The 56202-nt window shown below is 38.0% G+C and overlaps 2 pseudogenes; both read left to right on the top strand.

Moving 5' to 3' along the window:
• The first annotated feature begins 10557 nt into the window (after positions 1-10557).
• LOC103735110 lies at positions 10558-10951 on the top strand (annotated as a pseudogene).
• Positions 10952-29280: 18329 nt separating this feature from the next.
• Positions 29281-48184, top strand: LOC103735111 (annotated as a pseudogene).
• The last annotated feature ends 8018 nt before the right edge of the window (positions 48185-56202 follow it).

Genomic DNA, 56202 nt, shown 5'->3' with positions numbered 1-56202 from the left:
ATTTTTAAAAAAATCAGAAAATATTTAAAAAATTCAAAACTATCATCAAACAAAATAATCAAGAATTGACTTTATTGTTAGTGAATTCTTCCAGGCTTCCCTTTATGTTTATGTATGATGTAATGGTAGACCATGACTCTCAGGCCAGAAAGCTTCCATTCAAATCTCAGTTCTACCCTTATTATTTATATAACTTTTCACATATGATCATTTCTCAGAGGATCAGTTTTCTAAGGAATGCAGTAGTCATCAGAATCATATGACTGTGTTTACCCTGATGCTTCATATGTTTTTTGGAAATAAATATACATTTTATTCTTGAAAAATTATTTCATATATTAACTTCAAAATTACTATTTAATAGACTCATCATCATAATGGCTTATATATTAGATAAATTTATATGTGAATCTTTATATAATGATATAGTGTTGGTTGTACATATCTACTTAGTAGTTTCAAATTTTCATACCTATATCATATTTCCATGGTTTCTCACTTTAATTACACAATCATATTCATCTGTATTTTATGACTAGTGTTATTTGAGTCATCTTATAAATTTACTTTTTCTTTTTTGAAGGCTTTTGTTGCATGAGAATTTCATACATGTATATAATGAAATTTGATCAAATTTAGTTGCCATTTTCTGCCTCCAGCTCCCCAAACATCTCCCTACAAAGTCTACCTCCAAACACCATGTCCTCTTCTTTTATTTTTAATAGCCCACTAAGTCCATATAGAGCTGTTCGTATGTACATGGGTGTGGGGCCATCCACTGGGCAATGTACTATTAATTTAACATATGTCTATAATAGGGGAAATTAAACCATGTATTTGAACACCGGCCTCATTCTTCATGTACTTCTCATTTATTTACTTTGATATGAGAAATAGGAAAGCCTGGCAGAATAAATCTTTTATCTATTCACATTTTCTGTGAATATATCCAATGTGTTGGTGAATCTTGACTGTCAATTTGAGTGGACTTTGCAGTCACAAAGGAGACATAATTCTGTGTGTGCCTGTGACAGTTGTTCCAAAGAGATCCAACTCTTCTGAGAAAAATCACCCTGGTCTGGGGTCCTGGGCTGAGAAAAAGGAGAAAACCAGCTGAGCACCAGTGTTTATCCCTTGGTGCTTCCAAACTATGGATGCACACCATCGTCACACTGTGACCCTTCCATACATTTTTGCTGCCATGGCCTCCATGCCTTGATGAATTTTGTCCCCTCAAAACAATAACCATTCTCCCTTGAGTTGATAATGTTCCATAATTTGTAACAACAAGAAGATTTTGACCTCATTCTCTTTTCTTGAAGTTCTAATTTCCCCTTTGTCAGCTCACCTGAAAGCAATGGATCTGAATTACTTTTACTGGGAACAGGGAGATAAGATAGACTATATCTGATCCTCCCTTCCTTGGATCTACTCAGAAACTTGAATCAATAACCAAATTATCCATTGTTTTAACCATTACAGTGAAAATCCTTGTGCTTCTCAAAAGCAAGGTTTATCTTGCTAGACATTCTCTGACTCAAGGACTCTGCTTCAACTCTGCCTTATTATCATTAATCTGTCTCACTCGATTACTCTCTTGGATTAAAGGATGCCCTTCTTTATTTATTTTTCTCTTCATTTAAAAAAGTGACCTTTTAACCATATTCCTTTGAGGTACCACTCATTACTCCAAGACTTTTCTCAAAAGTAATAAAAAAATATTATCTAAAGAATAATTTCCATGTGGTGATGTAATATTTTTAGTTCCATTATGCCTTCACCTTTCCCTGTTGTGCATTCTGTTCTGAACATTCAGCCAAAATTTCCTTCTAATCTTCTTACCCATCTATTGGGGAAATACTTGACATACCCATCATTTAGTGTCTTTGAAATAATTTTTCTTCTCTATACTTCTGTACCAGTGTGCTCCTCTCCATTGCCTTTTACCCAAAGGACAATTTTTATTCTAAGTTGTAAGCTTTTCTTTAATTTGGCTATTTTAGTGTTTGGAAAATAAGTAGAGGTTGAAAATCTTGTCCCTTTGCAAGTGGTAGTAACTCACAAATCCTTTGTACAAGTCTAACCTTTTCTGTGAGACCTAGTGTTACATACTTAATGACCTTTCAGGTACTTATTAAGGAGACAATGTATACTAAACAGATCTAATTAGTTGTTCTAACTATAACTTTCATTTTCACATTCATTAGGTCACAGCTTCTCATGTTGAAAACACATACACACACATATATACACAAATGCAGTGTTGCCCTTTAACAGTCTAATTATTTTTCAATTTTAAATTTTACTATGCATTAAATTTCCCTAAACCCCACCTTCAAATTTAAGTCCACTTCCTTAATTTCCTATGGTATTAGCTGATTATCCAATACAAAATTTTCACTATGTATACTTTTTCATCTATTATTTTAACATTATCTAGAGTTTCATATTAAATATTTTAAAGAGAGATTTTAAAGAATTTAAAAATTAACAGAATGTGCTTTAAAGTATACCAAGCAATAGTTTGAAGGAAAACATTTAATACTTTGAATCTGGGTCTTTTGTAAAAATTATATTATAAATCTAAGGCCATAATTTCTGTAATTTTTAAATACAGAAAACAGTATGCTTAAGAAAGTCAAATCAAGGATTAGGGAGATGGCTCAGTGGTTAATAATACTGGTTGCTTTTGCAAAGAACCTGGGTTCGATTCCCAGCACCCACGTGGCAACTAACAACCATCTGTAACTACAGTACTAGGGGATCCAACACCGTCTTCTGACTACCGAGGGGCATTGCATGACACTCCAAGGGGCAGGACCTGCCATGGAGCATGGACTACTGAGTGACTGCTGGGAGCCATCTTGGGATGGAAGCTGTGAGCTGAGAGTAGCCCCTGTGGTGTGGGGAACAAACAGCCAGCTGTGTAGCAGCTGAAGGACCGAATGGACTGACCCTTGTGGACCTGGGGCAAGATTGCTGGCCCCTGAAGCATGAGTGAATGCTAGCAGTCACTATGGGTGTGGCACAGTCTGATATGGTGGGATCTGAACCTCGGCGTGGGGCTAGGCACTGGATACTAATTCCTTTGTAAGTTAATAAATGCACATAAAGATATGTTATGTGGTTTTCTTGATAGCGCAGGAGACCCAGATGGATCTTGGGTGACAAAATTGGCATAGCCTGGCAGGATATGACAAAACTGAGAATGAGCTTTAGAAGACTGTTGATGGTGGCACTTATGTGGTTTTGACAATGGGTTACTACAAAGAGGCTAGCCATGCAGAAGCATGGGGCACAGCTATGTTGTAAATGTGGAGATATGTTGTGGGTATGTGAAGATTTGTTAAACGTTACTCACAGATTAAAAAATCTATTACCTGCTCTGGACCCAAACAGAGTGCCAAGAGAGAGAACACAGGCACTTTGAATCATAAAAGATATGTCCTAGGCAGGGAAAGCTGAAAAGGCTGAACTGGCAGACCCAGTTGCAGAACTGGAGAGAGAAAAAGGCAGGGATGCTTTGACTTGTGTAAGGTCCAAGGACTCAGAGGAAAAGACAGATAAGAGTAAAAAGGAAAAACAAGCTAAAACTATGCTGTAGCTAGGTAATATTCACTGCTAGAATTGTTAAAACTAGGAAAAACTTACAAGCAAGCAAGCAGAGAGGCCCTGGCCACGTGGCTTGTGAGAGTATGGGACATGGGAGAAAATGACGTCAGTCTAAGTCCTTCAGAAGCTTCACAGCTGAGTTATATAACCACCCACCTGTCCTTGCAATATAGGCTGTTCAAACTAGGCCATTGCAGCCAGGAGCAGTTCTTAATGGGGTAGCTGGTTGAAGGCATTAAAGATACATGGTTGTCATCAAGGGAGGCTAACATGATTAGCAGGGGCTGGAGGACTATAATGGAGGGGCAGGCATTACTGAGAAAACTAGGTATGAAAAAGAGCAATCTATGATGTCCAGTTCATTGGGTCAGATAAGACTGTATTTACCAGAGATATGAAAGAAAGCTTAATTCAACTGGGACCTCGAGAATTATATGGGGCTTTAAAGGTTTTACTAAGTCCTTTGATGGTGCAGGATCTTTGTAAAGTGAGAGAGGCTTTGGCAAATGTAAATGATTCTGAGCTGCATGTAAAAAGTGTCTGTAAAATAACAGAACACCCTATAAGAGATATAAAGGAGACCAGACCAAAGAAATGGGGGGGTTACTCAAAGATAAATGTTACTCAAAGACAAAAGACTTATGTCAAACCCAAATCCCTAGAGAAAAAATTTATAGAAAACCAAGTTCGGTACTAAGGCATTTCTGGAAGGTTTTAAAACCAGAAGAAGAGTTTACAAGGGACATTCGAAGGATAACAACGGTACAAGGGGTGGTTAAGAATCCCCAAGGATTAAATAAGATGCATTTCTATTCTAATAAAGGCTGTACTATGGATGGAAGCAGGTTTTCCCACAAAGTTCTCCCCCAGCTACCTGGTGTGGTCAATGGAAAGATGACAGATACGGCTACAGTCAGTTTGCAGACCCAGAGCCTGTCTGACTCAGGGAACCAACAAGTACAGTGGGGACAGGAGAAGACCCCCACCTCCTTAGACAAGTGCAGGGTCAGGCAACTGAGGCCAACACCTGTAAGTGTATCAAAAATAAAAGAATCCAAAGCGATAACTAAAAATGGTAAAGAGCTAACCAAATTAATGGCTCATACCCATGCTATGGTACCTAACAAGGATCTATGGAGAAAACGGCTAATACGAATGGACAGAACTTTTCCATGTTGTGTGAGACCTTGTCTATGATTGATTTAATATATAATGTTAATGTTCCTTTGATTGTTTTACAGATGTGAAACCCATTTGAAAGATACCTGAAGAAGCAAAGGCCAGCTCTAGCTGTAAGATTCTCGGGAGTTTTATGTAGGTTGGGTAAGATGAGGACAGAGACTCCCAAACTATACAACTCTTAATAAAATCTACAGTACCAGCAGTGGGTTTGCCCCCCATGAGCTGTCAGTCAGAGAGAGACCCTAGAAGTCCTCCAATTCACCAAGGCTATTGCCATTAATGTCAGTTGTACACTAGAAAGGTCGGTAAGGCCATGTTGCTGAAGACGCTGGGTATTGTGAGTGCAGCAAAAGAAGAAGAGATGGAACTTAAGCTAAAAAACTCTGTGGAACTGGATGGATGACATCCATATTGCCAAAAGGCTCTATGAAGATGGTTGGGGAAGAAAGGATCCCCTATAACTCTACTCAACCATTGACCCTGCGTGCTGCACACTATGGACATGTCAAGCAATACCTGCAAGTGCAATAATGGCTCGACCAACATACATACAACTGACAAATTTCTAATTGGATACGACCCACTTCTAGGGGTGGAACACACATCTGGTGCTGTAGACCAGGCTAATGCTTTGAGTTGAGAAAGGCTACAGGCTCTAGTGGAGAAGCCATCATGACTATACTGTTTAATGAATATAGTATATCTACTGGGATATCTTCTAGGCATCTGTATTTACATTCATGTTTGTTTAAATGTGTCTACTTCCCTCCATTTGTCTTTTTAGTTGAAGAAACACCACTGAGATAGATCAGTGGCTACAGCCTAAAGATGACTAATGGGGAAGCCCAAGAAGCTATTATCTCACTGTGATACAAGAGAGATTGCCCTACATCTGTCACACCCTCCAAGGTTCAGGGAGCTTAAAGAAAGATGGACAGCAAGATTGTAAGAGTGGAGGAAAAGGGTGATGTTTCTCCCAATTGGCTAGTTCCTCTAAGGGGTGGGGCTTGCTGTGGAGCATGGACTATGAGTGACTGTTGGAAGCCATCTTCGTATATAAGCCATGAGCCATGAGTAGCGCATGTGGTGTGGGGAATGCACAGCCACGCTTGCAGTAGCTGAAGGACAAAATGGACTGACTCTTGTGGACCTGGGGTGAGATCATTGGCCCCAGAGGCATGAGTGAATGCTAGCAGTGACTATGGGCATGGCGTGTTCTGATATGGCGGGCTCTGAGCCACAGCTCAGGGCTAGGCACTGGGTACTCATTCCTTTGTAAGTTAATAAATGCACAGAAAGATATGCTATATGGTTTGCTTGATAGCACAGGAGACCCAGAGGGAACTCGGGCAACAAGAGTATTCAGGTACAAATATGCTTATATTATTTGATCTTTGTCCACTAGCTTGTTAGCTATCTATCAATGTGAGGATTGCAGAAGTAAATCATTGTTAAGGGAGAAAATATTTTCTTTGACTCATGATTTATCACATTGTCCTATTGGGCTGGTTCTGTGCCAACACAGTACATTGTGGAAGAGGGGCATGCAGAAGAAACTTCCCAGATTAAGGTAAGTGAGAGACAAAAGTAGAGGTAGAAAGGAGGCAGAGAGAGGAATCCCTTTATAGGCAAACTCTGTTTACCTATCATAGTTCACTGGGTCTGGCCTCCTTAATTTCCACCTCCCACCACCAGCAACACAGTCTGGTAATTTAGCTTCTAGAGCATAGCTTTATGGGGTGGGGACTTATGAACTATTAGTCCAAAATTTGGACCACCTGCATTCTGAAAAGTACCAGTTATTTTCTTGTACTGTGTGGCTGTGCTTGTTACAACTTATCGTCTATTTTGAATAAAATGAGAATATTGTGAAAAATATAGTCAGTCAGGGAAAATATAAAGTTGATTTTACTAAATATGAAAAGTTTTACATCATTGAAAAGTCAGTCAAGCTCTCATATGTTTTGGCCATCTGCAGTCCTTCACGAACACCTGTGCATTAATAAATAAGCAATTTTTTAAAAGTTCATTTGTGTGATGTTGTGACACTACTTTCTAAGAGAGAGAGATTTTGCCATCAATCAGCATTCAGTTCAGCACTTTAAGTCTGATAGATTAACACATCCAATTTCATACCCTGATCCTGTAGAATCATCAGAGTAATGATCTTGAATTAAAATAAAATTTCAATGACAAATTGGACAATAATCAACATAGCTATGTATTTCACAAAAGAAATATATCACAGAGTATGCTATTAGAAACTCATTTTCCTTTTATTTTTTATGTTTGTTCAGCACTATCTAGAGAAACTTATTATGCCAATACAAAGGACAATGGTGAGAGATTTTGTCTGATACTAAGCTGTAATTAAAACATTAGAGTTAAAATCCAATTTTTAATATAAATGAGAATTCAATAATAAAGTCTCTCTGACAAAAGTACTTATCTTTGAAGTGCCAGGGTCTTGTGAATTAGAAATTTGAATGTGCATGTAATAAAATTATGAACTGAAAAGCCTGTGGTTGGAAAAAAAGGAGTAAGTATATAGAGTATATTCTTAAATATGTTAAATAGACTCATTCATTGATGTAAGATTGAAACTCATTTTTATTACGATATCTTGATGTATGAAGCTCCTTTTCCAACTCTATCTCTCAGCATTCCTATTTATTTTTCTGAAAGAATTATGCTTTCGAAGGGAAAGAAGAATGCACATTGTTTGAAGTGTAACTCATATGTTCAGCCTTTTCGTAAAGAGGGAATATTCACAGAAGATCATAAGCCATGGGAGGTAATTAGGTTTGGCACCAGCATAGTCATTGTTCTCACACAGAGTTGGGCAATCTGAATAGTTCCTTTTTGTTTTAAAGATTTTGCTGAGATTCTGATGCCAGATTTTCCATCCACTCTTGTGCTTGCATATATGAAGCACCAAAAATTAATTCATTATACAAATACCAAAGGACTGGCCAATAGTATTTAAATTGTTTCGAGAGTTATTTGGGTTTTATACTTTTGTAAAACTTAGAAGGGAAGCGTAATCAAACCTCAGTTAATTTCTAAAGTGTTTGAAATACAGATATATAAAATGAGCATTTGGATTAGGGCATTATATTCATGCTATATGGCTAGATGCCTTTTTTATTGATTCTTTCTATATCAGCAAATAGGAGTGTTGAGGAAATAGTCTAGTGATTCTTACAAGTGTCTAAAAAGAAATACTTAGAAAGAAATACATACTGAAGTCATGCAGGAACTAGGGAAGCAGAAAGGGACCATGGTAAGTGATGGCAAAATCTTAGGTTCTGTATGTTTCTTGCATGGTCAACTCTCCCTATCAATTTTCCTGGAAGGTGCTGTCTTACATCTTTCCCCTGACTGCCCCTCTGATGTAACTCAGTTTCAGTAACAGGTTACTCGCTGTATCACACAGTCCTGCATGACTGACCCACTTCACAATGGGGAAGCCCACCCTGTACCTGCATGAGGTGACACAACTTCAGTCCCAAACCCTTTCACCTTCCCCATAAGAAGAAATATAGAAAATGACTGAGTCTATAAAGGAGGCCACACTCTTATCTGGATCCCAGGCTGTGATCAGTTGCCTACCTCATCCTTCCATTGCCTGCCCCGGGGCCATGGGCCCTCTCAGGTTTATTCTCTAATAAATGTGCTTGCTCTGTAGAAAGTCCATGTTCCTTGTTCCTGCTTTCTGATTCCTTACACCTGGAGATGAAACCTGGAGAGAATTCTTAGCAGGGCCTGGTCCCCTCCTGATTTCTTTTTCCCTCCCCTTTCTCCCTTTATTATCCTCACATTTTGAACTTGAACATTCCCTGGAGCAGTCTTTGAATAAAAGAAAGCAGGATGCCACCTGGGGCTCCACACTGGCTGCCTATTACTGTGAGTATATAAGACACAGGGATCTTGCCCAGTCTTTCTTATTGACTAGTCCACAAAACCTATTGCCACAACTCTCACCCTGTCTCTATCTTGCACCTCTGACTTTCTGTCATCATTGCGATGCCAGTCCTTACAGCCAACACCAGCCATCCTCCTCCTACTGCAGAGAAGTGCTTCCTATCTGCCTAGGTAGCCCTAGAAAGGACAGTTCCTACATTTTGTAATTCAGCTCTTGGAGAACCCTCAGAGGCCCACTTTAGGGGACACCCCACTTTGAGGGAAGCCCCACTGGACACTGTTGGCCTCATCAGACTGGTCCTTTGTTTCTGAGCATGCTCTGATTCAAACCTCCAGCTCTATGCATTTTGCCTAGGCATTCCTACCCTACAGAATGCTCACAAATTTCCAAGATCCCTGGCAACATGATCTTAGCTTGTTTTAAACAAATTCCCAGCCTTGGAACTCCAATCCAACCTGTTTAAAAACAAAATATGATTTAAAGAAAAAAAATTATTGCCTATTGTGCTGGATAGCTTTAGTGTCAACATGATACACCTGGGTTGAGGTAGCCTCAACTGGGGAATTACCTCCATTGGACTGTCCTGTGGCCATATCTATGAAGCATCTTCTTGATTGTTGAGTGATGTGGGAAGGCTGAACCCATTGTGGGTCATGCCACATTTGGGCAGGTGGGCCTGTGTGTCATAAGAAAGCAGGCTGAGCAGGGGCCAGGGGAGCAAGCCAGTAAGCAGCATTCCTCCATGGCCTGTGCTCAAGCTCCTGCCTCCAGGTTCCTACTCTTAGTTCTTACCTTGGGCTCCCTGATGAATTGTGACTGGGGAGATGTAAGCTGAATAAACCCTTTCCTCCCCAAGTTGGTAGTTGTCAGAGTATTTTGTCACTGCAAAAGAGAAACAAACTAGGACACCTATCAACCTTCATGTGGTCACAATGAAAATTAGATTATAACAACCAGCGGCCTAAATTTATCATATTTGATCCAAATTTCATACACAGAAATGGCAGATGGTCAATTTTCTATTTCTACACTCTCATCCCTTACTTCCTTATCAGACTCCTATTAGTCAATTGGTTTTGTTGTTTGAGCTCAGTGTTAAGCTGATTCTGGAGATGGGACTGGTACTGGTCCTCCCACTTCACACTCAAGCATCTTAAAGGGTTCTCTAAAATCATCTCATAGACTGTAGTATTCTCTGATCTCTGTGACAGGGAATACAACATCAGATGAATGGTAAAATAATTTTAGCATGGGGATTTTCCACTATTCAGTCTAATCTGGATAATGAAATTAGTCAAAGTTATGTTTACATTTGAAATGGAGATTTCAGTATAAAGTAATAAAAATAATTGCTTAAATAGTACTCTTGTGCTTAAATTTTGTTTAAAAGCATGTGTAATTAACCTTTATATTGTTGTAATCATAAGGTTATTCAACATCTCAAAATCATAGCAGATTTATATGGTGAATTGTTGCAGGGGTTGTTCTGATAGCCAGTAGAGCTACAGCAGTCGCCTCTGCCATGGCTTTACATCAAAAGTTTCAAAATTAAAAGACTCCATCTTGCAGATGGAGGAACAAGTACAGGATTTTGGGTGGTCACATAGATTTCAATGTCATTTTAATGTTTCTTAATTCTTTGTTATGTGTTCTGTACAATGATTTGCACATAAGTGACAAATGGTTAAACTTACTTATTGGGCATTGATCCTTTTCATAATACTTCATTGGATACTTCAAAATTACAGAAACCTTTTCTTTTTTTCCCTGCTGCCACAGAGCTGCACGAAGGATGCTCTGGGTTAATCAAGATTCAGTTCCACCTCTAATACACAACCATGACTGAGGAATGCATTGTTGCTGGAGGTGTAATGGAGGTTAACTGTGCTTTACAAGAGCTGCTGAAGACTGCCCTCATCTACAGTGGCCTAGCACATGGAATTTGCAGAACTGCCAAAGCCTTAGACAAGTGCCAAACATCTCTGTGTGCTTGCCTCCAACTGTGATGAGCCAAAGTATGTCAAGTTGTTGGAAGCCCTTTGTGATGAACACCAAATCAACCTGATTAAGACTGATAACAAGAAGCTAGAGGAAAGGGTAGGCCTCTGCAAAACTGATAGAGAGGGGAAGCCTGGTAAAGTGGTTTACTGCAGTTGTGTAGTGGTTAAGGACTAAGACAAAGAATCTCAGGACAAGTATGTCATCTAAGAATACTTCAAGTGCAAGAAATGAACAAATACAAGAACCTTTATTAATAACATGTAAGGTCCTTGTTAACCCATGAGTTCCTTGTTATTCTCTGTAAATTCTTTGTTCTGAAACTTTCTGCCCTTGTGTTAAGCCTTGCTAATTCCTGGTTCCAGTGTTCCTCCCCAATGCAGGATAGAAGGTCTCATTAGAATTCGGGTCCCCTTGTCTGTTGCAGACATGTACTATGCTGGATCCTAATCATTAGCCAATCCACACCCCAGAATTAAATGCGAACTGCTAGCTTCTGCTATGCAAGCTCAGGTGAGCTCAAACAAATCTACATCAACAGATCCCAAACACTACCTGAGTCCTTTATGGTGCTATAAGGAAGGTCACTGTTCAAAAACAGGCCTCTCACCAAGTTTTTACACTCTTGTAGTCAATGGGGAGACTGAAAATGAGACTGCCCTCAGGGGAGATGCCCTCCTCCCTTAGTTAAGTCCTCTTCCCCCTATAAGAGTGTTTTTCTTTTTTTCTTTATACCTCCTAGAATGTGGAGGCCAAGGTCCCTCAGCCCCCCACCGAGAAGGGCCAGTCCCTGCTACCCAGGATTATCGGGACAGTGTCCAACTGTCCTGTTTATAGTTGACATTGGGGATGGACCATCTACATCTACCACCTGACATCCTAAATTAAATTTCCTGAACTGTTTTTGATGGAAACAGTCATACATAACAATTAGTAATTTAATAGGTTATTCTTAATCCTTTTAAGATTCTTAATTCAGAAAATTTCAATGAAATCATTCAATTCCATAGTGCTATCTATAATGGATAACATTGTAATTCAGAAATAGGCTCACTCTCACTAACACCCTAGCTACCCTTCTCTTTATGGCTAGACTAATAGGATCTCTTGTTTGGTCTGAGCTGGATCAGCAACCATCAACTGACTCTTTTCCATCATTAAAACCCCTTTCAGAGACCCAGGGTGAAATGCCACCTGGCCAACCACTGGAACCCTGATCTACAAGTCAGGCATACCTTACTTCCTAGTTTCATCTCCCCCAAATCCACTAGCCAAACCTCAACCTTGTGCTCTCCCATTTTATTTCACTCCCACTACTTGGCATAATAACTACCTTTGCTCTTAACAACAATTACTGTGTCTGTCTTCTCCAAATCTCCTTGTATTAGTCACTTTTCTGTTGCTGCGATAGAAACACTGACCTAAGCAATTTATAGATGGAAGAATTTATTTGAGTTTATGGTTCCAGGGCAATTACAGTCTGTCATGACAGGAAGGCATGGTGGCTGGAGGTGACTGGAGCAAGAGCAGCAGAAGCTAAGCTCTCAATTCATCATGTAGGCACAGGAAGCAAGCGAGTTATTAGAGATCTGGCAAGGCTTAAGAATTCTCTAAACCCACCACCAGTGATGTGTTTCCTCCAGGATAGCCACACTTTCTAAAACCCCCCAAAACAGTACCATCATCTGGGGACAAAATGTCCAAATACTTAGAGCCTATGGGGTTCATTTTCATTCAAGCCACCATATTCCACCCCCTGGCCCCGATAGGATCATGACCATACAAAATGCAAAATGCATTTAGTCCAACTTTAAGAGTCCCCATAGTCATTATCAATCTCACTACTGTTCCAAAGTCTACAGTCCAAAGTCTCTTCTGAGATTCAGCAAAATATCTTAACTGTAAGCACCTGTAAAATCAAAGGACAAATTACATACTTCCCAACATAGAGTGGAGCCAAATAGATGTTACCATTCCAAAAGGGAGGAATGGAGGCATAGTAAGGAAATACCAGACCAAAAACCAGCAGGACAAAAACAAAATCCAGTAGCTCCACGTCCAACTTCTGGGAATTTACTTCCCAAGGGCTAAGATGGCTCAGCATCTCTAGCTTTGCAGCGTGCAACATACATCTCTCTCTTGTACTGATACCACTCCCTGTATGCAGTTCTTCTTGGCAGATGCCTCACAGCTCTGATATCACAAACTTCTTCTTGGGGTCTCCTTTGCCAACCAGGCTTCACCTTCACAGCTTCATGCAATGGCCCATCAGGGCCTTCTATATGCAGAGATACCCCTGCTGCATGCTGCCTGGACTCAACAGTGCTCTGAAACCATTGAGGAAGAACTGATGACCCCTTCACTCTTGCATGTTTCATGCCTCTAAAGCCATCATCAGGTGAACAATAATGCCAATTTTGATTGCAAGTTTGGGATGGACTCCTGTCTGCTTTATTTTCCTTTCACAAGTTGGAGGCTTAAGAGGGTGTGGTCTTGCCCTGGAGGCACTCTCTCCATCATTTGAATTTGAATCTCTAGGCCTCTCCTTAATCACTTTAATGTCCTTAATCACTTTAATCTCCTTATCAAAGGGATCCTCTTCATCACATGCCAGGGCTCCAACATTAGTCTTCCCAGTGCTCTTTTTCAATCCATCCTGTACATTCTTTATTTCTTTCTGCCCCATTTGCTTTTGTTCTCTGTAAATCTGTATAATATTCACCATTAATTGCTATGCCACCAATTCTACATTAGGCTGTCTTGAAAATTCTTCTGCTAGAGAAATTAGTCCATGGCTTTTCAACTTAGCCTCAAGCAAGCTTTTTGGCTGTGGGTAGACTCCAGCCAGACTCTTTGCCAAAATATGCCAATCACTGCTTAAGTACTGATTTCCTCTGGAACTACATTGTTTTCAGCATTACTTTCTTCAAGACCTCTACTAGAATGACTTATTAAACTCCACTTACAGCAATCAATCACTTTTCTAGCCCAATCTTCAAAGGACTTTTACATTTCTTCAAAATGCCACATGGTCAGGTTCTATACAGCCAACAGCCCACTCTCTGGTACCAATTACTGTTTTAGTCACTTTTCTGTTGCTGTGATAGAAACACTGACCCAAGAAATTTATAGAAGGAAGAGTTTATTTGAGCTTATGATTCCAGGGGAATTGCAGTCCGTTATGGCAGGGAGGCATGGTGGCTGGAGCAGGAGCAGCAGAAGCTAAGCTCTCACATCGTCATGCAGGTGCAGGAAGCAAGAGAGTGACTGAAGATCTGACAAGGCTTAAGAACTCGCTAAGCCCACCCCCAATGATGTGCTTCCTCCAGGATAGCCCCACCTTCGAAAACCTCCCAAAACAGTGCCATCATCTGGGGACAAAATGTCCAAATACTTGGAGCCTATGGGAGACACTTTCATTCAAACCACCACACTTCTTCTCCTGAAATACCTGGCAAATGTTTGTCCTTCTGTGAACCCCATGTAACACCTCCCCCATCTGATTCCTCAGTCATCTGTCAAGCTCTAACCATGGCCATCTTACCTACTTCATTGAAGTACAAACAGGAAATCCAGCTTACTCACTGGCATAGACATTGGTGGATACCTGGAACCTGGACAGGAAATCATCTCTGCCTATGGAGATAACACTTACATATGCTTTCTAACCAATTGGATGGGCACCTACATCCTAGCCTACCTACTTTCTATTTTATCCATGCTTTCCAGGAGAGGATTACTGTTTTTTCACAACATGTCAGGTGTGGACAAAGAAGAAATTAGAAAATTTTGGGAAAAACATCCCTATTGAAAGGGAATACATCACAGAGTATTTGCTTTCACCTGTGTCCTTGCCCCATTTCTGCTCTTACTCCACTGACTGTAACTGGGTGGCCCTTTATCCTTTCCTCATGTTTTCAAGTCTATTATAGAAATTCTTGATTAATCTGGGAATAGAAAGTTTTCAAGCCCCTGCTTGGGAACACATAAAATCCATCTTCCTCCTAAGGAATATGCAAGATCCCTTTGCCCTGTCAGTCAATAGGAAGCATTTGGATATTTATATCCCTTTAAGAGTCAGGAATGATGGAATAGTCTTAGAGCCTGAATGCTTCTCATGTGGTCACTTCACCCTGGCAGCCTTTCTGGAAGGCTATGTCTTATATACCCATTGCATCCCCCATATGACTCAATCCCAAACATAGGGTACTTCTTGAACCAGAGCCCTGCATGACTGATCCTCCTCATAGTGGTGGAACCTACACTGCACCTGCCTGAGATGACACAACCAAAGCACCAAATTCCTTCCCCCTTCCCAAAGGGAGAAAAATATCAAAACTTGGAGTCTGTATGGGAGGTTACACTGTCCTCTGGATCCCAGGCTTCTAGGAGATACTCACCTCCTCCCTTCCCTGGTCATGGTGGTGTTCCCTGTCAGGTTTATTCTCTTATAAGTCTGCTTGTTCTGTAGAAGGTTGGTTTTGAAACTTCCTGCTTTGTAATTGCTTATAGTGATCTGGTAAGAAGGAGCTTGAGGGTCTTATATTATACACACACTATTAAGAGTGGAATGGGAAAAAGAGGGGGGTACTTTACCATGGGATTTTATAAAAAGGAGAGTGAGGAAGAAGAGATAAATAATACTAAAATTATCTTAAAAATTAGGAAAATATATTATTTCTTAAGCCTACTTAAAATAGACTCTCTCTCTCTCTCTCTCTCTCTCTCTCTCTATATATAAGAATATATATATATATATATATATATATATGTTTATAGATGAAGGATATCTAATAAAAATCCCAGTGACAGGTGAAGGAACTCTCCCTTAGAGTTTTTGGTTAGGATAGTCCAAGACACTCCCAAAATAATATAGGCTCTTGCCATAACCATTGGTTGCCTCACAGAACTTGAAGGTAAAACACTATTGTTGAAGACACAATATAGTTTGGACCCAGGACTTTAAGTAATTGAGCTTGAACTGAATTGGAAGCCTCCTTCTTGAAGACTAGTTTTCATAATATTGGAAGATATATTTGTAAGCTTCCAAGACAAAAAAACAATCAACAGTTCTAGCCAGCTTTAAAACTTGGAACCAGCCATAACAAAGACCAACCAGCAAAGTGTTTCTAATAGTCCAATGTTTGGCACTTTGATCTTGTGAGTAATCAACAGCTGTCTAATTGGACTTAAGACTCTCTCAATAGGTGGGAATCCATACATCATATTGTAAACCTAGTCAAATAGACATTATTGGAGAGTTTGGAGACCCTAGAAAGGAATGTACTACTGCCACTTTCCTAAACCAATGCAATTTCTTACTGTATACTAAATACATATCCTAACATTTACAGGTATGTGTAGTTCTCACTACTCATCCGGGAAACTTATGCTGCAATGGAAAGAGTATTGAAAAGTTTACAACTGGTCAAAATACTGACAATAAGCACCAGTGGGGGCCTTACCTCCAACTAATATATCTACAATGCAATCTCTACACTTAAGTCTCAGGGACCATCACAGAAGGAGGGACAGAATAAAAGAACCAGAGGAATGGGAAGCTTGCTGCTAGATAATGTGTTCTGGACATAATAGGAAAGCTGCACCTCTAAAACCTCCACTGTATGGCTGTGTAACAAATCCTGCAAAATCTGTTGACATGACAATTGGATAGGGGAAATTTCATTGATACCATTTCTAGATGAAGAGCTGTGGGAAAGCAATGGATGCTGAGGGAGGAAGACTCAGATTTCTCCAGGGACCAGATAGATCAATGATAGGTTACCTTATTCCAATTGGTTAGCCCTAGACACATGTCTACATGAGCACCAATATATGGACTCAGTAGATTAAATTTATATTTATAAACTTATTTATGTATATGTCACAATAGTCAAAGAAGAGGATGAGAAATTGAGAGTGAAAGAGGAGGCCTGGTAGGCATTCAGGGGAGATGGGAGTGGTAGGAATGATGCACATATAATATTCATGAAATTCTCAAAAGCTAAGATAAATATAGGTCAAAAAATTGCAGGTCCAAACCCTAAGTTTTCTATTTAATGATGACCATTTTGTACAACTGTTTGAGTTAGTGCAAATTAAACTAGTAGAACTGTGTTTTACATGAATTGGCTCATTAATATTCACATGAATTCTCTGGTTTAGAAAAATGAGACTGAAGAGTTTAATAATTTTTCAAAGGTTAGAAGACTAATAAGAGGCAAACAGGACATATGAACCCTAAAATTCAACTGTGAAGCTCGAATTATACACCGGAGAATCAGAGAAAATATGCTAGTGTGAGCAGTCAGATGCTTTGGTCCAGAACATCTTCACCTTGTGTTTGATTGCCATTTTTTGTGGTTGTTGTTTTGATTCTAAACAATGCTCATATAACTTTAAATGAAAATTACCTAATATGAAAGGCAAAAAGACTTCAAATAATTTGCTCACCAAATTAAGAAATTCTTTGAAATGTATTTGAAATTTAAATTTTCTATTATATCATATGAAAATACTACTTTGGTAAAAATTTAATTACCCTCGTTCAAAAACTACCAATTTTCATGAAATTATTTAGACTACTAGAAGGGGAGATAAAGAAATGCAACTCTGACTTGGTATCCTGGAGTACTGCAATTTTCAAAACTCTTCAGCATACCTAAATCCATGAATGCTCAACACCCTCCAAAGGGTGCGGTTTTCATGCACTTTGATAGCTTTTGGAATGGCTAGAATCAGTGTCAGTTCCCTCTCAAAGGCTTCTAGATGGGGGGGATTTATCCATCATTTTAGAACAATAGCTGTTTGTCTCCCTTAGCTACAGGTGGGCATTACAGTATTGTAGACCAAACTTTGCAGTCTTACATCTGAGCATCACTTTCTGCGTAGAAACAAAATCATCACTGAGAAATAATTTTCTATATAAAATTTTATATAGAGTTACACCTAAATTCTGTGTAATCCCTTGAACTCTTAAAGAAATATACTGATCACTTTAATATTTGGTTACACTTTCCCTTTGGATGTTTAAGACCATAGAGTTGGCCCAAATAAACCAATTCATTTTTACTCTTCAGGTCATTACAGGATCTTTTCCTCAGGGGTCACATGGGTTAGGGAGGAGCCCCTGGCTCCTTTCTTTTACCAGTTCCATCCCTGTGAAGATAAGTCAAAGGTCCTCCTCAACCGTGGCTAGATTCACCTGGAAGCATGCAGGAAATGTTTCCTCCATGAAAATGTTGACCCTCCTATCAAGTCCAACCTTGGCAGACAAAAGGAATGTGAAGAGGAATCCAGCAGAGAGAAGCTTTTAGAAGCTCTCTTCAATAAATTCCAGTGGACTCTGATATGAACATTTGAAATTTGCCCTGTTCTGACTTTTTTCTGGTTCCCTGTCTAGAACTTGTAATGCTAACTACTCTCACCTTTACTTCTCCTTCACATCCCCTATTCACCAATCAAGCACTTTCTTTTCTCCTACAGATAAGAGTCAAGCAATTTGGAGTATTTTAGATAAACCCACTGAAGGGGTACCCCAATTGTCTCTATGTCCCTGTTCAGCTTGGAAGAAGCTAGAGCAGTCTGCATCCCAATTCCCCATTGGCAATATGGGTAACCTCTTCAGATGATGGCGTGATAAGAAAAGGAAGTAGGAATTGCCTATAATGTTAGGGTAAAAAGACTTCAAAGAAAAGTAGCCAGTTTCTTGGCTAAAAGTCAAAATGTCCTTGGGCCTGTTAGCAACATACTCTGTCCAAAGACCAAAAATGTCAAAAGTATTTGGGAGCTCTTACCTGTCCCTAAAAGACTTTAGGGCTACCTCTTCAGAGGAGGAAAAGTTAGATTAGCAAAGAGCCCCACTTTTTAAAAAAAGGAAAAAAATAAAGGAAGGAAGGAAGAAAGAAAAGATAGAAAGAAAGATAGAAAGAAAGATAGAAAGTATAAAAAGTTGTCAGGAAAAAAGTGATGGGGAGATATGGGAGGTATTCAAGGGTAAGAAAGGGCATGGATTTGATCAAAACACCTTAAATGCATGTATGAAACTATCAATAAAGTTTTTGAAAAGTTAAAAAAAAAGAAATGGTGCCATATGTGCTTTCAAGGGATACAGATACATCCATGCATATCACAATGCCTAATGTATGTGTTATGTAAATAACTTTTATGAAGCATTGAGTTTTCATATTGCATTCTTATTGTCTTGTTTAGGGTTAGGGTTGATATATGATGTTCTTTCTCATGAATAGAACTGCCAGTGGCAGCCGGCCAAGACAGGGGGAGTGAGGATTGAAAGAAAAAACAAGAGACAGAAAAGATACTTGGGAGGGCTGTCAGTAGAGACTGCAGCCTTGGTTTATTTCAGCTCAGCCTTTTTATACAGAAGACTCAATTGTATCAACAGCTATTTTTCCCACCTGTATCTGAGGGTCAAGGAGGGTCAAATACTTCAAAGGCTTCTTTGATCTTTTTGTTTACCACTATTGCCTCCAGGTCAGGTGTTGTGAGGCTCTCCATATAAACACATTCCTCCTGATTAGGCAGATTAGGTACTGGTGTGCATAACACAAACTCAGTAAACAAGCCTGCCACAGCTCCATACAAGGACTGTGCCTGTCTTAGGTTGTCTTTTGCCAGAGCAAAGCCTTACCCATCATCGGCATGTAGCTTCCATCAGCTATGCCCTGTCTTAGGTTCACTTTCTCCCAGAAGATCTTACCCGTCTTTGACTAACGGCCTCTGTTAGGGGAGGGAGCGCAATCTCATATCATGCACAGGAGCCTTGACTTGCCACAGGATTTCATAAATACCTTTACTGCCACCAGATGAAAACAAAGACATAGGAAAAGCACGCCAAGTCCTGCTAAACCATACACAATGGAAGTGATAGAGGACCATGATGGTAAGGTGGCTCTCAACCTTTTTAGAATATCTGCTGCTGCTTACAGTGTGGAAATGCTTGTGGAGGAGAATTTTTTTCTCTACTCTATTATCTCTTGGCAATAACACTTTGACATTGGTACAGTATCCACTTTGTCCCATAAGCACACAGTCATCTACTTGTACACACCCAGACTTATCTTTAACAAAACAGATAGGCAACCCGCTTCCCAATCCAAAATAAAAATTCATCGCCTCTTGCATCATCAGGCGTTTTAAAGCAGGCTTGATCAATTAACCAAGAGTCATTCACAGTCACTACTATCTCTTTTTTTCTCCCATATCACGGGGTGCAATATTGTGGATCAGGAACATAAGTCCAGTATAACTCAGCCATGATCACTTGCGGGAACATCATCATCAGCCACGTTTGTCACCTCATCATTCTTTTCTACTTCTTTTTTCTTTGGCGCTCATCCGGCGAACCTCACCAGCCTTTCTGGCAGCCACCTGGCTCCATCAGCATCCTGTGGAAAAACACAAACATGCCCTCTTCCCCAAATCAATACAGGGTCGGGGCCATTCCATTGTCCAGTTAAAGGATCCTTCCACCTGACTTGGGCGTAGGTATCCTGTGACTGAGGGTGCCACATTCTATCTGTCGCAGAGCGGTCATTTTTACCTTGCTTGATCTTAGACAAATCCTCAGTCTGCCTACCACTAGACGGCAGTTTATACCAGGCTCTGTGGGCTGCAGCATTGATCTGCACATAAGCCGCAACTTCGTACTGCAACTGCTGAGCAGTATCCCCATATTGTCCTTCACCAGCTAACATATCAAAATTTATGGGAATATTCTGCACTGTATTGGTATTTGCTGTCACCTGGCACTATTCCTCATACTCAGATTTCCACAACAGATAATTTCCCCCTGAAAGGCAAGCACGTGCCATCTGTTTCCAATCTCCAGGAGGAAGCGCGTCCGTGGACAGGGATTCTAACAAAGCCTGGGTCAAAGGGGCAGTGGGGCTATACTGAGCACAAGCAGTCTTTAGTTCCTTAAGCTGCTTAAAAGGTACAGGTGAATGAGACTGCACCCAGTTGCCCTGCTGATCAACTTGCTCAGAAACTGGGAAGGCCTGAAATCCATGCACTGACTCTCCTCGCTCTACCGTGGCCCCAATGGCCTGTTGCAGTGGAGATTGCATGGTTCTAAGTGGGTACCAGATTCCTGCCGAAGGCTCCTGAGCCATGGCAATCATGGGAGGCGCAACAGCCTTCAGTGGCCTCGGAGGAGGAGGCTCTAATCCTACCATGATAGAGGTTGTTGGGGTGGTCCTAATTCTTTTCTCTTTGTTCCCAGTGATCAGGCAAAGCAATTAGAGGTGGACACTTCTTCTGATCATACTCAACCATCTCTTCTCCTAGGGCAGACTCATCCTCAGGGTCAAGAGATCCCTCTTCTAGCCCCAGATGTGGGTCCTCATAAAAGGGTGGCAAGGCTAATGGAGCTGGCTCTGGTGGAGTGGAATGTTTGGTTTCACTTTTATCCCAGCCGAGGCTTATCAGATTCTCTCATTAGTCTCAGCCTTTGCTCCTCGGGCCCCAAGCATATTCCTTACAAAAACTGGACGACTGTTTCCTTGCCTCATCTTCTACCAAGATAAATACTCATCGCTCCCCAATTGTACCGAGTGCACTCACTTAACTTCTCTAACAGTGTCCTTCCTTTTCCCCCTACTTTTCAGGTCCCTCTTCCAGGCACCACTTTCTGGTGCCAGCCGGCCAAGACGGACAGTACCTGAAAGGGAGAGTGAGGATTGAAAGAAAAAACAAGAGACAGAAAGGATACTTGGGAGGGCTGTCAGTAGAGACTGCAGCCCCAGTTTATTTTAGCTCTGCCTTTTTATATAGAAGACTCAATTCCTATCAACAGCTGTTTTTCCCACCTGTATCTGAGGGTCAAGGAGTGGCCAAATACTTCAAAGCCTTCTTTGATCTTTTTGTTTACCACTATTGCCTCCAGGTCAGGTGTTGTGAGGCTCTTCATATAAACACATTCCTCCTGATTAGGCAGATTAGGTAAACACATTCCTCCTGATTAGGCCGATTAGGTACTGGTGTGTGTAACAAAAACTCAGTAAACAAGCCTGCCACAGCTCAATGTACATAATAGACTAACAGCTCCCAACATAGAACCAAGGATATTTAGCCTGAAACTTAGAGTGTTCTGCACAAACCACATTTTCCAACCTCTTTCATTAGGAATAGTAGCCCAGGTAACTATGTTCTGACTATGTACTTTTTTAAATATATTTTTGCTGCAATTATCTTTGTCACAAGTATTTAGTTTTTCTTTTTTTTTTTGAGACATGGTCTCCCTGTAGATCCAGCTGACCTGGATTTGCTATGGAGACCAGGCTGGCCTGAAACTCAGAGATCTGTCTGCCTCAGCCACCTGAGTGCTGGGATTAAAGGCATGAGCCGTCAAGCCTGACTACTTTTAGCAGATCTGTTTCTAGTAGAGGATATCATGTGATTGGCAGAATGGACATGTTGTGTAGCAATTTTCTTTGAGGTTGTCTTCCATCTTGAAGGGAAACTGGGTATGACACAGGATGTGTGAGGAGAATAATTCCATCCTGCAGGCATACAAGCCCAGGAAGTAAGAACTTAATACCATCATGAAGTCCATGAAACTGACCAGATCCTCTCAGCTCCCTCCACAAGCAAAAATGGACCATAAAAAAAAAGCTGTGCCACATGGTTGAGGCAGAGACTAGACAAGCTGCACAGAATAGGCTCAGATCAGTTGAACTGTCTGGAAGAGATAGTCTCCAACCTGTCTAGATGCCTGCTAGATTTAACTACTGGGCTCCAGCTTCGATGAACTGTCTTTCTCCCATGGTCAGGTGGGCTCTAGCAGTAGAGTAGCCTTTCAACACTTCTGCTTTTGTAACTAGTCACTCAGCCATATTCTTGTAAGGAACTCCAATAAAAATTCATTACTTCACAAATTTGAACTTCAGTGATTCCCGATTTGAACTTCTCAGGAATAGTGCCATACAACATCTGCTGTCTCTATACTTGTTATCAACCTGACCTGCTTTATTTACTAGACCTAGGAGAATAAAATGTTGGAACAAATATCATCTTTCATATGGAAAATGCCTACTGTTCTCCCTTTCTCAACTGATGCAACCATGTGGGATTACAGATTTGTTATTTCTTATTTCAAATGACACTGGTTCTACACAAGGTTTTTCCTAACATTATTACAGCAAGTACTGTTGTCACATAATTCTACCCTTTGTAGTATATGTTTCCTGCTGCCCTGATTCTAAAACTGCACATATGGTATTACAATTTTAATAATTAAACTTATTTTACTTTTTCTTAACTCAGTGACAGAACCCTGTAAATAACTGTGATAATCTTCTATCGCTTCAACAGGCAGAGTATTATGATATGTCTTCAGCACTTCTATTTATGAACATCATGTGGTTGAGATGGCACCATTAGCCTCTCAGCCATAATTGTAGTAGAGAGTAATCATAGAACATAGTCTTGAACAATTTTAACTTTTTTAAACAAATCCTATTTAGGTTTGCTCTTATAATTGTCTTCTACTGGAAAATATCATTGCATATTCTTTGCAATTTATGAACTTATTTAAATACATCAGGCATTCATGGAAAATGGCTCGGTTTGAAATGCATTGTACTGGCTGGGAAACCTTGGAGTTATAACATTCAGAAGCTTGATTGCCTAGTCAGAAAAAAACAGAAATTTTAATAATTTCTTTTTCAGCTTTGTAGGTTGAATGATTATATGATAGATGTTAATATTAAGCAAGTGTTATGATAGAAGGAAAAATGACCACTGGCAACCATTACGTAAATTTCCATGTAATTAGATTCCTCCCTTTCATTTTGCAAATCGCATTAATGAAATGTGACATCATAGCTAAAAATCACTTAAACTATACTTGTTTGGAAGAAAAACCACACACTCTGAAGGTTATTCTTTGAACACCTTCAGCAGTGAAAATCTAACAAAAATCTTATAGGGACTAAACAAAAAATTAATGATATTTTAATAAACATCATCCTGTAAATAGATATTACCCTAGTTAAATTTCTGTTTCTATGGCGATAAAAAATACTGTGAGCAATATTAGCATGGGTAGGAATGGTTTATTTTAGATCACAATTCCAGGTTACTGGTCATCATAGGTAAGTCATGCCACATCTACAGCTAAAGAGAAGTTATTTGTATCATTGTATGCCTACTTGTATTTTAGCATTCTTCACTTATACAGTTCAAGGCCCAGCCTAGGGAATGGTACTCCCCACCTCGGGCAGCATCCCACATTAATTAACAATCAAGACACACCCCCACAGAGAAGCCCACATGCGAACATGATCTAGATATTTCCTGAAGTCTTTGCTCCCAGTGACTTTAGGATCATTCAAGTTCAGGATTAAAATTAACCAACATACACTGTGTATATATATAGCTATATAAGAACAGTAACTTGTATATTCTTAAAGCCCATAGATGATAATAATATTTCATTATTATTCTTTGAGTGTAGGTTCACAGACAAAAAGTTTTGTAACCGTTTAGCAGGTAAGATAAAATTTTAAAATGTTGGGTAAAAATGTCCACTACCACATTGACAAAAAGTAATTAAAACTAACATCTTCAAGATGGTTTTGCAAATAAAGACACTTGCTGCATAAACTGAAGACATGAAACTAATCCCTGGAATCTACATGGTGGAGAGGGAAAAGCAACTCCTGAAAGTTGGTTATTTTCTTCTACAAGAGTGCCATGATATTACCTGCCCCCAAATATATACATAAATGTAATAAAATTTTTTAAAGAAACTCTTGATATCCAGTTCAATATTATTGTCAAAAGGAGATGTGTACACCACAGACACTCCAAATAGATTAGGCCCTTAGAGAGTTCCTTGCTTCCCTTCCAGCAAACATTCCTTCTTGAGTGTAACCACCATTCTGAGCTCAACTTGCAGAAACTAACATATATATGCTCTTTTTGAGACAGGCTCTCCTTGTAGTTCCAGCTGGCCTGTAGCTCACTACATAGGCCAGGCTGGCCTTGAACTCACAGAGATCTGCCTGATTCTGCTTCCTGAGTGCTGGGATTAAAGGTGTGCACCATATTTTTATATGTAGCATAAATAAAATAATTCATATCCTCCTCTTTTGTGTCAGTTCATCTTTTAACATCACAATCATTGAACTCATTTATTTTGTTGCATGGAGCAGCAGGTATTTTTCTTTTATTGTTCTAATTTAGTTATGAAGAAATTCATCTGATTAATTTTTATATAATTGATAGTATTTATTTTTCTTTTAAGAAAATTGTCCAAAAAATGTACATATTTTAACATATACACACATTCATTTTCTTTATTTTTTTAAAATTTGATGTTCATGAGTGTTATGTCTGCATGAATGTAAGTGCATCCATGCTGTGCAATGCTCAAAGAGGGTATTGGATTATGTGGAACTGGACTTATGTACCTTAACCACCATGTGGATGCTTTGATTTGAATCCAGTCTTCTGCATGTATAGCCAGTGCTCTTAACCACTGAGCTATTTCTACAAGCCCAAACATTCTTTCTTAAGAATATAACAGTAATGTAATTAATGAGCTAAAAACATGCATAAATTTATTTAATAGTCCCACATAGTTCCAAAGAGATGGCTTCTATTGTAATGCCAAAATTGCATATATATTCCCTGCTGCTAAATATCTTTGCCTAAAATCATTATTTTTAGTAATTTAATTTTAGTCAACTTGTAATGTTTTTATGCTTTGGTTTTTTGAGACAGGGTCTCCCTGAAGCCCTGGCTGGCCTGGAACTCACTATGTAGACAAGGCTGGTCGGGATCTCAGAGATTTGCCTGCCTCTTTCTGCTGAGTTGCTGGTATTAAAGTAACCTACCACACCCAGCTTGATTTACTTATTCAAATAATAAATCTCTTTTCTCTATTTAGTTTATGATTTACTTTACATTTTTGTAGTAGTTAATGACACTGATATATTTCATTTATTTCAGATATTTTTGTAGGTCAATGTGTGTGGTGTTACTATGCCAGCATTATATCTAAACAGCTTGACTCAACTTCAATTATTTTTTTCAAATATTTTCATTGAGTTTTGTGCATTTCATATAATACATATTAATCAAAGTTAGACCCCCATCACCACCCTCCATTCCCCCTCACCAGATTTTATGTATTCTTTTGTACATGTTAAGTCTTATCTATATTTAGATGTTCAACAATGCAAGTTCATTCACTGGAGTATAGTGAGCCTATCTAGATTCATCTCCTTAAAGAAAATCTACTCTCCCTCACCCAGCAGTAATCAGTGGCAAATAGTTAAAAGTTGACCCAAACTTGGAGGGCATCTGTCCTCCAAATAGCTCCTGGGGCTGTGCTGCTGAACCAGCAGACCACACCCTGACTTTTATTCAAAATCTTCCTTCAACTTCATTTGGGGAACGACAAACTTTAGTACACCTTGATCTTAAAGTATATCAAGCACAGACTATAATACCCCAGACAATAAGCAATGTTCAATGCTTTGATTTGTGATCAAGCACATCCACATTCATTCACTGTCTTGGCAAATTGAAGTTCTGGTTACCATGGATCAAGGTCAGGTGCCCAGGTCACAAAAGCACAGGACTCAGTGAGTTTGTTTGCATTATAAACAGTATCTTTATGGTTGCAAGGTTAAGTAAAAGTCATTAGTTTAGATTATATCCATTTTGTAAAGGCCTTCTCTACACGTTTGTAGTGTCTATTCAAAACACAGTTGTGTTAAAATTGGTTATATTTCTTTTTCTTACTCATTTGAATTTATATTTATGATTTGGGTATAACTTCTTTGCACCTAAATCTGTATTGCCTCAGGTAACTTGGGTATTTCATCTTTTTACTGTCATCTTTTGATGAATGTGTTAATTTTTTTAAGATTTATTTTTTATTTTTATATATGTGCATATATGTATGTGTATGTGTGTGGGTTCCTGTGGAGGCCAGAATAGGCTGTTGAATTCCATGGTATTGGAGCTATAGACATTTGATACCAATTGACATTGCTATTGGAAACTAAACTCAGGTCCTCTGCAAGAGCTGCAAGCTTTCTTAACCACTGTACCATCTCTTGGCCCCCATAAGTGTTATAAACTTTAGTACATTTTAAAAAATATTCATATTCATTACTTTCATTTGTGGCTAATACTTCTTTGGATTTGCATTCTAAATTTAATGAATAAATAACAAAAAGAGTAGAAAATTAACATAATTTTTACTTTATTCTAGATCTGTGAGTGTTCATATATTTATAGAAATGTCATCGGTATATTTATAAAAATACACTTGTGGCTTCTGGCCCGCTCTCCCACCCTCAGGCCTCTCTTGGGGTGCCAAGGATCCAAGTGTAACCCAATGTGACTAGTAATAATCAGATACATAGAGATTAAAGACACATGTGCAAACATCTAAGTGTTGGTAGCATTAAAAATGTAGGAAACAGTGTGTTTTAAAATGAAATGGAGATCTTCTTTAAAGAGTAAAAACTCACTCAATTTTATGTCTTACAGGGCTTATACTGAGTTCAATATTATATAACCATATTAATTCAATGGTGAACCTAAAAATTTATAGCCACTTTTGAAAGTGATGTATCCTTGCTCTGGAAATTGTTACTGAATATGTTAAAGCTGTAATGAAATGCTCCTTCTAATCATGTGGTTATTAAATAAAAAAAGAAAATTGCAAAAAATTTAAAAAAGAAAGCAATGTAATAAAATATTTCTAAAATAAAATATTTAAAAAATGAAAAAAATACACTTGTGTATTTTTCATATATGAAATACATAAGTATATAAATACATAGATATATGTCAAACATTTAGATGAACAAACATGTAGCATATTTTAATTTGTATGTGTGGGGGGGAATGGAAAGATGACTCAGCAGTTAAGGGAGCATTGACTGCTCTTACTGAGGATCTAGGTTCGATTCCCAGCACCCATACGATGGCTAACAAACACCTGTAACTCCAGGTCTAGGAGATATGATGCCCTTTTCTGACCTCTGGGAGCATTACACAACAGGGGTGCACTTACACATATGAAGACAATATATTCATACACATAAAATAAAAAGTAAAAAGATATTTTAAATTTGTATGTATGCATGTATATGCATACATAAATCACTTTTATAGCTTGTACATATTTATAAAGAGGAAAGAAAACAGGAGTAGAACATGCTTAAGAAGAAATTTGTTCTCTTATGAAGATAAACATTCTCATTTTATCTTTGGTTAAATACTACTATGAACTTTTACATATATACATTGTTAGGTTGAGGTGAGAGTCTCTTTAGATTAAGCCTAATTTAAGACAGATGAAAATTGGTGGAATTAATTTTGGGGGGTAGCATAGAAACAGCCCTTAAAAACAGTGATTATAATTAATTGTGAAACAAAGAACACAACTAGAACTAATGGTTTAATAAGAAAAGAAAGGGGAAAGAAAATGTATTGATAAAATGTCAGTATAACTCAGCATCAAATTACAGTCCTTCCAGTGTTATGTGCCTTTTATCTTTTGTTTCCATAGAGTAAAGCAAGATTAAACCAGACAATGTCTTTAGAAGGAAACACAAGCAGCTTAATTTGAACACTTGATTTCTTGTTAATTCCATTCAGTTTCAAAATGTCCTTAAAATAAAGTGGAACATTTGAGTTAGTATATATTTTTAATACACTGTTAAAATAGCAAATTTTTGATAAAGTATGAGTTAGTTTTTTAATGTTAAAATTAATGAGATTTTGCCATTACTGCAGAGATCTGTTTATTATCTGAATATTATTTTAAGTATAGTAAATAATTGATGTTATTCCAAGAGTAAAAGCAAAAGGAAATTGGAAGTGGATTCCAAAATTACAAGGAGATAAATGTTTTTGAATTTTATAGCTGTGTGGATATGATTTCTTTTTTCTTAGACTATGAACATTTCCATACAAGTTAATTATTCAAATTAGAAGCTCTATCCGGATTCTGAAACTTTCAACAGTGCAAAGTGAAAAATCTCTATACCATTAAGCAGGCTTGACATCCTCAGCTACCAGGGAAATATAGATTAAAATTATTTTAAGTTTTCATCCCACACCATTCAGAATGGTCATCATCGGTAATCCAAATGATAACAGGTGCAGACATGAATGCGATGAAAGGGGAACTCACACATGCCTGTGTGGACAATGCTGCTTCCAGAAGACATGGATTATTGAATGAAAATCTCAGTGCCAGGCAAGGAACACCTCTGAAAGAGTTATCAGTCAGGGAAGCCCCAGAGGTCTCCAAAACAATATAAGCTATTACCATTTCTGTTGGTTACCAACCATAATTACATGGTACGAACCTATTGCTGAAGATTCCACACATGTTGGCTTCATGACATAGTCAATCACAAAATGACCAGGAAGCTTTCTTCCAGCTTCATTGCCTTTATGGTCCTTGATGGTACTCAACATGCCGCTGTCGAGAACAGACATCAATGGTCCAGTACTGGACAGAACATGCTGTAATACTGGCCTGTTAGGCAAAATATGTCTACTGATGCATGACTATTTTGGGGTCACTAACTGATTTTGGATTGGATTTGAAGCCCATTCCACAGGGGAGAATCCATGTCAGTTACTGTAGACCTATTCAAAAGCCCATGGCTGGTGAAAAAATAGACCTTAGTGTACAACCAACTATTGCTATTTTGCTAAATGACCATACTGTCAAGGCACCTTGTAAGTATTTACATTTACAGCATAGAGGTTCTTTTTTCTCAGCCTTGGTCAGGGAAGCTTCCTTTGCAGAGGACAGGAGGTAATGTAATGACTTATAACTAGTCAAAGTGCCAAGAATAATTCACTGTGACTCATTCTTGGAGAAAAGAGACTATGCATAGGAACAAAACACATGAAATGCTGTGAACAGCAGAGGTGAGGATTAAGCAACACTTCAGAGACTATCCAAAGTCTAAATTGATGGATAATAAAGAAATGGCAAAGACAATGAAAACAAGTAAATGGGATTGAACACATTTAGATCAAAGATTAACATTTTCTTTTCAAGAATACATGAGAAAAATAAAGTGAAATAATTTCTGAGAAAACCATTTTTTAGAGTTTTTACTGGCCCTATTATGAGTATTATACTACTTCAGTATTAACTTGTAGACTACATGTGTAAGACTGAAGAGAAAGAAAAATACATGCTTACCTGATTCAAATTCCAACTTAATATTAAAAGATTTTCCATGACTTCTCAAAATCTGGTGGAACTGAAAATTATTTCACCATATCTTTTTTGACAATATCAGTTTTCCTAATTGTAAAATAAATTTTGATGAAAAAAGAATATTTATATCAATAGATGGTGTTGGATAGCCTCTATATCTGGACAATGACTTGTTGAGGTATTTATAATCACTAGTATATTTCTTTTTATTTGTTTTTTCTTTTGTGAATCAGTGTTTCTCTGTAGCCTCAGCTGCCCTGGAACTCACGGCATAGACTATGCTAGAGTGAATCTTATGCATGCTTCTTTCCCTTGAGTACTAGAATTAAATGTTTGCAACACCACACCTGGCATTGGTACTGTTTGAATTTTAGAGTTTTAAGTGGTTAAATATATTCATACAAAATATTATCATAAGACCAAATGACAATAATTTGCTGCCTGGTAAGTGTATATATTCTCTAAAGAAGGATAATTTAAAGGAATTTACTAGTCCAAGGAAATTTTATATGTTACAAATAATAAAGATGTATTCTTATTAATAAATATGCAGCAATAAAACTATAAATACAATCTTTATTTTCACACATAGTTTCTTCAAAATTTTAATGTTCAATTTTGATTTTAGTTAAGAAATATAGCAGCACAGGGTAGCAGTTTGCCAGCACAAAAGTGTATTATTGATTCACTTTAAGAAAATCCCTTGCTTTTCACAAGGAAGCATTCAGCAGTGGAGCACAGAGACTCACCAAACTTAATAAGGTTGACAAGTTCTGACTTATTGCCTCGTTTTCTCAGGGACAGCAATCTCTTTTAGTAACACACACACACACACACACACACACACACACACCACCACCACCACCATCAAAAAAAAGAAAAGAAAAGAAAAGAAAAATGGTGTTTAGCTGAGTATTGTCTTCCAAAGCATAAATCTTATGTATGGGTTTGTGGAATGAAATTACTTCCTTATGCATCAAGAAATAAGTAACCAAGCCAAGCATGGTGTTGCACACCTTTAATCCCAGCACTCAGGAGGCAGAGGCAGGTGGATCGCTATGAGTTAAAGGCCAACCTGGTCTATAAAGGAGGTTCCAGGTCAACCCTGTTTCAAACGACAACAACAACAACAAAGTTTGTCATGCACAGAGGTAGAAAAGAGTTTTATTAGAAAAATGAAAATAATCCCTTTTATTAAAAGGAAAAAGAAGTGTTATGTTTGCATTTCATTAAAATCTGTTACAATATCCCCAGTGTTACAGTCAGATGAGGGAGTAACCCACAGGTTCTTTTGTTTCCCTCTCTTCTTCCATAATTCCTCCCTACAGTTGGACTTGGCGATATTTCCAATGAGGTTATAACTGCACAGCTAATAAGAAACAGGAATGTAAATAAAATCATCATTGAAGGGAACTGCATCCAGCTAATACAAACTGAGTAATTGTCTATGTGTGTTTATAATCACATTCACTAACTTTCCAGGTAGTTCCATTAAACTGTATCTCATTAATTCTATCGAAAATGAAGAAAGCCAACTTGCAAGATTTTAAATGACCTCAATTGAACAAGCTAAAAAACTACACTGAAATTGAACTATCTAAGGAATTGACCTTGAAAAGCCTCTGTGAGCCATTGCAATCCTTTCAAATTAAATTATCTCCTCTAATTATTTACTTGCTGTTTAATTTCTTTACATTTTCTTTTATTTCTAACCACTTAGCTCACCTTTGCTGCAAAGTTTCTACAGGCAAGGAAAGAAAAACTGAGAAAGGACTTTCATCATAATGATATACTGTTCACTCTATATATCAAGTCATTGCAATTCTGGAAGTTATTCTAAGGTTCAGTGGATGTTTGCCAGAATATTAGTCTGTGAGGGCTAAGTAGTTCTTGTTATATGGAGTTAACAACACCATCTGCATGGAAATAAGTATGTCCCCTTCCCTTAGCTAGAGCGCACAACAGGAAGGGAAAACAAAAGACCCTAAAACACAATTCAAGAGTCTGTCCATTGCCTTTGTCTCTGGGTGTTAATAATACTGTATATGCATGCAACTCCGGGTGTATACTGTTGAAAGAATTGAATGAGAAAATACACATTCCTGAAATGCTGAGGATAATTTCTATAACCCATTTTCAAATAACAACTTCTTTACTTTGTGGTCATATTGTGCAAAATAAGTAAATGCAGTCTCTCAGCTCCCTGCCCCTCTCTCCTGGATCACTTTATGATCTCCAAGGGAGCTAGAATAGTATCACAATAATCAGAAAATAATAGTTCAAAGTCTACACTAAGAATTCATCAACATACCCTCTACTGCTCCAAATTAATGTGCAAAAGGAAAAAAAATTAATAGACTTTTCCATCTTGATAGCACACCTCTGTAATCTAATCACTCCGGAGGCTGAGGTTAGAGAATCACAGTTTAAATCTGAGACAACTTGAGGTACTTAGTGGCAAAGGTAGGAGACCTTGTCTAAAAACCAATAAAACAAAAACAAAAGACAAGAAAAATAATTTAATTAAGATACTCAACATATTTTAATGTGTTATGAAAAATCATTCATCATCTGGAAATCAGTAAATAAAATTTACAATACAATTCAAATACCCTATGCATACACACTTTCCAAAAAGACTCTGCCTCCAGACCAATCTTTATCTGAAACCAGAAATGAACAGAAGTGCACCAGGTACAAAACTCTGCCAGCTACCATCAGAAATAGATTCTTTAAGGGCAAGTTTCTTTGATCCTTTTAGGAGCATGCCCCTTCTCATATATTCATTTATGCTACATTGCTTGAGGCTGTGCTTCTACGAATCCTTAACATGTTTCCACTGCCCTCTCTGCTTGTGATTACCCCCATTTCAGCTCTCTTTGCACCGGCACTGGAGTGTCCTGCTGTCTTCTATTTTCTGCACATGTGCAGCTCCGTAGAACTGCACTATGATGAATACTGTTCCAAAGTTGCTAGACCAGTTATAATCAAGGACTGTGCTTCTGGTGGCTGTGTTTCTATGAATGCTTTTCAGCAGTGCTCAGAAGTAGGTTGATGAAAGAAACTCTCAAACCATGTATCTTATGAATTATAAGAAGCTTCCAGAAGGAATATACGACCAGGTTAGGGAGCAGTGGCTGCTCCATCACAGTCTTCACTGAAGTTGGGAATATTAGAATGCCTCTGGCAGTCACTCCTAAGCTGACCTTTACCAGTACTCCCCACTATGTTTAGTTTAATATTCCTCTTTTGAGGATCTCCTTTGAACATAGTTTTCAAGAGGATAGAAAATGTTGCTTATCCATTCATCAAGACATTGACAGAACAAATAGAAACTACACTGTAATATGGGAATGTGATAAACTTGGCAAAATATAAACAGTTTTGCTGATCCTGTATTTGAAATATTCTGCTCTGTTTTTACTGAATCAGTTTCTTCAATGAATCTTTGGCACGAGTTAAAATATTTAGTTACTTTAGGAAAAGGAAGAGGCGCTCATACAAGAGAAGAGAAAAGTCACTGACTGTATCAATAGCTTTGGTGCAATGAAGTTTCAACTGTTGGGAGACAAATCAGATGATAGTCCAATTTTAAGAAATAAAATTTTTGAGAATCAAAATGAACTTATTTATTTGTTTACTTACTCCAAAAAATAAAGTTTGTATAACAAGAATACAGCTTATACTTGAAAAATCTCTATCCTCCCCTTTCTTTCTGTGTGCATGTGTGTGTGCATATGTGTATGCGTGTCTGTATGTATCCGTGTGTCTGTATCTGTATATACACGTGTGTGTGTGTGTGTGTGTATGTGTGTGTGTGTGTGTTCAGGAAAGGGAACTGAAATGAATATATTACAGATTGGTAGATAGGTAGAGATATATAGAGAAGAAAGAAAATAATATACATAAATAGATTATATAGATTCTCAACCATAGGAAAAATTTTAGGCAAATTGTTTAAAAAATTCCATAGGACACAAGTATAAGGGAAGAATGAGAAAATAAGGACTTCCAACTTCTGTATCAAAGAGAGAGGTACAATACCAGGATGATGTGTTTATTCAAAAATTAGCTGAATGCAGATTCCTTCATCCACTGGTGACTTGGCAGTTATTTTAAACTAGTACAAAATTTTCCATGTCTCTGGAGATCAAAGATATCCAGAAAATCAGAGGAAGTGGAGCATCCTTACTGCTGACGAAAAGTGAGGAACCTTGTAGAACTTGTGGGGAGTCTGTAGAATACCAGGCTGTCCTTCTAGTAATGTCACAGTAATGAGTGTTTGGGAGAGTATGATTGACAGTGACGCCTCAGCAGTGGTGATGCAGAGATAAGTCCTGAGTAATGGAAAGCAGATCCTGATCAAAATCAAGGCTCATAAAAAAATGTCAGAACCACTAGTTCCAACCATGCCTATTTGATTGCTCTCACTCCCAGTTCATTTCTCATCAAGCCATTTCCACACTTTAAACAGTGCCCCTTCCACATTCACACCACACACACACACACACATGGACACACACAGATTTTATATGTGTGTGTATGTATGCATTTATGGATAATTCTAGATTCTGCATTTAACAGAAAACCTGGACTATCTTGCGTGTCGTACCGTCATTTCTCCCCTTGTTCCCTTGCGCCATCCCTTTTTCTGCCTTTCTCTGGACTGATTGTCCCTACATTTTTAGTAATATATTATTGATTCTTTGAGCATCTCATAAATGTATTTTGATCATATTTAATCCCTCTCTTTCAGAAATCCTCTCTTTTCTTCTCTTAGACCTATTCCCAACTCCCTGCCTCACCATCTCATTTTATGTTCTGTATTTTTTATCCATCCAATAATAATTTATTCATTTTATTTTCACTGAGTATTAGTTAAAATAGCATAGGTGATCAGTGGAAATACATGTTTTAAATAAGGTAGTCTTGTTGATTCAGAGTTCCCCTCTCAATTCCAATCACACTAACCCACATTTCTTTCACTCTGATGGGAACAACATTAAAAACTAGGGGTTTCATTTTTGCTTCTTGATTTTTAAATTATTTATTTAATAACCACATCTACAAAGGAAAGTGATTCATATTCCCTCAGCAGCCATCAACTGCAAAGAGCAGCTTGAGATAAGGATGGAACCTGAGGGGCCCTTCCCGCATCCATTCTGGAATTTTGACTGGATGGATGTTGTTCAGTTCTTGTGTAAGTAACCATAGCTGCTGTGAGTTCATGCATTCAAGATCTGTGCCAAGTCCACTGGACAGCGTTTTACATTTTTTCCTCATCTGTCAGTGCTTACATGATTTCTGCTCTCTCTTTCATAATGTTCACAGAGCCTTGTATGATGGAAGGTTGATACAGATGATGTATCCAATGCTAAGCATTCAAAGATATTTGTACTTGAACATTTGAACATTTGCCTTAACTACTACTGACTGGAAAGTGATGCTTGTTAGAACAGAGTTGAGAGCAGCCCAGATATGTGGTTAAAAACATAAAAATTTAAAATGACGTTTGACAGAATGATAATTTAGAAAAATAATCAGTTCCAACATTAGGGTCTATGTTGTTTCCAGTCGTGGGCTTTTGAACAGGTTTACAATATGATGTATGGAGTCCTTCATGTGGAGTATGTCTTACATCCAATCAGCAAGTGGCTGGTTATTTCATAACCTTCATGCTGCTATTGCTCAAGTGGGTACATCTTGCTAGTAGGTCAGTGTTGCTTCATGCAGGGTTCAGTGCAGGATAAGATCATTGCTAGCAGGTCAACACTGTTGTATGCAGGGTTCAGTGCTGGGTAAGATCATTGTTACAGTGAGGATTACTTTCCCACTATGTCCATAATTTTTCCATGTTTATTCTCACTGACTTCTCTTAAACAGACGTTGACTTCTCTTTGGGAATCAATAATTGTATTACCTCTTTCCTCAGATACTTTACCATCTTCTTTAGACTCAAAACAAGGATACTGACTTGAAAGGAAATGTTAAATGATTTAAAAGTTTTCCAGAGAATTTTAACACAACTGAATGTGGATGGTGATTAATTTTCATTTTATTTTGAAATAATTCCCAACTGGAGAAAATAAATAAAACTTTCCTCATTTGTTTTACTAATGATGGGTTTATTTTTTGTCATTACTATATCTGTGCATGTATATGACATGCACATATTTTCTGTGGTAAGTGACAGTATGATCTTGTTGTTTCCAGACATCATTGCATTTTTATTCTTTAAGTAATTCAATTTGCATTTACTAAGAATGCAAATATTTTCTTATACGATTATGATAACATTAATACATTCAGTGACTTTAAGTACAATATAATACTTTATTTCGAGCTATACTATTTTCTCTGATTTCATCCATAGTAAAAATAATTTGTTTTTTTGTGAATTTTCAGTGCAGTGTCCAGTCCAGTTCATGTCATAAGTAAAATGAGGTTGTCTTTCTAGTGTTCTTTTATCTGGGACAGCTGCTCAAACTTTCTTGACATTGAAATTTCATTGAAATTGAACACGTCGGTTATTTCCTAGGCTATCTCTCAGTTTAGATTTGTCTGATGTTTCCTCATGATTTGATTCAGGTTGCACACTTTCTAGCTGGTGAACTTCTGAGTGTCGCTTTACCCTTCTCAGGGCATTACATGGATGCCTGTGCTGTTCTCTAACAATTTGTTGATGCTACTAAATTTGATCAATTCCTTAAAGTGTTGTACATTTTATCCACTTCATAATTACTACTCTTCCTTTTTTAATTAGTATCTAATTTGAAAAGAGGTCTTCTGAGAATATGTAAATACCCTGTTCCACTTAAAGTCCTCCTCCTATTGATTATTCATGTAGTGATGAGTCTTAAGAAAATCAGATTTAGTATGTTTCTATAAAGGTAGCTAAGTATATTATTTCATCTATATTTGATAGCCAAACAATTTGAAATTGAGACTTTCTCTTCACCAGTCCTTGTTCTTTTATTAAGTGCACATGTATACATGTATTCATGTATTTATTATATATAAACATGCTTGGAGTTCACATTATTCAATGAAAATATTAGCAACTTTACATATTTTGAAGCTAAATTTTTCTAATGGGGCTTCGTGCAACCCTATCAAGCTGACTCCTTGTTATGTTTAGAATAACATGTTTTATGATCTAAACCTCATGTTGCATATTAATCACAATTGTGAAATGGAAAAGTGTGAATAATTATTCCAACTATAATGCAGAATTGAGGGCTTTAGTGGGTAATTAAGAATAATAATGTTGCAAATACTATAACTGAATACTGAAAGGTTTATCATGAAAGAACACAGTGTGTGGAGATCTGAGGAAACACATAAAATCATGCTCCTTATCTCTTGAGATATGTACCTTGTACCATCTCAGGGGTCCACCAGCAGGAAGATGATCAGCAGATGAAAACCATCAGCTTTCCATGTCATCAACCCTGAGTGAAAAATCAGTCTTTTTATAATCTATGAACTTCTGCTATTAGCAACAGAAGGTCATAGTAATGTACTAATACATACCTCTAATGTTTTTACACATCCCCATATTTAAGCTCAAACAGTTTCTTACTTTTCTAGCAGGGAAACCTTTTTTCAAGCTCCACTCTTAGTTTCTCTGCCCAGATATGAAATGATTTATTTTCAAAGATTTCTAGATCCTTTCACTGGTTGATTATGATTGTACACAGTTTCTGCAGAACTGGTTTCTTCAAAATTCAATCCCTTAAAACAATATTAAATATTTATTATGTCTTATTTTGCTATATTCAGAAATTTAGGAGTATTTTTGGACAGCTCTGGCGATAGTTTCTCATAGGTTTGTTGGTCAAGTGTCACTGGATCTGATGTCACACATGACTAGAGCTTGAGAATAAAGACAGACCCCATGCATGACTGACACAGATTCATTCTATCCTTTGATATTTTGCTGATTAATTTTTGTCAACTTGACACAAACTATAGACACTTGGGAAAAGGTGAACTTAATTGAGTAATTAATTTCAAGAGATTGATCTGTGGTATGCCTGCGGTAAACTATCATGACTGCTAATTAAGGTAGGAGGGTCTAGGTGGAGGATGGTGTCAGTCTTAGGCAGATGGACCTGGGTTGTGACAGAAAGGAAGCTTACCAAGACAGAAATAGCAAGGCGGTGAGCAGCACTCTTCTGTGAGTTCTGCTTCATCTCTTTCCTCCAGGTTCCTGCCTTGAGTCTCTTGCCTTGGCTTTCTTCAACATTGGACCTATAAGATTAAATAAACCCTTTCCTCCCCAAGTTGTTTTTGGTCCTGATGTTTACCACAGTAACAGAAAACAAACTAGAACACATATGGACTTTACACTAGAATTGATTCAATATATAATAAAGTTGTGATGGACTTTCTCCAGAGTTAACAGTCTAAGAAAACAGGACAGATGTGTGGAACTCTCTTGGGAGTTATGTATTCGTACTTCCAGAATCTCTCAGTCATATGGATAAACTCTGATTCAGTGTGAGAATATTGCTGAAGGGCAACGAGAGAAGAGGAAAAAGTCACTGGGATTAATCATAGGTAATTATTAGGAAAGTTTTTATAAAACAATGGGACAAGGTGCTGGGTCTTCTTTTTGCTGATCATTGCTTCTGGGCTTTTTTAGTGACTGCTGCAATATATGCACACATGTTTGAATGTATGGAGAAAGGATGGGCAAGTATGTATAGAGATGTTTAAAGGTATTAAATAATAATAAATATTTAAAATTAGCATTGCTAACAATATTTCAATATGGAGTTTATTTATTTGCTAAAATGTTCATTGCACCTGAAATGATTTCAGAAATTTTATGCCCATAATTAGAGAAAAGATCAAGCTTATAGGTTCTTTCAATTTTCTTTACTTTGAAAGTATATATCCATAGTAACTTATATAAAGACTAGTAGGACTGGTTTGTTTAAAAATATTTATCTTCAGTTTGGGTGCTTTCTCTCTTGCAAGCAAGATTGAATTTCTTTGCTTTCTGTGTATTCAGTTTTTCTTTCCCTTTTTTAGGAGCAACTTTTCAGGCAACTCCAGCTCACAAACATTGTTACTGAAAAATGAAACAGGTAACGAATGAGTAATAGAAGGATGAACAGAATGAAAGTACAGTCTTTGCATTTGTAAAGATGTAATGAAACTGACTTTTTGTGTAATTGATAAATTCTATTAAAAATGAGACAGAAAGTCTTTGTGTTTCAGAAAATGACTATTCAAAAATAATAGTGGGAATACTTCTCAGAGATACCATACTTGAGGAAACAAACTGAGCATCAAATTATGTAATTATAAAAATCCTTTTATGTACAAACATTTCTAAGTTCTTATTGGACACAAATCCAGTCATCTAAACAATAGTTGCAAAAATTAATAATTACCTTATTAATATAAAATTATTCTATTAATATAATTTTAATTAAAATATAAATGATGATGGTAATTACCTTTTATAGCAAAATATACAAAAATTTATTTGGGTAAGAATAATTAATAAAGACAGTCTTTGAGAGGGTTCTTATGGGGCCATGTATATATCCTCAAGGGGTTAGTGTGAAATGTACTCATTAATTACAAAAGGAAGAGTAGTAATTATGAAATCAGTCAATTTAATGAGATTTTAATTTACTGATCAAAATTAATATTACCAAGCATTCCTTGTGAATCTGAGTTTGAATGTCCTTAAAAAGACCCAGCTTTACTTAACACAGCATAGCAGCCAAAACTGTATAACTTCTGTGTACTAAATAAGTAGATGTTTGAACACTTTCATATTTTCCTTGCTTTGTTCTTTTGTTCTTTTTTAATTATTTATTTGATAACCACGTAATTAGAAGAAGCATTTCTTTACAACAGCACTGACATATTCAATAACAATTTCCAGAGCTAAGCTGTATCTCTCAAAATTGGCTATAAATTTTTAGGTTCACACTTGAATTAATACAGTTACACAATATTGTACTATAAAACATAAAATTGAATGAGGTTTTAACCTTTAAAAAAGATCTTCATTTTAAAATATACTGTTTCATAGAGAAAATCTCATTTTTAATGCAACTAACACATGGATGTTTGCACATATGTCTCTAATCTCTATGTATCTGAGATTATAGCCAGTTACTTTCTGAGGTCCTTGGCACCTGAGCATAGATGTAAAGCCATCAGGTAGATTTCAGTGGTACTGTTTTTCACATCTACTAATTAACATGAAGTGAATTTTTATGCTTCTTTGTCAAATACAACTAATTTTTTATTTATTGATTTTCTTTCTGTTTATTTAAAAAAAAAACATCCCAAACAATCTTATTCATCCATATGCCTGCATCCTAAATGGCACCCTCCCATAGCCCCCCTCCTCACTGGAGCCCGTATACTCTGTCATCCCTGTTACTATCCTGTGTGCTGTGAGTGCCCCCAGCCGTTCCCCACTGCTTGTCCATCCTCTGAGTCAAGTCAGCCTATCTAGGGTTCATTGTTTTAGGAAGATCAGCTCTTCCTCATCTAGCAGCAATCAGTTGCCAGTATTCCTTTAGAAAGGATCGGGGTCTGCTGTTCATTTTTCCAGTTCTATGGTGGGTTACTGGTTGGAATCTTTAAGGCCACCCTGGCCAACAACTCAAAGGAAGGTATTTCCTGTCTGGCATTGTTTCTTGATATGTAGCCTTCAGTTATACACATTGACTCTTAAAGAATTATTTTGATCCCTTGAATTTTTGATGACAATTTCCTTTTGGGTGTTTAAGACCATGAAATTGGCCCAGTTAAAGCAATTTATTTTTAATCTTAAGGTCATCTGAGGATCTGTTCCTCAGGGGTCACATGGGCTTGGGAGGAGCCTCTGGCTCCTTTCTTTTACCAGTTCCATCTATGTGAAGATGAGTCAAATGTTCTGCTCAACCATTGTTGGCTTCTCTTGGAAGCATGGAGGAAATGTTTCCTCTCTGTTGACCCTCCTCTTTGTAGACAGGATACTGCTTCAGGTCCATCTGGTGGGGTCTCCAAAAGTATGGCTGTTAAACACCCAAGAAGGTTAGTTCCACCAGTCTGGTACTTTTAATTACCATGTGCTATGTAGATAAAGCTTGGCCAAAGACCGAAGGTTCTCAGATAAATCTTCACTAGATATGTACTATGTTCCTTGAGGTAGTTGTATGTATTATTTGTCAGTAAGTTGTTGGACTAATATGGTTCCCTCTGATTTTTTTAAAATTAGCTAGGCATTATTTATCTCTCAAATTTTCTAATATTTTCACCATGGTTTCTTCATTTCAAGTGGCCCCTTTTTCCCATTTATCCCTTATAATACCCTTCTCTCTTGATCACCTTCTTTCCCTTTATCTCCAAGTCTCTTTGTATAACTCTACCTCCCCTCTCCCCTTAAAATAATCCTATTTTAATCCATATCTCCCTCATTAACACCTGTTCTTTGTTCCTTCTGTTCTTCTCTTTCAGATTCTTTCTTTTTCTTTACTTCCCTGGTTCCTTTTCCTTAACCTGGCTCATGTAGTTATGTCTGGATACATACTCATTCATAAGGATCTTGTGCTAGGATCCACATATGAGGGAGAACATACTTTGTTTGTTTTTCTGAGTCTGTGTTACCTCACTTAGTATAACAGTTCTAGCTCCATCCATTTACCTGCAAATTTCATGATTTCATCTTTCTTTACTGTTGAGTAAAACTCCATTGTATAAATGAACCACATTTTCATTATCCAATCATCAGCTGAGGGACTCTCAGGTTGCTTCCATCTCTTAGCTATTGTGAAAAGAGCAGCAACAAACATGGATGTGCAAGGGTCTCTGCAATAGGATGAGTTCTTTGGGAGTTCTCCACACTACTTTCTATAGGGGTTGAACAAGTTTGCAATCCCACCAGCAGTAGATGAGTGTTCCCCTTTCCCCACATCCTCTCCAACATTTGGTATCATTTGTTCTCTTGATCTTATCCAGTCTGACTGGGGTAAGATGAAATCTTAAAATGGTTTTGATTTGCATTTCTCTAATTACTTATGATATTGATCACTCTTTTGTCTTTTTGAGACAAGAATTTTGTGCCCTGCCACTTTAGTGAAAGTGTTATTGACTTCTAGGAATTTTCTGGTGGAATTTTTGGCATCTCTTAGATATAATATCATCTACAAAAAAAAAAATTCGATCTCTTCCAATTATTACTCCTTTACTTTCCTTTTCATATCTAATCACTCTTGCAAGAGTTTCAAGCACTATGTTAAAAAGGAGTGGAGATAGTGGATAGCCTTGTTTGGTTACTGATTTTGATGGGAATGCTTCTAGTTTTTACTCATTTAGAAATATGTTTGCTGTGGGCTTGTTGTATATGGCTTTAATTATGTTGCTGTATGTTCTTCCAGTCCAATTCTTTCTAGGACTTTGAACATAAATACATGTTGAATTTTTTCAAAGGCTTTCTCTGCATCTATTGGGATGACCATGTGGTTCTTGTCATTGAGTCCATTTATATGATTTATTATATTTATTGACTTAAGTATATTGAACCATCCCTTAATGTCTCGGATAAAGCCGACTTGATCATGGTGGATGACCTTTTTGATGTGTGTCTGTATGCAGTGTGCAAGCATTTTGTTGAGAATTTTTGAATCTGTGTTCATTAAGGATATGGGTCTATAGTTTTCTTTTTTTGTTGTATCTTTCCCTGGCTTTGGTATGGGAGTGATGCTTGCTTCATAGAATGAATATGGAAGTTCTCCCTCCATTTCTCTCTTTTTGAATAAGTTAAGTAGTATTAGATATAGATCTTCTTTAAATGTCTGGTAGAATTCTGCTTTAAATCCATCTGGTCCTGGGCTTTCTTTTTTTTTTAGCTGGGGGGTTTTGTGTTACTGTTTCAATTTCCTTATGTGTTATGTGTCTGTTTAAGCTATTGGTCTCTTCTTGGTTTAGTTTTGGTGTTTCCCATGACTTTAGATACCCACCCATTTCTCTTAGGTCTTCAAATTTAGTAGCTTCTAGGCCTTTAAAGTATTCCCTTACAGTGTTCTGTATCTTTTTGGTGTCTGGTGTGATGTTTCCCCTTTCACTTCTGATTTTGTTGAATTGGAGGTGCCCTTTCTTTCTTTTGGTTATCTGGGTTAAGGGTTTGTCAATCTTTATTATCCTTTCAAAGAACCAGCTCTTGGATTCATTGATTCCTTATATTGTTTTCTTTGTTTCTATTTCATTAATTTCTGCTCTGTGTTTTGTTATTTCTTCTTGTCTGCTGGGCTTACGTTTCATTTGTTGTTGGTTTTCAAGTGCCTTGAGTTACAGTCTTGAGTCATTTATTTTTGTTCTTTCTGATTTTTTAATCAAGGCACTTAGAGCTCTAAACTTCTCTCCAAGGACAGCTTTCAACATGTTCTAGAGGTTTTGTTGTGTTAAATTGTCCTTTTCATTTAGTTCCAGGAAGAGTTTAATTTCTCCTTTAACCCATTCATCATTCAGGAGTGTGTTGTTTAATCTCCATGTGTTCATGTAGTTACTAGGGTTTCTTCTACTATTGATTTTAAGCTTTATTGTATTGTGGTCTGATAGAATGCATGGAATTATTTCAAACATTTTGTATTTGTTGACACTTGCTTTGTTCCCCTGTATATGGTCAATTTTGGAAAATGTTCTATGGGGCTCTGAACAGAAAGTATATTCTTTGGTGGTTGGATGGAATATTTGGTAGATGTCTGTTATGCCCATTTGATGTATGGTATTGTTTAATTCAGATGTCTTTCTGTTAATTCTCTGTCCAGTTCACCTATCTAATGGAGACAATGGGGTATTGAAGTCCCCTACTATTAATGAGTTGGTATTAATCTAGGTCTTAAAGTCCTGTAGTACTGTTTTTATGAAGTTGAGTGCTCCAGAGTTAGTTGAATATATGTTCATGATTGTAATATCTTCTTGGTCAATTGTTTCTTTGATCAGAATGAAGTGGCCCTCTTTATCTCTTCTGATTAGTTTTAGTTTGAAGTCTATTTTATCAGACATTAGAATTGCAATGACTGCGTTTTTCTTAGTTCCATTCACTTGGTATATTTTTTTTTCCCAACCTTTCACTTTAACTCAGTTCCTGTCCTGAAATTGAGATTAGTGTCTTGCAGACAACAAAAAATGGGTTTTGTTTCTTAATCCATTCAATTAGTTTGTGTCTTTTGACTGGGTTGTTCAGTTCATTGATATTTAAGGTTATTACTGAAAGATGTGAACTGATTCCTGTCATTTTTATTTCTGTTCACATTCATGGTGTAGCCATGCCTTTCCATAATTAAACTTTCATTAAGTTTCTTTCTGTAACCCTTGGGTATAGCCATTAATTTCTTCAGCTCTTCGTTTTGCTTCAAGAACTCTCTGAAGGGCTGGTTTTATGGAAATGAATTCTTTCAGCCTATTTATGTCTTGGAAGATTTTTCTTTCCCCTCGATTATAATAATCATTTTGGCTGGGTAAATAATCTGGGTTGGCATCTGTGGTCATTTAGAACTTGGCATACTTTGGTACAGGCTCTTCTGGCTTTCATAGTTTACACTGAAATGTCAGCTGTAATTCTGACAGGTTTTCTTTTATATGTGACTTGTTGATTTTCTTTTGCAGCTTTCAGTATTCTCTCTTTGTTCTGCACATTTAATGTTTTTACTATGATGTGCTATGGAGAGTTTATTTTCTGGTCCTGTCTAATTAGTGTTCTATATGCTTCTTGTATTTGTATGGGCATGTCTTTCTTTAATTTTGGGAAATTTTCTTCTGCAATCATGTTGAAGATCTGGTCCACACCATTGTCTTGAAATTGTTCTCCTCCCTGTATGCCTATGATTAGCAAGTTTGTTCTTTTTATCTTGTCACACAATTCCTGCATATTCCATTCTTGTGTTTTCTAAAATTTTTCATAATGTTTGCTTGAGTGGTCTAATTTGTCCACTTTATTTTCCAGTCTTGATATTCTGTTTTCCATTTCACTGGTGAGGCTTTCTCCTGTCGTTTCTAATTGGCTTACTGAGTGTTTTACTTCCTTCTTCATTCCAGCCTGAATACTATTCAATATTTCTAACTTTTCTGAATTCATTCAGAAGTTTATCACTATCATCTTTCAGTTCTTTGATTTTTTTTTGTGTGTTCTTTAAATTCTCTGAATTCTTTTATCATGTTATTATTGTTCTTTTGAATTCCAAGTCCTGTGTTATCTCTAGGGGGTTCTCATTGTAGTCCTTCACAGGACTGTTGGTACTTGATGGAGGTATATTATTTGTGTCTTTCATGTCATTATTTTTTCACTGTGACTTTGGCATGTAAATTTATTTTGCAGTTTCTGATTCTTGTGTGAGACTCAAGCCTTTCTTTGCTGAGTTTAGGTTTGCCTCTTTTTGTAAACTTTATGTGCCTTTGTTGTTTACATGTTGGACATGAAAAGCTGGCTGGTCTAGGCTTCAGGCTCTCTCTTGATTTTATATTGGAGGGGCCAAATTGCTTTCACCTTGCTTCTCAGGAGTTCCAACAGAAACTCACATCAAATGAGGATCAGATGCTCTCAGGCTTTCTCCTAAAGTCTGGATCCCTCCAGGAAATATGCTAGCCCCAGGAAGGTGGTGGCTGTGCTACCCAGGAATGCAAAGGGAGGTGGGGGTAGAAACAGTCCCCAAGTGCTCCCAGGGACTACAGGGAGGAAATGAGTCAATCTGGATGCAAAGGATCAAGAAGGAGTGGGGAGTCTGGGCCAAGAAGTCAGTCCAGAAGTCTTTGGTGCCAAGACAGGAAATGGGCCAAAGCCCAGGCCAGGTGATGAGATGGGGTGGTGAAACTGGGAGAGTGTATGAGGCTGGGGAGTCAAGGTGCAGTTGGCTCCACCGAACTTACCCAGGAAAGATGCTGGCCTCAGGAGGCTGGGGGCAGTTCTATCAGGGATGCAAAGGGAGGTGGGGAGGGAACAGGCCCCAAGGGCTGTAGGGGACTACAGGGAGGAATTGGGTTGTTCTGGATGCAAAGTGTCAGGAAGCAGGGGCTGGGGAGGGGGATGTCAGTCCAGAGATCTGAGGTGTGAAGCCAATAAATGGGCCAGTACACAGGCTAGGAGGAGAAATGAGGTGGTGGAGCTGGGAGGGTGAATAAGGCTGAGGGAGCCCTGCTTCGTTCTTTATAACATAGCTTGTACACAGAAGTAATTGCATATCACTGGACACAGTTCTCTGTTTTTGTTTTATTTTGTTTTGTGTGCCTACATTGTATTCCTTTCTCTGAATGCTAAAACACATTTTGCATATGTTTTGGCATTTTAGGTAGTTTTTTAAAATTTTTTATTGAGCTTTTGTATATTTCAAAGAATATTCTTGGTCAAATTTAGACCCCTGACCCAATCAATTCCCCCCCACCCCCCACCAAACCCTATGTATTCTGTCTTACATGTTAAGTACTATAAAGTCAAGCATTTGTACTCAGATGTCCTCTGGTGCAAATCCATTCACTGGTGTCTAGTCAGCTTATCTAGAGATCATTAGTATGGCCTATCTCCCTCACTGAGCAGTAATCAGTCTCTGATTGTTCCCAGGCTAGGCCCTACCCAGCACCCATTTCCCTTGTTCCACCACTCATCAGGGAAGCTTCCTTTTGACACAGATGGTTACTGCAGAATCCCACAACTAGTCAGACACAGAGAATATAAGTCAGAGTAATGCCTAGTCTTAGGTGATGTATCTACAGTGGATCCTCTACCTCTAAGACTCATGGAACATAGTGGAATAGGGGATAGAGAGAAAACTAATGCATCCCCAACTCTTATCATTGAAGCTTCCTTATACAACAGAGTGTTATCCAGACAAATTTCAAGTTTTCTTATATGAACATCTTTCTACAAGCTGAATCATCATTTTGCTTTGTTTTAACTCTTCACACATACCATTTAGTCCTTATACTATTATGTTTGTTCCAGATAAATGTGGAGAGGACTATAAAATGAACTTCATCTTCCACCACAAAATCCCCAAGACTGGTGTATATGAAGAAAAGCATGCTAAAAGGCCAGATGCAGACCTGAAGACCTATTTCACTGACAAGAAAACACATCTTTACACATTAATTTTGAATCCAGACAATAGTTTTGAAATACTAGTTGATCAGCCTGTTGTGAACAGTGGAAATTTGCTCAATGACATGACTCCTCTGGTAAACCCTTCACGTGAAATTGAGGACCCAGAAGACCAGAAGCCTGAGATCTGGGATGAAAGACCCAAGATGCCAGATCCATATGCTGTCAAGCCAGATGACTGGAATGAAGATGCCCCTGCCAAGATTCCAGATGAAGAGGCCATAAAACCTGAAGGTTGGTTAAATGATGAACCTGAGTACATACCTGATCTAGATGCAGAAAATTCTGAGGATTGGCATGAAGATATGGATGGAAAATGGGAGGTTCCTCAAATTGCCAATACCAAATGTGAGTCAGCCCCTGGGTGTGGTGTCTGGCAGTGACCTATGATTGACATCCCTAATTATAAGGGTAAATGGAAACCTCCTATAATTGACAATCCTAACTACCAGGGAATCTGGAAACCCAGGAAGATACCAAATGTAGATTTCTTTGAAGATATGGAAACTTTCAAGATGACTCCTTTTAGTGCCGTTGGTTTGGAACTGTGGTCCATGACTTCCAACATTTTTTTTTTTTTTGACTTTATCACTAGTGGTAATAGCAGTGTAGTTGATGATTGGGCCAATGATGGGTGGGGTCTGAAGAAAGTGCTGATGGGGCTGCGGAGCCAAGTGTAGGGGAGCACATGCTGGAGGCAGCTGAGGAGCACCCATGGCTCTGGGTGGTCTACATTCTGATTGTAGCTTTGGCAGTTTTCCTTGTCATCCTTTTCTGCTGTTCTGAAAAGAAATAGTCCAATGCTATGGAGTACAAGAAAACTGATGCTCCACAACCAGATGTGAAGGAGAAAGAAGGCAAGGAGGAGGAAAAATCAAGGAAGATGAAGAGGAAGAAGGTGAAGAAATAGTTGAAGAGAAACAAAACCATGATGCTGTAGAAGATGGTGGTACCACCAGTCAAGATGAGGAAAATAGAAAGCCTAAAGCAGAGGAGGATGAAATTTTGAACAGATCACCAAGAAACAGAAAGCCACGAAGAGAGTGAAACAATCCTAAGAACCTGACCTGTGACTTTCCTCTCCCTCCCCTTCCCCTGCAAGCGTGTCCTAGGAGAGGACTTGGTATACCTTTGGTATACTCAGAAATCCTTAAGACATCACCATCTACAGGTTCCACTTGAACACTAGTCTGTGAAATTTTAAACATCTAGTAGTAAATAATTTCAGTTGTAACATAAAGGACCCTATTTCTGTAGAAAACATTTAACATAATGATTGTGAAATGTAACATAAAGCAACTAACTTGAAAAAAAAGAATTAAACAAGCTTAGGCTTTATCTCTAGCACATATTGAAAACTGTGTTTTATTTTTTGTTTCCCTATCTTAGGCCACAGTATTTCAATGTGTTTGCCCATGATTTTATATGTATATTTGGGAAAAAGGCTCACTTCTTTCTTCGGTTTTTAACGAATACTGATGTTTTGATGTTTCCAATAGGCAGAGTTCTTTTTCTTCTTTATTCCTTTCATCCTCCTCCCACAGTGGTTTCTACACTTTCCTTCAATTTCATCCAGACACAAAACAGCGTATTTTCAGCTTTCATCTGAAGTTGAAAATGTTGCATTCTTTAACTGTTTTGATTAATAGTTTTTGTTTGTTTGTTTTCTCAATTGAGTTTGATAAAAGTACCCACTGGTAGAAAGTACTTAGAAAATCAGTACTCCTTGAGTTTTTGCAGGTTTATAGTATTTTTTTAATACCTTTGATGCCTGAAGGACACTGTAGTTGGCCACACATCTTTGACTCATCCTTTCTTGACTCGTCTGTTAAGTGCAGCTTCATTTTTTCATTCTAATTATAAACCTGATGCCTGTCCACTTGTGTCCCCTTGGCTGTTATTTGGCCTCCTCCACCCTGAAGTTATACACCTTTGTTTTATATCATAGAATTAGAAGTTTCTACTAGGAGAGGTGCTGTAATTAATTGCTTTTGATCAGTTTTGCCAGATACACATTCCTATGTTGTGGGGTTTTTTTGTCTGGTTTGAGCTTGCATGGGACTTCTGTATGTTGTCATCAATGCGGTGAGTTCATACGTGTAACCAGAAAGGTCTCTGGAAAACTCTTTTTCTTTGTGAGTCATCCATCATCTCTGGCTCTTCTAATCTTTGGCCCCTTCTTCTGCAATGATTTCTGAGCCTTGGAAGGCAGAAATTTGAAATAGGTGTCCTACATAGGATGAGCATTTCACAGTCTCTTGTTCTCTGCACAATGGCCAGTTGTGGGCTTCTTTGTTAATCACCATCTAGAGATTTTATATTACCGCTACAATTTCCTTATTTGCTATGGGCCTATTTATGCTGTTGACCTCTTTTTTGTTTAACTTTGGTGGTGCCAATGAATTTAGAAATTCATTCATTTCTTTTAGATTTTCTAATTTAACAGAGTATATGTTTTTAAAGTATTCCATTATAATGTTCTGGATGTTTTTGGTATCTGTTGTGATATTTCCACTTTCACCTCTCATTTTATTAATTTGGATTTGCTCTTTCTTTCTTTTGATTAACTGTGCTAAGGATCTTTCTATATTGTTTAACTTTTCAAAGACGAAGCTCTTAGATTCATTTATTCTTTGTATTGTTTTTTTTTTCTTTTTTCTATTTCATTAAATCCTGTTCTGATTTTTGTTATTTCTTCTTGTCTACTAAGTCTGGGTTTGGTTTGTTCCTACCTTTCCTGAGTCTTGAGTTGTGCTGTTATGTCATTTATACATGCACTGTGATTTTTTAATGTAGGCATTTGGATCTATAAACTTCCCTCTTAAGAGTACTTTTAGAATGTCCTAGAGATTTTATTTTTGTTGTATTATTATGTTTATTTAGTTCCAAGAATACTTATACTTCTTTCTTAATTTCTTTTTTGACCCATTGATCATTCAAGAGTATGTTGTTTATTCTCCATGAGTTTGTGTAGTTTCTAGAGATTCTTTTGCTGTTGATTACAAGTCTTATAGCACTGTCGTCTGATAGACTGTATGAAATTACTTCAGTTATTTATATTTGTTGAGGTTTAATTTGTGGCCCAGTATGTGGTTAGTCTTAGAGAAACTTTCATGGGCTGCTGAGTAGCAAGTGTATTCTTTGATGCTTGGGTGGAATATTCTGTGGATGGCTGTTGATCAATTTGGTGTAAGATGTCATTTAATTAAGATGCCTCTCTGTTTATTCTTTGTTCAGTTGACCTGTCTATTGGAGATAATGGGGTATTGAAATCACCTACTACTACTGTGTTGGGGTTAAGTTGTGTTTTATAGTCTGGTAGTACTGTTTTTAAGAAATTGAATAAACCATATTTTGATGCATATATGTTCATGATTATATTATCTTCTTGACCGTCTTTATCACTTCTGATTAATTTTATTTGAAGTCTATTTTGTTGAGTAATAAATTGCAGCACCTGCTTGCTTCTTATTGAAAAATTGCTTAGGATATTTTTTTCCATCCTTTCACCTTAAGGTAGTATCCTTGAAGGTGTGATGAGTTTCTTGAAGACAACAAAAAGATAGATTTTCTTTCTTAATACATTCCACCAGCCTGTGTCTTTCCCATCTACTGCCTAATGAAGCCTCTCTGGTAAGAATTTAAGGTGCATTTATCTAAAGTGTATAGGTTGAATTCAAAATGTGACACGAGGCTAAAGTGTCTCACAGACAAGTATTCTCTGCATTTGACCAGTTCTGTAACTCTGTATTAGTATCCATATTATTGTAAAAAGAAGTATTTTTGATGAGTGGTGAGAGGTACACTTGTCTATAAATATAAGGATGTCTATAAATATAAGGATGTTTATAAATATAAGAATTATATATATATATATATAATTTAGGGTTTTTTTGTAAGAGTATAAACCATGCATATGTATAAGTGTACACATGTGGTGCAGTACCTCTGGTGGTCAGAGAAGGGTATTGGATCCCCTGGAACTGGAGTTATGGACAGTTGTTAGCTGCCATGTGGGTTTTGGGAATCAAATCCTGTTCCTCTCAAAGAGCAACCAGTGCTCTTTACCACTGAGCCATCTCTCCAGCCCCATGAATGTGTATTTTCTATGTGTACAGGTCCACACATTTCCTTTCATTGAGCTGGCCTTTATTCCAGTTAGATAGCTGACAAATACCACAAGTTACACATTCCAACAACTTGAACAGAAGTTTCTCCTGCCTGACACTGTGTTTCATTATACAGCATTCAGTTTATATTTTTCAGTAGGTCTTTGTACTGATATATTTCCCTTTGGTATTTTATACCATCTAAGCACTATTTATTTCATCCCTTACTCTCTCCGTACTCTACTATTCCTGTTACCTGACCTACTTCCCAGTTAAATTTTTCCCCTTTCCCTATTTCCCCCATAGTAACATCTGTCTCTTACTATCCCCCTCTCTTCAGCTCATTCTTATCCTTTATCCCCATGGTTCCTTTCCATTTTCTTGTCTCTTCCAATTACATCAGGATTTCTACCTAAGACACACAAATGAGAGGGAACATATTTCCCTTTTTTTCTCTGTCTTTTACTTCACTTAGTATAACAGTTCCTAGTTTCATCAATTTACTTGCAAAATTCGTTATTTTATTTTGTCACTGTGTAGGACTTCATGTCAGTGTACCACATTTTCATGATCCATTCATCAGTTGAAGAACATTTGGGTTTTTACTATTAGCTACTGTGAATAAAGCAGCAAGAAACACAGATGTGCAAGGATATCTGTAGTAGGATGAGTCTTTGGGGTGTATATGAAGGTGTGGTACAACCAGAACTTATGGGAGATTTATTTTTTGGTTTTTGTTTTCATTTTAATTGAGCTTTTGTAAATTTCATGGAACAGTTTTTAATCAAATTTAGATGACCTCCCCCATTGCAGGCATACACACCTCCTGCCTGACCTTATATATCCTGCCATACATGCTAAATCCTGTCCTGTCAAGCATTTGACCCAGATGTCCTGTCCAGGACATTTGTACCCAGATGTCCTTCAGTCCAAATTCATCTGCTGGAGTCTACTCAGCCTGTCTAGAGATCGTAAGTAATGTCCACTCTCACAGACCCAGCAGTAATCAGTCTCCAACAGCACCCAGACTCACTCCAAACTGGGCCCTTGATGGAATTGGCATGGGATCTCTTCTCAATGCAGACCCAGCAGTAATCAGTCTCCAACAGCACCCAGACTCACTCCAAACTGGACCCAGACTCACTCCACCACTGATACACTTTCACAGCATCCAGTGGACTGAAAGGCTCTGTTTCACTATGTTCATGAACCAACCTGGGTTCTTACAATCTTTCCACCCCCTCTTCTGCAGTGGTCCCTGTGCTTTAGGTGGGAGAGTTTTATATAGGAGTTCTATCTAGGGATACATACCCTGCAGTCTCTAATTCTCTAAAACTTGGCCTGTCGTGACCTTCTGCATGGATCGCACGTTGTTGTATAAGGAAGCTTTACTGTTGAGAGTAGAGGGATGTACTAGTTTTCTCCTTACTCTCTCATTTTGCTATGTTCCATGAGCCATAGGTGCAGTGCTTCCATTGTAGATATTTCTCCAAGGACTGGGCATCTCTCAGACATATAGTCTTTGTGTATGACAAGTTGTGGAACTCTACAGTAGCCTCTATTTGGTTCAAAAAAATATGCTTTTTTTGGTGAGTGGCATATGGTATAATTGTCTGTAAATATAAGGATCCATAGTTAGCTTAAGGTAAGAGATTTCAATTGCCTAGAGATATGACAGAGATAGGATTTTTTTCTCTAGGATCTATAACCTCTCTGATGTGTGTAATTGGCTATAATTAAAGTGTCACCAATGAATTCACTCCCATTTATAGGGCTTTAAGTTCAATTACGTAGCTGTTGATTACCCCCAGATAACAGTGCCACTACTGCATCAATAGAGGTATTTTGCTGTGCCAAGTTGTTACATTTATTATGCTTTAGCACTGGGTTGGACAACTGATTGATTTTCTCATTTAGCATGTTTTATAATATCCTCTAGAACTATGAGGGATAAATTTCTGATAGAAGATTCCTAGGTCACTTCCTACTCAATTGCTCCAATTCCTGTCTGTGAAGAATGTACTGTTTACAGCAGTAAGGTCCTATATTCCAGTTCTAGTAGATAACGAAGAGCTGTGGTGACAGCCTGTGTTGTTCTGGGAGTTTCTTGTAATACTCTGACCAATCATTCGAAGGGCGGTCTCTCCTGTATTGCACTGTGTTCCCTGCCATACAGCCCCCAGGTATGCATATGCACTAATGTTTAGACACGATATGTGCATTTCTCAGAGTGTTCTGGAGCCAACATATTTTACTCTGGCCTCCCTAGACTGCCCCCCCAAGATCCATTCATCTTTACTCTCTCTCCCCCATTCAACTTCCTTTATACTTTCCCAGTACAAGAGTCCCCAGTATACACACCCACCCCCATATACTGACCTCCACCATCTCTTCTCTCCTGAGTTCTCTCATCCCTTACCACCACCATGCCTTCCTGAATGTCTCTCCCTTCTTGCCTCCCAGATGAACACTCTCACTTTTCCCATCTCCTTCCTGGTAACATCTGTTCCCTAATATCCTCCTCTTTTGGGATCTTTCCTTCCCTTTACCTCCTTGTTTCCTTCCATCTTCCTGGCTCCTGGTATTATATCAGGATATATACTCACATATAAGAGATTGGTGCTATGACTCGCAAATGAGACAGAACATGAGCTGATTGCTTTTCTGACTTTATGTTACTTCACCTTAGTATAACAGTCTGTAGTTTCATCTTTTTACCTACAAATTACATAATTTCTTCTTTTCTTACTGATGAGTAGAACTACATTATGTAAATATATCAAATTTTCATTATCTATTCTTCAGTTGAGGAGCATTTAAGTTGTTTCCATTTCTTAGCTATTGTGAAGAGAGTGTAGGAAAAGACTAAATCTGACGTTAGTTGTTTGGGCATTAAGGTCAACAATCAACAAGAGGGATCTCAATAAGCTATAATGCTTCTGTACAGCAAAAGAAACAACCAAAAAAGTGAAGAGGAAACCCACCAAGTGAGAGGAGATCTTCAACAGCTACATATCAGAGGATTACTATACAGAATATACAAAGACTCAAAAATTAAAAAAAACAAGAAAATAAATGATCCAATATTTTCTATTTTTTAAGAGCTCTTCATACTGATTTTTACCATGGAAATGTGTGGGATTTCAATTTGCCATCCTGTGGCCACCGCCAGCAGCGTCTGCTCCTCTGTTCTCATGGATGCCACTCCTTCGGTCTCATGGGCATCAAGGCTGCTCCTCGGCTTGCCCTGGGCTGAGGCCGCTCTTCTGCTTGCCCTGTGCTGCCTCCTGTCATTGCTACTTCTGCCCTGTCCTTACCCCAGGGCTGGTGAGGAGACTGTGTCAGTGGAGCCGCATTCAGACACAGGAGATCAGTTTCAGTGACACAGGGCTGGTTTATTGCAGGAAGGCACAAGCTTATATAGGGATAGTGGTCCAATCACAGCACAGCAAGTAGGATACCTTATTAGCTTAACAGGTTTAGTGTCCTATCAAAGTACAGCAAGTAGGATACCTTATTAGCATCTCCAATTAGCATAACAGACTTAACCTCCTATCATAGAATAGAGGGAAGGATGCCTCATTAACATACTGAGTTTCAGATTACAGAGCCTGGATTCCTGGAAACCATGTGACCCTGACAGTTGCAATATCACCCTAGGCTCAAGCCTGTCTCCCACATCTCCCCCTTTTTTATTTATAAAGGTGAGGTATATAGCATATTGATATCAGTCCAGATACATCAAGGCAAAGTACAATGGCTGAGGGGGTCATTGTATCAAGAGCCCCCTCCCTCAAGATGGCGAGCTTCCTTAAGAGCAAGTTGTGCCAACTTCATGCCAACCAGTGGGAGTAGAGATTCTTTGCCTCGGCATTGTCCCTACCTCAAGGGTCACTCAGCATAATGGACTGTACCTGTCTTAGGTTGTCCCATCTCTCAGGATCTTACCCATCATTGACTACCAACTCTCAAAGGGTGGGTCCCTTGTGTGGTTTGGCAGAGGGAGAGGCAGTACATCCAGTATTGCCTTGTTTAAAGGTTTCCCAAGGGGTCAAGAATTTGTTGAAACCCATTGTAGGCTAATTACAGGTTGGTAAGGGCAAGGAACAGTGGGTCCTTGTTTGCAGAGACATGCCTGGCAAGATCTGGAGGTGGGGCAACAGCTAACCGAACCAGAGAAAAACAAGTTTTAAAAAAATTAAGGAGACCCTTGAAAATACAGTGTCCAAAAATCAGGAGAAGAGTTAGTATAATAAGGGGAACAGCTAAGGTAGACAGGAGTGTGATACATCTGGAGTTCAGGGAACCATTGGCCAAGGGGTGTAGATTTTTACATGGAATTTACCTCCTTTTCATTGGCTACATTAATAATCTGTCAAATTAGGTTGACGGGTTAGTTGGTATTAACAAGAGTTGCTAGAGCTTGAGAGTTAACAACACTGATAACATAAATAATAAGGAACATAGATAAAGGTTTTCCTCTAGATTGAGGACTTAGCTTAACTAACATCTCTGTTTGTGGAGAGAGATGTTTGAGGTCTTCCCAGGTTGTTGGCTTTCATTGTCTGCGACATTGGGTCAGTCTCTTGGTGGTAGAGAGGTGGGTCACTTCCTCCAGGGTCAGGGCTGCCATCTCTGGGGTTGCTGGTTGTGAAGGGAGGCTTTCCATCACAGGAAACTCTCATGTTTTGAGCTGGGATCTAAATGGGGGCTAGAACATTATCTGGAAATACACAAGCATAGCTTTACCCTTGCATTAACAATAGGTGTCAATAATATGATGGATATATTTGAGCTTGCCAAAGGAAGGGAAGTGTGTAACGTCCATCTACCAGATCTTGTTAGGGCAAGAGTGAGACCAATGACCCTGTCCTCCACAAGCCCAACATTTGCTTTTGTCTGTCTTGGCCTGTGGCTAATGAGCAGCCAGTGCCTCACCGAGAGACGTGGCATGAGCTCGAGTGGCCCCCACCTGCCGACAGGCCAGAATTCATTCAGAGACTAACATGTCCTATGGTAAGGCAACATTCGGTAG

The sequence above is a fragment of the Nannospalax galili genome, unplaced genomic scaffold, assembly GCF_000622305.1.
Source record: "Nannospalax galili isolate Female #2095 unplaced genomic scaffold, S.galili_v1.0 scaffold937, whole genome shotgun sequence".
NCBI lineage: Eukaryota > Metazoa > Chordata > Mammalia > Rodentia > Spalacidae > Nannospalax > Nannospalax galili.
Note: the sequence above shows the minus strand (reverse complement) of the source record. Positions and strands in the feature narration are given on the sequence as shown.